We start from the raw sequence: 72,089 nt of genomic DNA on the forward strand, positions 1-72,089 counted from the left end.
CCTTTTTTTTTTTTTTCTCCTTTTTCTTTTAAACACTCTGGCATAATACTGAATGGCTTTGTTTTTAAGCTGTCTTCGTCGTTGTGAAAAAAAAAAAAAAAAAGCCTGAATATTATTTCCCTGTAGGATGCTAGTTGTTATTTTTGGAGCAGAGATTCTTAGCCTGATCTCTGTCTAAACCAATTTCTGTGTTCTGTGAAATCATGGTCTGTGACAGCTCCCAGCGTCCACTGTGGAGAGAAGCTTCCCTGTGTGAGGGAGAGGGGGCAAAGATCTTGAGGGACCATACCTGAAACATCACTGCTCTCCTCCAAACTTGAAGGTCTCCTGAGCATTCTGATTCCCATATCCCACCTGTTAGATGGTAACCTCGGAAAAGTCACAGTCACAAGCCGGGAGTGGCCTGCCTTCCCTCACTGTCATGGAAAATTCTTGCCCTATTTGGAGCCCACACTCTCTAGGCTGACTCCCTTCATCTCTCTATTTCAGGAATATGGCTTTTTCTGCCCTTGCCACTTCATGGTATGTTTCGGGTCAAGGTGACCCCACTGTATATTTAGCCCAAGATACTTCAAATCACAGGCCTCCTCAGAGAACAGCCAGCTTTGTTTGAGAGCCACAGCCCACCCTGAGGGGCCTCTGGGAGCATTTCTCAGTTCTCAAAGTTCAGAGCACCCCTTCTGTAACCCACTATTGTCAGGCTGCTAGACACAGGCCTACTTCTCACAGTTCTTCTCCCAAATCTGTTGTTATTTCTATGGGTTTACATAGCTTGCATCTTGTAGGGAACATTGTAAAATTGGAAATTGTTTAAAATACAGTTGTCAGCAACAAATAATATACCAACTTATTAGTACAGGCAGTACCCAGGTTATGAACGAGATCTGTTCCCAAGTGTGTTCTTTAAGTGGAATTTGTAGGTGAGTCAGAACAGGAGCATACAGCTCTTATTTAGCCTTACTCTAGTGCAAAAAAAGGCTCCAAACCTTTGCATTGATTTAAAAGCTGGGCATGGAGCAAGTGAAGGTGATCGTGATGAAGAATTTGTTTGGGGTAGGGGTTGATTCAATCATTTCAAAGTGAGGACAAATTTACATAACATGAAAGGGCAAGTGCAAGTTGTCCCTAACTCCGAAGTTCGTAACCCGGAGACTTACTGTACTCCATTCCTTTGAAAATTGGTAGATCTTTGTATATTCAGGGAACAGATGTGTATGGAGACCAGCCCTCATCACGAATAGGCCAACAGGGAGGCAGGAGTGGAGTGAGTAGACCTAGGTAGGCATGACTGTGTGATTTTGCCTTGGTGGATGGGAGCATGACCTGTAACATGCTATACTTAGCCAGCCAAAGCTTCTTACAGGAGAAATCTCTTCCTTTCCATCCCTCCAACACCCTCCACCAGGGCCCACCTGCAGACCAGAAGACTCACTGCAAATCCCCTGGAAGTTATTTAGTCTTAGAACTGAAAGCAGCCAGCTGGTTACCAGACCTGACTGAGTCCCAGCCCCAGCCTTTCACTCTTCCTTCATTATCCTGGAGAGCCTCCCTCTCTGTGAGAGCCATGGTTGACATGGGGGGCTTGGACAACCTGATCGCCAACACAGCCTACCTGCAGGCCCGGAAGACATTGGAAGGAGACAGCAGGGAGCTGCAGCGGCGCCGGCGAAGCCTGGCGCTGCCTGGCCTGCAGTGCTGTGCTGAGCTCCGCCAGGCCCTGACCCCCAACTTTGACAGCCTGTGTGAGCAGCAGCCCATTGGCCGCCGCCTCTTCCGGGACTTCCTAGCCACAGTGCCCATGTACCGAGAGGCCGTGGCCTTCCTTGAAGAAGTGCAGAGCTGGGAGCTGGCTGAGGAGGGCCCCACCAAGGGCAGCACCCTGCAGGGGCTGGTGTCTACTTGTGCAGGTGGCCCTGCCTCAGGACACCCATACCCCTTCCTCAGCCAAGCTCTGGCCACCAAGTGCCAAGCAGCCACCACTGAGGAAGAGCGAGTGGCTGCGGTGGCTCTGGCCAAGACCGAGGCCATGGCCTTCTTGCAGGACCAGCCGTTCCGGGACTTCCTGGCCAGCCCCTTCTATGACAAGTTCCTGCAGTGGAAACTCTTTGAGATGCAGCCGGTGTCAGACAAGTACTTCACTGAGTTCCGAGTGCTGGGGAAAGGTGGTTTTGGGGAGGTAAGTCTGTCAAGGATAGCCAAGCTGGAAGAAGAAGTATAGAGTATAAAAGTTGTTGTTTTTTTTTTTTTTAACCTCAAAGGAACTTCCTTAGAGCTAATTGCAGTTCCACACATGGAAAATCACTAGCTCGCTCTTAGCCTTTCTTTCTGGTCTCCACGTAAAATAAATGAGAATGGCATAGGAAAGACAGAAAAGATGTGGAATTGGCCAGGAAGCCTTATCATAGGGACCATCCCTGGAACATGCTGGAATGCCCTGGACACTTTGTGGAATGACAATAACATATGATGGAAGCTATCCCTTTGACCTAATTATGGTAATTGAGATGGTTTGAGAAAAACTTCAGATATCTAAGAAAGCATACATCTTGGAGTAAAGCTGAGAATCCATTTTGCACCCCTGCTGTCCCCAGCTCTTCTTGAGGAACGTTCTTACCTACAACTTCTCTTTTCCCAGACGCCTGTCACCCTTTCCCCTTGGCTGATTCACTCACTCTCCTCCCAACCCTTTTTCCATCCTCTTTCCCATCTCTCCACTACCATCCACTTCTACCTATTCCTCTGTCTCCATTAAGGTATGTGCCGTTCAGGTGAAAAACACTGGGAAAATGTATGCCTGTAAGAAACTGGACAAGAAGCGGCTGAAGAAGAAAAATGGCGAGAAGATGGCTCTCTCGGAAAAGGAAGTCTTGGAAAAGGTCAGCAGCCCTTTCATCGTCTCCCTGGCCTATGCCTTTGAGAGCAAGTCACATCTCTGCCTGGTCATGAGCCTGATGAATGGGGGAGACCTCAAATTCCACATCTACAGGGTGGGCGATCGGGGCCTGGCCATGAGCCGAGTCATCTTCTACTCGGCCCAGATGACCTGCGGAGTGCTGCACCTCCACTCCCTTGGCATCCTCTACCGGGACCTGAAGCCTGAGAATGTGCTTCTGGACGACCTCGGCAACTGCAGGCTGTCCGACTTGGGGCTGGCCGTGCAGATGCAGGATGGCAAGTCTGTCACCCAGAAGGTGAGTGGCTCTCTACCTGGCCCGGGGTAGGGGTCAGAGTCAGAGAGGAAGGGGAGAGGGCTGTGCTATTCCAGGGCAAATGGGGCCCTGGACTTAATTCTTCTAATTTCCTTTGTCCTGAAGCCTTTATGTTGTCATCTTGCCTTAAGTGGAATGTTGTGAAAGGATTAGCTTAATTGGCTATTTGGGAGCTACTTTGCTCTCCTCTCTCGGGGTTGGGAGGTGGAATCTTCTTTGTGAGTTGGAGATCCTCTGTGCATGCCTGGTGAGGTGGAAAGAACACTGAATTCATCATCAGGGTGTTGATGTGTTTCTACCATTAACCACCTCCATGGGACCATGTTCCTTGGTCAATAGAGTCGTGGTTTCCTCTCCTGGAAAATGAAGGGACTGAACCCTAAAGTTCCAGCATCTTCAGAAATAAACTTTAATTGGAAAAAAAGAAACCCCTAGCACCTTCTCCCGTAACACTTGGTACATTAAAAGTAAACTAGGCCCTTTCTTGTTGAGTGCAGAATAAGGAGATCTTGGGTGAAGGTAAAATTTTAAATGAGAATATACAGAAGATGTTGAACAAAGGCAACTGATGTTTATGTTGGCCCATCTTGTTCAGAGTGACTTGTAGAGAATTTTTTTGATTAAAAAGGGAATTATAATTAAGCAATTATGTTAAGTGAACAACAGAAAATCTCTAAGATTCTGACAGGCCTTTTTCACTGAGCTGTTTCTGCACATGAAGGTAAATGCCCCAGTCAGGTTCTTAACTCTTCAATTAAAACTTTGTCTTTGCATGGCTTTTCAGCTTAAAAATTAGAGGGAAGGAACAATCAGGTGAGGATGAGGAAAATCCTGGCAAGTTTGGGAAATTGCAGGTGATAGTATGTGGCTGAAATGTAGGGGTGTTGGCAAGATATATGGGACTGAGAGCCTGCAGAGGCATGGGTATCCATCTGGCCCAGGCAAGAGATAATGGGGGCTTGTGTAAGGCAGGTGGACTGAAGAGGTGGAAGCGGTTGGAGAGAGACCTGATAGGACTTCAGGATCAGTTGGGTATGAGGGTGAAGGGGGTGAGAGTCTCTAGCTCCAGCGACCAGAAGGAGGAGCAGAGTTGTGGGGAAGATGGTGAGACCACTTGTGATCGATATTGTATATGAAGCTCCTGTGGAACAGACCAGCCAAGTTGGGCATTTAGGTCTACATGTCTGGCACTGTGAAGAAAGGTCTGGGCTAGTGTCTTAGTTATCTCGTGCTGCTATAACAGAAGTACCACAAGTGGGTGGCTTTAACAAACAAATTTATTTTCTCATAGTTTAATAGGCTAGAAGTCTGAATTCAGGGTGCTGGCTCTAGGGGAAGGCTTTCTCTCTCCATTGGTTCTGGGGGAAGGTCTTTGTCTCTTTTCAACTTCCGTTTCCTGGTTCCTTGGAGATCTCATGTGGTGTGGCGTCTATCTTCCCCTATCTCTGCTTGCTTGCCCAATCAACTCTTTTTATATCTTTAAAGAGATTGACTTGAAGGTACATCCTACAATAATGCTGCCTCATTAGCTTGACAAAGAAAACCCATTCCCAAATGGGATTATAACCACAGGGTTAGGATTTACAACACATAATTGTTGGGGGACATAATTCAATCTACAACAGCTAGACACTGGAATTTTGGAGTCCTCATGGTTTAGGAATCAGCAGGCACCAGTGAATCGCTTGGGGAAGAGTGGGAAAAGAAGTCCAGGAACAGAAACTGAGGAATACCAACATATAGGAGGTGTGGAAGAAGAGAGGCCCCTGAAGAGACTTAATAAGTAGGAGGAGAGGTGGAAGTGGTGTAGTCATGAGAGCTTTATCAGTTAAGTGTTAATTTCAGCAGCATATCATAGAAAACCCCAAAACAGTAGATTAAACAAGATAGGGCTTTATTTTTCTTATGTAATAAATTTTTTTAATAAGTAGTATAGAGGTAGGCAGTTCCTGTCATTAGTTCATTGGCTGCAGGATGATGGGATGTCTCTGTGATTTTAGCCTTTACCGTATGTTGCAAGGTGGCTGTTCCAGTCCCAGCCATCACGTCCCTGTTCCAAGCAGGAGGAAGGAAGGGTCAAGATTAAATGGGCATGCAACACAGCAGTTGAGGTGGACTCTCTTTTAAGGAGCTTTCCTGGAAGCCCCATCTAATATCTTCCACATATATCTCACTTCCTCTCTGCAAAGGAAGCTGAGGAATGTCTTACCCCAACCCTCACCCCCTACTCCCCACACTGAATGTGAAAGTTCTAGTTAGTAAGGAAGAAGAAAGGCTGGATATTGAGCAGGTAACTAGCAGCCAGAAGAGAAGAGGGTATCAGGGAGGAGAGAGTGGTCAGCAGTGTGGAATGCTACAGAGAGGTCACACAATCTGTGGAATTTGGCAAATAGGAAATCTTGGTATCCTCAGTAAGGGCAGTTTGCAAGGACTGGTGAGATCTAAATGCAGACTGTCAGGGTTGGATTGAGCTGGAAGCAGAGTGAGACTAGAGAAGGAGGGAGGCTAGTAGCTAGAAGGGGGCACAAGGAGGAGAATACAGGAGTCTGAGGTGAGGAGAGACAAGCACATTTAGACGCTAAGGCAAGAGCCAGGAGAGAAGGGGTGGATGCTATAAGAAGGGAAGAGGATGGATGATGGAGGAGAACTCCAGGAAGGGGCAGTGGAGGAGGTGGCGCATTTAAGTAATGCTGTCTCCTAAATTAGGAGCCCTGATGGCATAGTGGTTGAGAACTCAGCTGCTAACCAAAAGGTTGGCAGTTTGATTCCACCAGCTGCTTCTTGGAAACCGTATGGAGCAGTTCTACTCTGCCCTATAGGGTTGCTATGAGTCAAAGTTGACAGCAATGGGTTTGGTTTGGTTTGGTATCTCCTAAATTGCAGGGGAAGAGGGACACACAGGGGAAGAGACAAATGTTTGCCTTCTCTGAGGACCATAGACTCAGGAGACACCTATGTCAATTGGCTAGTGAGTAGCATCTGGGGTCTTAAAAGCTTGCGAGTGGCCATCTAAAATACAACTGTTGGTCTCATCCCAGCTGAAGCAAAGGAGAGTGAAGAAAACCAAAGACTTCAGGGAGCAATTATTCTAAAGGACTAAGGGGCCACATGAACCACAGCCCACATGACCCCAAGACCAGAACAACTAGATGGTACCCAGCTACCACTATTGAGCACTCTGATCAGGATCACAATAGAGGGTCCCTGGCAGAGGTAGAGAAAAATGTAGAACAAAAATTAAATTCATAAAAAAGACCAGATTTACTGGTCTTGTAGAGACTGGAGGAACCCCCAAGACTATGGCCCTAAGGCACCCTTCTAGCATGGAACCGAAGCCATTCCAGGAGACCACCTTTCGGCCAAACAAAAGACCAAAAAACCCAAACCCACTGCAGTCATAGCAACCCTATAGGACAGAGCAGAACTGCCCCATAGGGTTTCTAAGGAGTGCCTGGTAGATTCAAACTGCCAAACTTTTGGTTAGCAGCCCAACGCTTTTTTTTTTAATTAATTTATTAATTATGTTTTAAGTGAAAGTTTACAAATCAAGTCAGTCTCTCGTACAAAAAGTTATACATACCTTGTTATGTACTCCTAGCTGCTCTCCACATAATGAGACAGCACACTCCCTCTCTCCACCCTGTATTCTCCATATCCATTCAACCAGCTCCTGTCCCCCTCTTCCTTCTCATCTTGCCTCCAGACAGGAGCTGCCCACATAGTCTTATATGTCTGCTTGGGCCAAGAAGCCCACTCCTCACAGGTATCATTATCTATCCTATAGTCCAGTCCAATCTCTGTCTGGAGAGTTGGCTTCAAGAATGGTTCCAGTCTTGGGCTAACAAAGGGTCCAGGGACCGTGACCTCCAGGGTCCCTCTAGTCTCAGGCCATTAAGCCTGGTCTTTTTACGAGAATCTGAGATCTGCATCCCAATGTTCTCCTGCTCCATCAGGAATTCTCTGTTGTGTTCCCTGTCAGGGCAGTGATCGGTGGTAGCTGGGCACCATCTAGTTCTTCCAGTCTCAGGCTGAGCAGCCAAACTCTTAACCACTATGCCACCAAGGTTTCCAATAGACAGCCCTACAAAATAAACAATAACACCCGAGAGGAAAGAGCTCCTTAGAACGGTTACTTACATAAGACCAAAAGCGCAAAATCTAACCAAAAACAAAGACAAGGCAGGAAAGAGTAGGAAAACCAGACAAAATGTTGTGGGGATCACAGGGCAGAGATGGGCAGAGTGCTAACACATTGAGAGGGCAGCGACCAATGTCTTGGAACGTTCTGTGTACAAATTGTTCAATGGGAAACTATTTTGCTCTGTAAACCTTTGCCTAAAGCGCAATGTAAAAAAAAAGAAGTGTTTGCCTTCTTTTGGATCTTGCTGCAGAAACGAGAATGTCTTGAATCCATGTCTTTCTAGGCACTAAAATATTCAAGTGTATTACTTCATGGTTTAAATTTGTATCATCAATTATGCAGAGTAAAAAAATTCCTTCTGAGTGTCCCATATACATGTATCCTGATGATTGCTGATATATCTCCACATTGCTGGAGGCTTAGAAGATACACATATCTTCTTCTCTCTCATAAATCCCCCTCAGTCTTCCTCCTGCTCTGCTCATGGACCGAAAAAATGTTTGAGGGCAGTTCATTCAGTGGCTCCCGTATCCAGCTTCCCAGCTCTTGATTGGAACCTTCAGAAAACTTTCTGTGCCTCTAGGTATTGTCCACTATAATGAATGTACTTGATGGAGATTACTGCCTTTCCTGAGTCCCTCTCTGTCCTGTGAGGCAAAAACTTCAGAGTTTAGACAACTTGTGCCATCCAAAAAGTTTTATGCCGCAGCTCCCAGGCCTGCCTCTAAAGCCCAGGGCACCATGAGAAGAGGTGGGGAAAGAGAGAGAGAGCATATCAGAAGCCATGAAAAGAAAGACAGAGAAAGGAAACCCTCCCTTCTTCACTGTTTACCCCTTACCACAGGTGAAATCTCCCGCCCCCTCTTCTGTAGTTTCCTATTTACTGCAGCTCCCACATGTGTAATTGAGCCCCCAATGGATTTTAAGGCCATTACATTCACAACATTTTACAGAAGAAAAGAAAAAGGACGTACTTTCAGGACTTCACCACTAACGTTCAGTTTGGATATCAAGGTACTACGTAAAAGAAATACTGAAGGTCAGGGAGAAGATGAGAAGGAAGCATCACCCTGATTACGAAGGTTGGTATCTGCATTGACTCTGCAGTCCCCCTAGAAAAGTGAAGGCACGCTTGGGTTGGGAAAGTTGGCTACCATCTTCTCATTCAGTGACTCATTCGATCTGTACAATTTCAGATTGCTTTCTGCTTCGTGTAACAGAATACCAGATGTCTGGTATGGATTCAGCAGCTCAACAATTTCAGGGCCAAGATCTCTGTAAATCTCTGATCTTCTCCTCTTTGTCACAAGATGGCTATTGCAACTCCAAACATTAAGTCCTCATTCCAGAATGGAAGAAATGGGGAAAAAAGAGGAATGTCAGCCCCCTTCTGTTTACAGTCCACTGGCCAGGACCCTGTCACGTGTTTATCTTTAGCCACAAGGAAGGCTGAAAACTGGAGTATTTAATTTTCCAGCCTTGTTTTTAGGGAAAGATAAGGGAGAAAAAGGGAGTGAGAATGGGTGTTGGATGATCTGACACTGCCTGTCACACCAACCCCTAGGAAAATATATTGATAAGAATTAGGAGATGCAATTCACTTTCTTAACTCACACAGACATTAAAACTAGAGAATAATTGTTACAGTGTTATAATAGACAGGATTCTAAAATGACCCCCAATGATCCTCACCTTTGTATACTCTCCTTCCCTTGAGTGTAAGCAAAACCTGTGAATATGAGGAGCTATGATTTCCGTGATTATACTGTGTAATAGGACAAAAGGGATTTTGCAAATATAATTAAGGTTACTAATAAATTGACTGAGTTAATCAAAAGTGAGATTATCCAGGTGGGCCTGACCTAATCACATACACCCTTTGATTCCCAGTATAGAGGCCAGAGACAGGGAAGTCAGAGATTCAAAGCATGAGAAGGCTTGGATGGGGTCCCATGGCAAGGAATAGAGGTGGCTCTAGGACTTGACAGCAGAACCCAGCTTAGAGCCAGCCAGGGAATAGAGACCTCCGTCATACAATCACAGTGAACTGAATTTTGCCACAGCCATGTGAGCCTGGAAGAGGCCTGCAAGTTCCAGATGAGAATGCAGGTCACCTGGCATCTTGATTTCAGTCTTATGAGGCCCTGAGCCGAGAAGTCAGTCATGCAGTACCCAGACTTCTGACCTACAGAACTGTGAGCCAATAAATGGGTGTTTTTTTTAAGCCACTAAATTTGTGGTAATCTATCATCAATTAATAGAAAACTAATACAAACTGTTAGCAAAGGAAGGTGACAAAGGAAAACTCTTTGTGTATAGTATAATCCAAATTAATGGAGGAGTATAACGGTGCCGGACATTGTTAGAGGGACAATGTTTTCCTCTCCTACCGAGATTGGAACGCCTACCACCTATTATAGTAGATGTAATTGAATTTGTAACTCTGTACTTGATTCTTCCAAGTGCATAACTCTTCCCTGGGTATGAGCGGGGCCTCCCTCGAGAGACACAGGCCTTTTCAACCTATTAGAGGGATACTGGGTAAAGTACTTTGGATATTTCCCTATAGGCAATAGGGAGCCATTGAAGGTTTTTCAACAGGGAAGTGGCATGATCAGAGTGATTCTTTAGGAAAATGACTCTGACACTATAAGATGAACAGGAGAAGGAAGAGACTGGAATCGGGGAGAAAGGAGTACCAGCGACAAGCTGCTGTACTGATCCAGAAACAAGGTAATAAGGATCTGGGCTAGGTCCTGGCCTCTGAACAGTCTTATATCCAGAGCTCAGTCCCTTTGGTCTCTCATCTGGGCTCCATCAAGACCCAGATCTTTGCTGCTCTTGAACGTGGCTGTCCTACAGAACCACTCCTAGAATGTGATGAATTTGGGGGTCCCCTGGCTGCTGGTCATTTAGCAGGGAGGCCCTCAGAGAGGAGAGGAGAAAGAAGGCCCTATCCAGGCTTGAGAGATATGGAGGCAGACACTGGAGGAGGGTCGGGGATGTTTATGAGCCCTGTCCTGGGGGCTAGAAACCCTGGTTCCTGTTCCAGGTTTACCACTGACTCATATTAGGCATATCTGTCATATTGGCAGGCCTCAGGGCATCTTTAATCTCTAAAAATTGGAGTCTACAAGATAGTTCTTTGAATTATTTGTAAGGAAAAACTTATTATAAACTCAAAAGATTAACATATGGAATAAGTTACCATGATTTACTGGACTTGAATTACAATCAGGGTCCTTATGGGACAAAAGTACATTACTTAAGAAAATAAAATTAGACTCACACACAGAATTGTACACCAATGTTTACTGAAAAACTATTCACAATAGCCAAAAGGTGGAAACAATCTAAATGCCCGTCAACAGACGAACGGATAAACGAATGTGATACACGCATACAATGGACTACTACTCAGCTGATAGGAGAAATGAAGTCTTGGTACGTGCTACAGTATGGATGGAGTTTGAAGACATTCTGCTGAGTGAAATAAGTCGATCACAAAAGGATAAACATTGTATAACTTCACTTATATAAAAAATACAAGAAAAGGCAAATGTATGAAGAACAAAATTGATTAGTGGTTACTAGGAGCATGAGGGAAGGGGAATGGGAGGTTAACAGTGATGGAAATATCACGTTGATTAAGGAGGGTTGCACAGTCGATGGGAGCCCTGGTGGTGCAATGGTTAAAGCACTCGACTGGCTAACCAAAAGGTCAGCAGTTCGAATCCACCAGCCGCTCCTTGGAAACCCTACAGGGCAGTTCTACTCTGTCATATAGGGTCTCTATGAATCAGAATTGACTCAGTGGCAGCAGATTTGGTTTGCACAGCAGATTATTGTAATTGTTGTTGATAAGTTATACACCCTTAAAAAGTTGAACTGGCCAAAGCTGTGTGATAGATATATTTACAACAATGACCAGAAAAAGGAAGAGAAAAAAAAAGAGTAGCTGCTGAGGCTGTTTAGGTACTGCCAAACACCTCATAGGATTTGGTTCCTTTGTTTGGAGGTTTAAGGTCATGGTTTCATGGAACATCCCAGTTAATTGGCCTAATAACGTGTGTAGTGTGTCTGTTCTACCCCCTAGTTCCTCGCATAGTGCCTGAGGTCTTAGAAACTTGCAAGTGGCCATCCAAGGCACAGCAAGTGGTCTGTATTTGCCTGGAACAACAGAGGAAGAAGGAGAGTCAGGAACAGGAGGAGGGTATGGAATGGCTGATTGCCTCCATGAACAATTGCCTCCTTTGCCGTGAGACCAGAAGAACTGGATGGTGCCCGGCTACCGTTACTGAACATTTTGATCAAAGATTCTAGAGAAGAATCATGATTAAAAGGGGTCAAATGCAGAACAGAATTTCAAATTCTCATGGACTCCAGACTTCCTGGAGCCTTGAAGGTTGTTGAATGAACCCCAGAAACTATTGCTCTGAGATAACCTTAAAATCTTGAACCAAAAATATCCCTTCAGATCTTCTTGAAACCAAACAACAGTTCAGCGTTATGCTCTTTTGAGAACTATTTATATGGATCAGATTGGTAGCAGTAACTTGAAAGATTAGATAGGAAACTTGGGGGTAGGGGGGCAGTGTATTTATGTTAATGGGAGAGGAACTACTCAGAAAATGAGGATGAGAGTGGTTGCACAATTCAAAGGATGTAATTGATGTCACTAAATGGTACATGTAGAAACTGATAGGAATTGGTGTATGTTTTGCTGGGTATATCCTCAACAACAACAAAATAATAAATTCATGGCTTAAGTAAGTGAGAAACCCAGAGGCTTGGTCTGCTGCAGGTGTCTGAGCAATGTCACCAGAAATCTCTGACTCTCTGCTCTGCCCTCCTCTGCATTTGTCTCACCTTCAGACAGATGCTCCCCACATGGAGGCACCAGCAGCTCCAACACCTCCTACCAGCTGGGCAACTCCATGGAAAGAAAGTGCTTCTTCATAAGTATTCCTTCACACCACAAAGGGAGGGCTCTCAATGGACAACCCAGGCCGTGTATCCAACCACAACCAATTCCATTGGCCAGGACTAGATCATGGCTTGTCCAAGGATCCAGGGGCAGGGCCTGTCCCATTCAAATTTCATGGCTTGAGAGCAGAGGATGTGTGTTCTCCAAAGGAAAACCAGGATGCAAAAGTGGGGAGTGGTTGCCACATAGGTGAAAACAGGAGGTATTCCTGAAAAGGATTCACAAGATTTCCACCCTCTTTATCAGAGATGATGGGGTCTACATCCTTTACAAAGAAAGTTTTATGAGGTGGGTACTATTATTAGCTCCATTTTACAGATGGAGAGACTGCAACTCAGAGAGGTCGTTACCCACTCAAAGTCACAACACTATTATGTAATAGAAACCCAGGTATGTCAGATTCAGGGGGCCAGTGGCGGTTCAGTGGTAGAATTCTTGCCTTCCACACAGGAGACCCAGGTTTGATTCCTGAACAATGTACCTCGTTCACAGCCACCAGCCATCTGTCCGTGGAGGGTTGCTCATTGCTATGATGCTGAACAGGTTTCAGCAGTGCTTCCAGACTAAGATAGACTAGGAAGAAAGGTCTGGTGATCTGCTTCTGAAAATCAGCCAGTGAAAACTCTATGGAACACAATGGTCAGATCCACAACCAATCATTGGGACGATGCAGGACCGGGCAACATTTCATTTCACTGAATATGGGGTGACTCAACATCGGTGAAAACAACATTTCAGGTTCAAAAGCACCCATGGTTTGCACTCCACCTCATTCAGTTCATGCCCAGGGCAGAACGTGGCCTACAGTTTTCCATGCTACGAAAGGCTCTCCACCCTGTAAAACTCAGACAGAATTGGTGCATGGGATGAGATTAGCAGATGAGTCTGCGTCTGGTCTGGTATGGACACCAACCACGAGCCTAGCTGAGCCTCTGACAGAAGCTTGTGGGGAAGCCTCCAGAAGTGGAGTACCCCTACCTACACAGAGAATGATGGGCATTTCTGGCTTGATGACTAATGTCTCAGAGCCGGCTTCCCACACATAGACACAATATAATTAAATGTGATCCCAGCCCCTGGCTACATCCACTTTTAATAAATGTGATAAGCATAAAACTCACTCATGTCATGTTTCAGAGACTCTAGGCAAATATAATAAGGAAATTGAGCAGTGAGGCCCAAGCTGGGGCTTTTGTCAGGAATTGGAAGGAACTTGGAACTTGGAACAGTGATTCTACAGCATGGTGCGTGTTTGGTTACTTTGTCCTGCCTTGGAGCCCCTGACCAAATCTTCACCTTTGAAGAGATAATGGGAAGAGAGGGGTTCAGCATTATATTTATTTTGAAGCCTCTGTTGCACCGAATTCAGTGCTGGAGACATACCGAGTATGTGGCTTTTAAAAGACCTGTGCCTTCATCACAGCCATCACCACCTTGCTCCAAAATGTTTTCTCTTTGAGAATTTACTCCTGAGAACCGGTTTGAGTGCCACACAGGAGAAGCATTCCGGTTCCTTCATGGTCACACCTTGGTTTCAACCAAAACTGTTACTATCAATTCCGTGACTGAATTTAGGTCCTAGTAATTTTTGACCACTTCAAAAATGTTAAATGCATTCTCAAAGTATTTTCCACTATTAAGAGCATTCAAAAAATATTCACTACAGTCTTGGAATTATCTTGAACCTGACTATTGAAAAGGCTTTCATACATTCATTCATCCACCATGTGTTTATTGAACATTTCCCACCGACCAGGTCTGTGCTAACCATGAGGGATAAAAGGATAAGCAAAACCCAGACCCAATTCCTGCCGTCACGGAGGCTAGTGGGGGAGATTGCACTTCATAAATAATCATTCAAATGAATATAAAATTTCAATTATGATAAATGCTGTGAAAAGTCAGACATGGGACTGTCAGAGGAGTATTTGGCTTAATATGCGAGGAACAGAAAGTTAACCACGTGGTTAACTACAATGTACTTGGTATCAGAAGGACAGCTAGGAATTTAATCAGCAAAGTGATTGGGGTGATATCTTAAATTGTATTCCCCGGAAACAGACTGAGATAGAGAGCTGCTTCTGGACGATTCATTAGGGAGAGGCCTCCTGAGATAAACCTTGAGGAAGGCAGAACTGGGCAAAGGGAGAAACTGGCTGAAATGAGGTGGGAACTAAGCCCTCAGTCGTTTCTTGAGGGAGCTCCGGAGTTGGGATGCCCTTCAGGATTGTCACAAATCGAGGCGAGGTCCAGGCTTTTGTATTGCCATATGAGCCACTCCTTGACCTCAGGCAGCTGCCAGAAGGGGGCGTAAGCTTGGGCAAGGCAGTTCTCTGCCTCAGTACGCCATTCCCAGGCAAGGTGCAGCAGTGACCAACAGCAGTCAATGGTCTTCACCTGGGCTGGCTACATAGTTTGTGGACTCCTTGATCAAATAGCAGGAAAAAAAGCTTTCTCTCCTTTTTTCCATGGTCTCTCCCTAGGTTCCTAGGCTCGTCATGGTGTTTCATTATTGCTCTTTAATGCTGCACTTCCCTCAGGCACAGGGATACTGAGGGGCAGGGGTGTATGGCTGCCCCATGACTGGACATGCAGGAAGCCTGTGCCTGACTCCCAGCCCTCCCTGAACTGGTGTCCATCCCCCCACCAGTGGTGGAGAGCACAGCAGCAGCTGGCCGGGTGCAGAGAAGCGGACAGGACCCATCTTGTCCCTGGGAGGCAGGGAGGTGGCGAGAGGTGGGGCCGGTGCGGGAGCTGAGGCTCTGAGCACGTCCACCCTACCAGCCCCACCCGCTCTCCATTGTCTCACTGGTCTTCACTTAACAAAACACAAATTCAAAGATAAACTATTGAGAATGTCCAGACAGTCACCACAGAGTATTAAATCCTCAGCGCAGGGCCCCTTCTGAGAGGTGGGCCCTGGGCAGCTGTACTGGTCACATGTGCATGAAACCAGCCCCGGTCCCAGTGTAGGGAGGACACCTAGAACCTAAGAGGGGATCTGGGTGGAGGACCACAGCACCCACCATAGGTGAGGAAGAGCATTTCAGGCAATGGGAACAGCCAATGCAAAGTACCTGTTGCTTTTGGGGAAATGAAAGGAAGCCAGGAAATGAAAAGCACAAAGCAAGGGGGACATGTGGCTCAAATGAAGCTGGAGAGGCGGACAGGGGCCAGACCAAACCTGGCATGACAGGCCATGTTAGGGACTTTGAGTTTTTGCCTAAGAGCCCTGGAAAGCCTTTGAAAGGATTTAGCCAAGCAGGTGACATGCTTAGAATTTTGTTTTGAAAAGGTTACTCCAGCTGCAGGGAGGAGAACAGATTAGAGGGGATCCAGAAGGATCTTGGTCATTTGTAATCCAGCTGAGGGATGATGGTGGTTGGCACCATAGGAGTGGTGGAGACAGAGCACAGTAGATGGACCTGGGAGAGATTTCAGAAGGAAGAGGCCTCAGTGATGGTTTGGATATGGGGAGAGGGGAGGGAAACAGACATGTCAAGGATGATTTATGGGGTGATGTTGCATCAAAGGCACAGAGCAGGGCCCCAGGTACAAAAAAGGGAATGAGGCAAACAAATCCCTGCCTTTATGAGCCCCAGGAGATGGAAGAGACCAAGTCAATGGGCACTGACAACAATGGAATCAGGCTTATCTGAGCTGGGTACATACGAAGGGCATCCAGCCAACATAAGAGTCAGGACGGGCTTCCGGGAGGAAACGACAACCAAGTTGGGACCTAAAAGGCAAATAGAAACCAGGCCAGGTGAAGAGAAAGGAGAGAGTGGGCTAGGCAAAAATGATGATTTTTGTCTCCCAGGTGACATTTGGTGGTGTCTGAAGACATCTGTGGTTGTCACGACTGGGGAAGTGCTACTGGCATCCAGTAGGCAGAGGCCAGGGATGCTACTAAACATCCTACAACACACAGCACAGTCGCCCCTACAAAGATCTGGCCCCCAATGTCCACCGTGCCGGGGCTGAGAACCCCTGGTCTAGGTAAAGGCCTGGGAAGGGAGGGCAGTGCGCAGTCATAGAACCAAGTGGCTCTGCAGCCACCTGGAGGGTGGAGTCACGGGGTGGGAGGATGACAAAAGATGAACCTGGCCCCGGGGGGCCGGAGGAGTCAGACGAAGGCATTTGAACTGTATGCCAAGGGTGTTGGGGGGCCACTGAAGTCTTTCAGGCAGGGAAGTGACAAAATCGGACTTGGAAGGACAATCAGGAAGAGGAGTTGGGATAAGGGTGAAAGGGGAGTGAAGCAGAGAGCCTGGGAACCGGGGGAGGCCAGTACATTGTCCAGTGGAGTTGTGGGAACAAGCAGAGAGAGAGCCAGGAGACCCGCAGGGTGAGGCAGGAGGGCGCTACTGTGGGAGATGGTGAGGTCCGGGGACCAAAAGATTGTTGCATCATCTAATTTGGCATAGTTACATGTTAGAAGCTCAGGGCATCCATTCAGATCATTTGCAGCTAATGAAATATGATACTCAGGATAGCGAGATGGAAGGTTCTGCCACTCACTATGGCTACTGTGGGCAGATGTGCAAGCGGGCCTGCCCTGGGCTGCCACATACACACTACGCCATTTGGAGCATCTTCTTGTAATCAGCAGAGACTATGCTTAGGCTGGCCACAGCCCTGCGCATGACCCCAGGAAAGTTAGGCTTCTCCCCTGAGCCTGGTTAATACCACTGCCTCCTAGGGGTGATGAGAGGATTAAGAAAGAACGTAGATAAATGCCTAGCAGAGGGCCAGCCACTTGGCAGGCACTCAAGAAATGATTGCTAATTGCTCTGATTATTCTACAGGAAGTCTAGCGCCAGACCCTCAGTCACAAGCTCCCATTGCTCGTCAGGGTGACCTTTGTGGCTATGCTTTGTTCTCTGGGGGATGCAGGAAACCGGCAGGAGCCCAGCATTGCAGCCCAGTAGGCAGTGGGAGCGGCTCTTTCAGGGCAGAGCCGGGCAGGCTCACTCAGTTGCCTTGCTTCCTTGAAGCCCCATAGAGTTTCATTTGTGGTTTTGTTCTGAGCAGCTTAGAGACGAAGCAGAAAATATGCCTCAGCCTGCTGCAGGGCAGAGTCACAGAACATGAAACCACCAAAGAACACACCTGCCTGAAAGAAGCTAACTATTGATCTCTACATCTAGCTCAATTGGCATGACATAGTTTATAAAGAAAATGTTCTACATTCTACTTTCGTGAGTAATGTCTGAGGTCTTAAAAGCTTGTGAGCAGCCATCTAAGATACTCCATTGGTCCCACCCCATCTTGAGCAAGGGAGAATGAAGAAAACCAAAGACACAAGGGAAAGATTAGTCCAAAGGACTAATGGACCACAAGTACCACAGCCTCCACCAGACTGAGTCTAGCATACCTAGATGATACCTGGCTACCACCACTGACTGCTCTGACAGGGATCACAATAGAGAGTCCCAGACAGAGCTGGAGGAAAAAAAAAAAAAACCCATTGCCGTTGAGTTGATTCTGACTCATAGCAACCCAATGGAGAAAAGTGTAGAATAAATTCTAACTCACAAACACACATACAAAAACAGACCAGACTTATTGGTCTGACAGAGACTGGAGAGACCCCAAGAGTATGGCCCCCAGACACCCTTATAACTCAGTAATGAAGTCACTCCTGAGGTTCACCCTTCAGCCAAAGATTAGACAGGCCCGTAAAACAAAAGCAGACTAAATGGGCACACCAGCCCAGGGGCAAGGACATGAAGGCAGGCGGGGACAGGAAAGCTGGTTATGGGAAACCCAAGGTCGAGGAGGCGAGAGTGTTGACGTGTCGTGGGGTTGGCAACCAATGTCACAAAACAAAAAGTGTAACAATGGTTTAATGTGAAACTAGTTTGCTCTGTCAATCTTCATCTAAAGCACAATGAAAAAAAAAATTTTTTTTTTTTAAACAAAAAAACACTTATTGATCTCTGACAATGGGCTGGATTGCTTCAACCTAATGGAGTCTTAAAGGCTTCTGGGTTTTTCTTTTCGTGTAGCTGTCCTGCCTGAAACAGCCAGGACCCAGGCAGGCTAACAATAGCCACTAACGCCTCATGTGGGCCTGCTATGTGCCAGGATTTTGGGAGGCATTCAGTTGTCTTATTGCTTCCATCCTCATTACAGTTCTATGACGTAAGAGATATGAGTCTCAGAAAGGCTGAATAACTGGCCGGGGTCACCAGTTCATGCGTGGGAGAGCTGGGATCTGAACCACAGCCAACTGGCGCCAGTGCTAGAGCGTTTCACCCCAGACTGGACAGCTGTATAGATGGAATTATTGCAGGAACCAGTGGCATCACTAGGGTTGGTGTCACCCAGTGCGAGAACTCATGGTGTCAGCCCCCCATGGGCCCGTTGCTGTACCAGACCCTACAGAATCCGTCATAGTATTTTTTGCACTGAGGTTACTCTGAAATTGTAATTCCTATAGATCATCCTTCTTTTCCTTTAATTACTGCTTCATTCCCAAGAAAGTTACTGCTGTAGGTTCACACGTACTAATTATCACAATGTTGTAGCTAAAACACCAGAAGATTTGGCAAGATCAGTGACTATAAAGCACCAGCAGCAGCGTGTGCTCATAGCTGGGCAGACAGACAGGATTCGAAACATCATCATTGTCATTTGGTAACGACCACAGATCTGACTAGACCGCATTACCTGTGCTGTCAAGTCCGACTCATAGCGACCCTATAGGACAGAGGAGAACTGTCCCATAGGGTTTCCAAGGAGTGGCTGGTGGATTTGAACTGCCGACCTTTTGATTAGTGGTCATAGCTCTTAACCACTGCACCACCAGGGCTCCAAGAGTGCATTACCCATTGCCATCAAGTCCATTCCGACTCATAGCGACCCTATAGGACAGAGGAGAACTGTCCTATAGGGTTTCCACTGAGTGGCTGGTGGATTTGAACTTCCAACCTTCTGATTAGTAGTCATAGCTCTTAACCCCTGCACCACCAGGGCTCCAAGAGCGCATTACCCATTGCCATCTAGTCGATTCTGGCTCATAGCGAACCTAAAGGACCAAGTTAGACCTGCTGCTTAGGGTTTCCAAGAAGCACCTGGTGGATTCCAACTCCTAACCACCACACGGCCAGGGTTTCCAAAAGAGTGGGTTAGAAAGTTCAAAAAGTAAATTAGCATAGAGTTTCAGCCTTGTAGGTATATTGACACATGTAAGCTGGGCTTATGAAAAATGTTTTTGTTGTTAAAACTATAGAAATATTATTATAGACATTTTGCTGTCACCCCCTCAGACAGTGTCACCTGGTGTGGTCCTCATCCCCCTCACCCCTTTAGTGATGCCACTGGCATTTTGAACCCCCTATGGGGCTCTCAAGCCCTGGTGGTGCTGTGGTTAAAGCACTCGGCTGCTAACCAGAAGGTCAGCAGTCCTAACCTACCGGCCTCTGGGCAGGAGAAAGATACGGCAGTCTGTTCCCTTAAAGATTAACAGCCTGGAAAACCCTGTGAGACAGTTCTGCTCTGTCCTATAGGGTCACTATGAGTCAGAATGGACTCCATGGCAGTGAGTGTGTGTTTTGTTTCTGTTTTAATTTTTATGGGGGCTCTCTGATGAGGGTCTCCTCCCAGGGGTGTCAGGAAGAGCAGGAGGCTGGTCTCCGGTAAGACTTGCCTCCCCGCCCAGGAAGTGGCTGGCAGGAACGGTGCCAACCAAAAAAACCAAACCCAGTGCTGTCGAGTCCATTCTGACTCATACCAACTCTCTAGGACAGAGTAGAACTGCCCCACAGAGCTTCCAAGGAGCACCTCGTGGATTCCAACCGCTGACCTTTTGGTTAGTAGCTGTAGCACTTAACCACTATGCCACCAGGGTTTCATTATCTTTTGGGGAGAACCCATTAACCCATTGCCATGAGTCGATTCCGGCTTACAGGGACCCTAAAGGACAGAGTAGAACTGTCCTATAGGGTTTCCAAGGAGCGCCTGGTGGATTCGAACTGCCAAACTTTTGGTTAGAAGCCATAGGTTGTAACCACTACACCACCAGGGTTTCCTCCAGCAAGGAGCAAAAAGCAGGCCCGACTGCAGGGGGACAGAGCAAGGGCGGAGTCCCGAAGAAGCTAAGTCCCCTGGGGTCCGAGGGCTGCATTCCTCCGAGGTCTGCAAAGGCCACCGCTTAAAGGCGCAGAGGAGCAGCTGGGAACGAGAACAAAGCGGCCAGGCCCCCCTCGGAGGAAGGAAGGAGCGAGCCCCAGGAAACAGCTGATAGCGCTAAGCTCAGCTTGTTTTTTTCCTCTGCTCAACAGTTCTCCTGCCACGGCAAACAAAAGATGTACATTCTGATTCCCTCTTCTGTTTGGATTGTGCTGTCGACTGGATCTGGTTTGTGATGAGCTGGGGGGAAAGAGGCATCCGCGGGCGGTTTCTGGCTCCGCTTGCCTGTGTGCTCGGCCGGCCCTGGCCGCCGGGAAACGCCGAGAGCTTCCCTTCTGCTGCTTTCTCCCCGCCCGGTCACCAAACCCTACCTGGCCCCTTGTGGGGCGCCAAACGGGCATTCCATTTAATGATGCAATTGAAGATTGCCAACTTTTCCGACGGCAACGGGTCTTTTTTTTTTTAGAGGTTTACCGGCGTCTGCTGGTTTGACCTTGAAGCGCACACACACTTTTTCATCGAGAGTAAAACTAATAAGCTGTGAATTGTGCGCCTGCGCAGCCCCCACTGAAAGGTCGCCCCCAGTCCTCTTCACTGCCAAGGTCACAGCCCACTGTTGTCCAGAGCCCCACTGGGACTACCCAAAGCGCAGGACCCATCCAGCCTGGGCCCTGCCACTAAGGTTCCCCGGGCCTGGGACCGGTGATAACCACAGGCTCACTGGAAGCTAGCAGCGTCCGATAGCGACAGCAGTAAATACAGGGGTGTCTACGCAGGTCCCGCAGGCTGCCTCTGATCTTAATCCCACCTCAGGGTGTCCATCTTCCTCAAAGCCTGGACACCTGTAGGTGACCGGTGACCTTGATGGGACTAAGCAATCCTCGTGCCATGACTGTGGTAGATGGACCATTTGCTTTCCTTTGGGCGGCAGAGGGAGGGGAAGGGTGTGGTCGCTGCACCGGCTTCCTAAACTCTGGGGTGTGCTGCGTGATGAGTGCAATGCTGGCCTTCTTTGCTTTGCCTGATAGATGCTGACTGTGTGGAACCGCCGAAGGGCACTATAAAACCAAAAGCAAAACAAAACAAGGAAGGGGGGAAAAAAAGGGGAAATCACACAACCACACAACTCCACCAGCTGGCACTTGGGTGATGGTACTGCCCTGGCCATGGCAGTTCTAGTCACATAGACTGAAAGAGACAGATGCCTCAGAGAATGAAGTCCGGAGCCTTTGTAACTGCAGGAGTTAAACAGAGCTGGAGCTGCAAGAGGTCAGTGTGGTTGGACCCTGCCCCATGCTGCTTGGCCTTCTCTCCTCCCACCCCGCTCTGAGGAGGCAGTTCACATGCAGAAGACAAATGGCATAAAGGGCAGGCAATTAATTTTTTCAGCTGGAGGCTGCGGTGGAATGTGGGTGCTTAGGCTGCCCGAGCCTCTAGTTCCATTCTTCTCAGTGAAATACCTCCACTCTCTTCAAGGAGGTGGTGCCCTTCAAAATTCCACCACTGGCATTTTCTGTTTGTGGGGCCAAGAGGTAAATTTAGTCGTGAAAATTATTTGGAATGGTTCTAAGGCTACTCTGCATGCTGCCTCCTGCTCTTTCCAGTACACCAGGGGCCTGAGGTGCTGTAAAGATGGTGTGCCAATTGTTCATTTATTTCCTTGAGGAGGGAGAAGGGCGGTCCCAGAGCACAGGGTTGGCTTCCCACCTCCCAGAAGCTTCTGTGGTGTGGAGTGGCCCAGCCAGCCTGATGAGCAGAGATTCAGGCAAAGAAAGGGGGACCTATAGGGAAAGGGAGGAGAGAAGCATCCTGAGCAAGAAAGGGCCAGGACCAAGGAGCCAGTACTTGGCAGGTGGGGAAAGGGAAGGAGGGGACTCCAAAGGGAGAAAAGAAATCCTGAAAGGAACTTGAAGAGGTAAGAAAAAGCCCCTTCACCTACTTCCATAGATGACGTAAGATGTAGTACTTAAAAGTGCAGGTCTGTGTATAAATCCTGGGTGGATGAACTTGGGCAAGATTTAACCTCTCTGTGGCTCAGTTTCCTAATCTAAAATGGGGATAAAATAGCAGCTATATCATGAATCTGGAGGGCATTATGCTGAGTCAAATAAGTCAATCAGAAAAGGACAAATATTGTATGAGACCAATTCTATAAAAACTCATGAAAGGTTCACACACAAAAAGGAACAATCTTTGATGGTTACAAAACAAGGGAGGGGTGGGAGGGAAAGACATCAAATAGAAAGTAGATAAGTGGTAACTTTGGTGAAGGGTAAGACAGTACCCAACACTTGTGCAAGGCAAGGTCGTGGAAGCTCCACAGACACATCCAAACTCCTTGAGGGACCGAATAGCTGGTCTGAGGGCTGTGGGGACCATGGTCTCAGGGAACATCTAGCTTAATTGGCATAGTATAGTTTATAAAGAAAATGTTCTACATCCTACTTTGGTGAGTAGCATCTGGGATCTTAAAAGACTGTAAGCAGCCATCTAAGATATGCCACTGGTCTTATGCCTTCGGGAGCAAGAGAGAAAGAAGAAAACTAAAGATACAACTGAAAGATTAGTCCAAGGGACTAATGGACCATATCTACCATGACCTTCACCAGACTGAGTCCAGTCCAACTAGATGATGCCCAGGTATAACCACTGACTGTGCTGACAGGGATCACAATAGAGGGTCCTGGGCAGAGCTGGAGAAAAACATAGAACAAAATTCTAACCCACAAAAAAAGACCATACTTACTGGCCTGAGAGAGACTGAAGACACCTTGAGAGTATGGCCCCAGACACCCTTTTAGCTCAGTAATGAAGTCACTCCTGAGGTTCACCCTTCAGCCAAACATTGGAAAAGCCTATAAAACAAAGTGAGACTAAAGGGGCACACCAGCCCAGGGGCAAGGACTAGAAGGCAGGAGGGAACAGGAAAGCTGGTAATAAGGAACCCAAGGCTGAGAAGGGAGAGCGTTGTGAACCAGTGTTATAAAACAATATGTGTACTGTTTAATGAGAAACTAGTTTGTTCTATAAACCTTCATCTAAAAAAGTACAATAAAATAAATATTATAATAAAAAATTGTAGCTATCTCAGAGGGTTATTATGAAGATTAAACAGGAAATTCACATAAAGCGCTTGTGAAAATAGCTAGCATGTAATAGGCAACTGATAAGTATTGCCCATTATTATTTCCAATTTTCTTCTCCTAGCGTGTGTTGCACAATCCTTTGTTCATGCTTTGTTTGTCAAGGCATGTTGTCCATTTTCACGCTACACCTTCTCCTGAGCAACTGATGTTTATCCAGCGTACTGATTAGTGATCTTATCTTGTGAAATTTGCTCACTGGAAGCCAGCTTACAATAAATGTTGATGAGTAGAACTTACCAATCACCACCGTCTTAACTTCAGTCGGATGTTGTTTATGTTCTTTCTTCACTCCTCTCCCTCCTTTTTTTTTTTTCTCCCTCCCAGCATAAGAGGTTGAACCATAGAGAATCCGGGTGCAGAAACATGAAGCCCAACAGAGAGCTGTGGGAAGGGGAGGGAGACTTAATGAAAGATTACACACTGAATAGGGGGGCCCTCCACCCTTTCCCCACCTCAGCTCCCAGAAGGAGGGCAGGCAGGCTGACACTGCTCAGGTAGGATATCACAGGGTTCCTCTGTGGGGAAAGTGGCCAGTCTAAGAGAAAAGGCCTCCGAATGCCCCTAGGTGGGGTTCCCCAGAGTGAAGTCCATCAGTTGACAAGACGGACACCCACATAGCTTCTAGTAAGCTTTTTGGTGCTTCACTCTGAATTATAAACAGTCAAAGGTCATGTGTTATTTGAGAAAACTCTCCAAAATTGAAGACAGTACCAAAACAAACAGAAGAAGGAAACTTGGAGAAAACGGGAGCAATGCAGGAAGTGAAAAGAATGTTTTTTTAAATAATTTATCTTGTCCTGTTGTTGTTGTTGTGGAGAATATATACAGCAAAAACATACACCAATTCAAGTCTCTGTTTGTATATTTCAACGACACTGATTACAGTCTTCGAGTTGTGCTTCAATTCTTACCCTCTTTTTCTGAATTGTTCCTCTTCCATTAACATACACTCACTGCCCCCTAAGATTCCCATCTGGTCTTTTGGGTTGTAGTTGTCAATTTGATCCCATATAGATAGATCTTAAAAGAGCATAATGCTCAAGACAGACATGAAGAGAACCTGTTCCTGGGTGGTACAGTTAAGTGCTTGACTACTAACTGAAAGGTTGGCAGTTCAAATCCATCCAGAAGTGTCTCAGAAGGAAGGCTTGACAATCTACTTCCAAAAGATCACAACTATTGAAAACTCTATGGAGCACAGGTGGGGTTGCCAGGAGTCACAATTAATGCCAAAGCAACTGGTTTGGTTTTATAATTAATATCTTTTGAGACTTAAGAGATGATATCACGTCCATGAAACAAGAAGAGATGCTATTTTTTAAAAAAAGAACATTCAGAGAACATGGAGAATATTTGGAAATAAAAAAAAGTACTCTACATATGTATGCAGAACAACATGGATAAATTTCAAAAACATTATGTTAAACAAAATAAACCAGATACAAAAGAATACATACGTATAATTCCATTTAGATGAAATCCATGACAGACAAAACTAATCTACGCTGTTAGAAATCAGAAAGTAGTTGCCTGAGAAGCCAAACCAAAAAAACCAAACCCACTGCCGTTAAGTCGATTCCGACTCAGAGCGACCCTATAGGACAAAGTAGAACCGCCCCATAGAGTTTCCAAGGAGCGCCTGGCAGATTTGAACTGCCAACCTCTTGGTTAGCAGCCATAGCACTTAACCACTACACCAAAACTAATCTATGCTGTTAGAAATCAGAAAATAGTTGCCTGGGAGCCAGGAAGGAGAATTGACCAGAAAGGGAACCACGAAACTTTCTGGGTGGATAAAAACGTTCTATACCTTGTTTGGGTGGATTTTACATGTGTGTGTATTCAATTGTCAAAATTTATTTAATTAAATACCTAAGATCTGTGCACATTATTGTATGTTAATTATGTATCAGTAAAAATCATATTTGCAGAAATGAAAAGCTCTGTAGAGTCAATCTCTAGAACTAGCTATCAATTAACAGGAAACACTAAGAATAGAAGAACATTTTAAATGACACCCAATGAGGCAGTCCCCCACACTCTGTCAGTTTGTTGCGCTGTGATGCCTTCTGTATTGCTACGATGCTGGAAGCTATGCCACCAGTATTTAAATACCAGCAGGGTCACCAAAGGTAGACAGGTTTCAGCTGAGCTTCCAGACTAAGACGGACCAGGAAAAGGGACTTACCTGTCTACTCCCGAAAAAATTAGCAAGTGAAAACCTTATGAATAGCAGCAGAACATTGTCTAATGTAGTGCCGAAAGATGGATCCCTCAGGCTGGAAGATACTCAAAATACAACTGGGGAAGAGCTGCCTCCTCAAAGTAGAGTTGACCTTAATGATGTGGATGGAGTCAAATTTCCAGGACCTTCATTTGCTGATGTGGCACAACTCAAAATGAGGAAAAACAGTTGCAAACATCCTAGGCATTAGTGAGCTGAAACGGGCTGGTATAGACCATTTTGGTTTGGAAAATCATGGGATCTACTATGCCGGGAATGACAAATTGAAGAGGAATGATGTCATATTCATCATCAAAAGAACTTTTCAAGATCTATCTTGAAGTACAATACTGTCAACGATAGGATAATATCCATATATCTACAAGGAAGACCAATTAATGAGATTATTATTCAAATTTCCACACCAACCACTAAATGCCAAAGATGAGGAAATTGAAGATTTTTTTAAATTGAATTTTAGATAAAGGTTTACAGAACAAACTAGTTTCTCAACAAACAGTACACACATTGTTGTATGACCTTGGTTAACAAACCCATGACATGTCAACACTGTCCCTTCTCAACCCTGGTTCCCTATTACCAGCTTTCCTGTTTCCTTCTACTTTTCAATACCTGCCCCAGGGATGGTGCGCCCCTTTAGTCTTGTTTTGCCCCATGGGACTGTTCAATCTTTGGCTGAAGGGTGAACCTCAGGAGTGGCCTCATTACTGAGCTGAAACGGTGTCTGGGGGCCATACTCTCAGGGTTTCTCTAGTCTCTGTCAGGCCAGGAAGCCTGGTCTTTCTTTTTGAGTTAAATTTTTGTTTTACATTTTCCTCCAGCTCTGTCTGGGACACTCTATTGTGATCCTGTCAGAGCAGTCAGTGGTGGTAGCTGGGCACCATCTAGTTGTACTGGACTCGGTCTGGTGGAGGGCGTGGCAGGTGTGGTCCATTAGTCCTTTGGACTAATCTTTCCCTTATGTCTTTAGTTTTCTTCATTCTTTCTCACTCCCGAAGGAGTGAGACCAGTGGAGTACCTTAGATGGCCGCTCACAGTCTTTTAAGACTCCAGATGCTACTCACCAAAGTAGAGTATAGAACATATTCGTTATAAACTCTGATGTTCCCAGAGACCATGGTCCCCACAGCCCTCGGCCCAGCAATTTGGTCCCTCAAGGAGTTTGGATGTGTCTGTGCAGCTACCATGGTCTTGCCTTGTACAGGTTGTGCTGGGCTTCCCCAGGAAAATTGAAGATTTTTTTTGCCAACTTCTGTAGTCAGAAATTGGTCAAACATGCAATCAAGATGCATTGATAATTACTGGTGATTGGAATGTGAAAGTTGGACACAAAGAAGAAGGAACAGTAGTTGGAAAATATGGCTTTGACGATAGAAACAGCGCCGGAGATGACATGATAGAATTTTCTTCATTGTAAATACCTTTTTCAACAACATGAACGGCGACTATACACGTGGACCTCACCATATGGAATACACAGGAATCAAATTGACTACATCTGTGGAAAGAGATGATGGAAAAGCTCAGTATCATCAGACAGAACAAGCCATGGGGTGACTGAGGAACAGACCATCAATTGCTCATATGCAGGTTCAAGTTGAAGATGAAGAAAATAAGAACAAGGCCACGAGAGCCAAAGTACAGCCTTGAATATAGTCCACTGGAATTTAGAGACCATCTTAAGAATAGATTTGACACACTGAACACTAATGTTCTAAGACCAGATGAGTTGTGGAATGACATCAAGGACATCATACATGAAGATAGCAAGAGGTCATTAAAAAGACAGGAAAGGAAAAAGAGACGAAAATGGACGTCAGAAGAAACTCTGAAATTTGCTCTTGAATGTAGAGTAGCTAAAGCAAATGGAAGAAATGAAGTAAAAGAGCTGAAGAGAAGATTTCAAAGGGCTGCTCAAGAAGACAAAGTAAAGTATTGTAATGAAATGTGCAAAAACCTGGTGTTAGAAAACCAAAAGGGAAGGACAAGCTTGGCATTTCTCAAGCTGAAAGAACTGAAGAGAAAATTCAAGCCTCAAGTTGCAATATTGAAGGATTCTACAGGGAAAATAACGGTGCAGGAAGCATCAAAAGAAGATGGAAGGAACACACAGAGTCACTGTACCAAAAAGAATTGGTTGATATTCAACCATTTCAGGAGGTAACATCTGATCAAGAACCGATGGTACTAAAGGGAGAAGTTCAAGCTGCCCTGAAGGCATTGGTGAAAAACAAGACTCCAGGAATTGACGGAATACCAATTGAAATGTTTTAACAAATGGATGTAGCACTGGAAGTGCACAGTCGTCTGTGTGAAGAAATTTGAAAGACAGTTACCTGACCAACTGACTGGAAAAGATCCATATTTTTTCCCATTCCAGAGAAAGGTGATCCCACCGAATGCGGAAATTATCAAACAACATCATTAATATCACACACAAGTCAAATTTTGCTGAAGATCATTCAAAAACGGTACATTGACAGGGAACTGTCAGAGATTCATGCCAGATTCAGAAGAGGACGTGGAATGACGGATATCATTGCTGATGTCAGATGGATCTTGACTGAGAGCAGAGAATACCAGAAAGATGTTTACCTGGGTTTATTGACTATGCAAAGGCATTCGACTGTGTTGATCATAACAAATTATGGATAACATTGTGAAGAATGGGAATTTCAGAACACAAAATTGCGCTCATGAGGAACCTGTATATAGACCAGGAGGCCGTCATTCAAATAGCACAAGGGGATACCGCATAGTTTAAAGTCAGGAAAGGTGTGTATCAGGGCCGTATCCTTTCACCATACTTATTCAATCTGCTGAGCAAATAATCAGAGAAGCTGGACTATATGAAGAGGAACGGGGCATCAGGATTGGAGGAAGACTCATTAACAACCTGCAATATGCAGATGACATCACTTTGCTTGCTGAAATCAAAGAAAATTTTGAAGCACTTACTGATGAAGATCAAAGACCACAGTCTTCAGTGTGGATTACACCTTAACATAAAGAAAACAAAAACCCTTACAATTGGACCAATGAGCAACATCATGATAAATGGAGAAAGCATTGAAGTTGTTATGGATTTCATTTTACTTGGATCCACAACCAACAGCCGTGGAAGCAGCAGTCAAGATATCAAATGACACGTTGCATTGGGCAAATCTGCTACAAAAGATATTTTTAAAGTGTTAAAAAGCAAAGATGTCACTTTAAGGATTAAGGCGCTCCTGATTCAAGCCATGGTGTTTTCAGTCACCTCATATGCATGCAAAAGCTGGACAATGAATAAAAAAGACCAAAGAAGAACTGATGCCTTTGAATTATAGTGTTAGAGAAGAACATTGAATACACCATGGACTGCCAGAAGAATAAATCTGTCTTGGAAGAATTACAGCCAGAATGTTCCTTAGAAGTGGGGGTGACCAGACTTCATTTCATGTATTAGGACATGTTACCAAGCGTGATGTCATTCTCCAGTCCCTGGAGGGTCAGCAAAAAAGAGGAAGACCCTGTATGAAATGAATTGACACAGTGGCTGCAACAATGGGCTTAAACATAACAATTGTGAGGATGGCGCAGGACTGGGCACTATTTCATTCAGTTGTACGTAGGGTTGCTATGAGCGGGAGCTGACTCAATGGCACCTAACAACAACAATGAGGAGGCAGTCAGCAAACTCCAGACTCTGGGAAACTGTATGGTTTGGCTAGTTTTTTCCAACAAAAACTTACCAAGGTAAGGTGAAGGAAGACAGGGACAGAGCCTATCTGTTAAAAGAGGTTTAAGAGACGTATCAATCACTTGGTATAGACCCTATTTGGGTCCCAAGTTAAACCAAAGTGCTGTTTAAAAGCTTTATAGGGCAATTGGAAAAATGCAAATATTCCCCAAAACCAAAACTAAACCCGTTGCTGTTGAGTTGGTTCTGACTCAGAGCGACCTCACAGAACAGAGTAAAACTGCCCCATAGGGTTTCCAAGGAGCAGCTGGTGGATTCAAACTGCTGACTTTTTGGTTAGCAGATGCGCTCTTAACCCCTGCGCCACTAGGGCTCTGTCATGAAAAGAAGAAGTGAGGTAATGGCATTGTGGTTGCTTTGTTTGTTTTTTAAGTGACATATCATTTAGAAATACATAATGAAATACAAACGATATGATGTCTAGGATATCTGGGCTACAGGGAGTTGATGGAATTATTGATAAAACAAGATCGGCCATGTATCGATCATTGTTGGAGCTGGGTAGGGGGTACATTGGATTTATATTCCAGTCATTCTTCTGTTGTATATGCTTGCAATTTTCCAAAATAAACTTTTTTTTTAAGTAAAAGAGTTGGAAGAAAAAAAATAGAGGAAGTCTCCCAGGAAAAAGAAAGAAAAACAAACAGAAAACAGGAAGAAAAGGTAAGAAACATAAAGGATAAAAGTTCAGGATTTCCAAAGATAAAAAAATGGAAAGGAAACAATGATTGAAATAAATAACATAAGAAAATTTCCCAAGACTGACAGCCATTGGCTTCTGAATTGAGGGGCTAGCCAGTAGTTAGCCCCATGATGAAAAAAGGGCCATGTCAAAGTACAATATTGAGAAATTTCATAATGTTGATGTATTAGGCCACAAACCTTATATGCACCTTCCTACGTTCCCTTGACTGACTCCTTTCTCTCTCTTCAGTGGTGTCTCGTGGGCACCCCATTTAGCCTGATTGCCCCCTCCACTTTCAGAACAGAATGACACACCATGCTGTGGGCTGTGGGACCTGATTTCCTGGGCAGCTGCCATGGGTCCAGATGACACATCTAGACATACAGACAAATTAGCTCCTTGACCAATGGAAAAAGGAGATAGGAGGGAATTGGGCAGATAGACTCCCGTTCTTTCTCCTGTGGTTCCTCCTAGTGACAATTACAAAAATGTCCCTTATGCCCCAGGAACCAGCAGCCAGCCTGGTAACAGCTGGCATTACATCCCCTCTTGCCCCACTTTTTCCTTAACTTCCTACTACAAAAATTTTCAAACTTACAGCAAAATTGAAAGAATTTCACAGCAAGCATCTGTATACCCACTACCTAAAGTTTACCGTTAATTTTTAACAACTCTATTGAGAAATGATTAAATACCATAAAATGTACCATTTGAAGTATACCATAGATTTTAGTATATTCAGTGTTGTGCAAACATCACCACAACCTAATTTGAGAATATTTCATGACCCCAAAAGAAACCCTGTATCCCTTAGCAATCACTCGCATTCCCCCTTTCAAAACCCTAAGCAACCACTAATCTACTTTCTGTCCCTATAGATTTGCCTCTTCTCGAAATTTCATACGAACAGAATCATACAATATTTGGTCTTTTGTGGCTGGTTTCACTTAACATAATGTTTTCCAGGTTCATCCATGTTATAGTGTGTATCAGTACTTCATTCTTTCATGTTACCGAACGTAAAAATAATGTGAAGGTGGCATCTGACTTCCTCTAACTTCACGAGGGGGAAAGAGAATCACCATCAGCATCAGCCCGAAGCTTACATATGAGGCAGAGGTCAGACATGCCTCCACCTTCCAACCTTTTTGCCAGTTCTGATACCATCTATCCCTTCCACAGCACTCTCTACTTCTCTGCTGGGCTTGATAATTTATTGCGATGGCCACATAGAATTCACAGACCAAATTACAGTTATATGGTTTATTAGGGAAGCAACAGCTTACAATTCAGGATCAGGAAGGACTCAGGATACAGTCCTTTGGTCAGGACAGCCTCTTCTCAGCCTTGCCTTCAGGCAGGGCTTTCTCTGGCCCCTTGGCCCCTCAGCCTGGCCTCTCAGCCTGGCCTCTGGCCTACTTGGGCAAGTGTTACAAAGCTCTTTAGCTTTGTCAGTAAGGCACCCCACTCGGCCAGGAAGCCTGCTGCCTGAAGGTACTCAGCTCTCTTAGTCCTTGAGTTGGCAAGCCTAGTTCCATCAAGTGCCCAGAAGCACCCCACTCTGCCAGCAAGCCTCCTGCCCAAAGGCATTCAACTTTCTCACTCTGTGGGCTGAGAAGCTCACTATGACTTCTGCCTGTCTTCTGATTCTGCTGCCTCTGCTGCCACAATTTCTCTGCCAGTGCTTCTCCCCATCTTGCCATCTCAGCTCTCTGTCTGTCTCTTGGGTCTAGGAGGGTCTCTGTTCAGGGATCCTGGGTCCAATGGATGCACTCAGCTTGCTTCTCTTATTCTTGGTGCTAGTCAGGCCCCAATCTGCTCTGAGATTGGCTCTCTTTTAAGCTTATTGGGATGGCAAAACTGACCAATCCCCTTGGTAGGGTTTCATACACCTTATTTGCATGGTTCCACCCCCACAAGGGCACCATGCACCTTATTTGTACTATTAGCAGGCTGTCCGATCCTGTTGGTGGGCCACAAGTACCTTATTCGCATTGTCCCACCCAATCATTTGGTGGGAGTTACAAGACCATGGTGAAAAAGGCCATATAAAATCAACCCATCATACCACACTGAACAATATCGCGTTGTATACCATGAACATTTTACTAGGCACATACATCTCTCACATAGGTATCCATCTATCCACTCCTCTGTCCAACCATTATTCCATTTTATTACTTTTATGTATTTCCAGGTAAACTCACTTCCCTTTTCCCCTGACTCTCACATCCCATACTTGCGAACCTCTCAAACAAAGCTTATATTACATAGATCCTCCAGGTGCGAAGGGGGCTGGCAGGTGGAGTATTTTAGCTTTCTGGCCTCTATAGTAGAGGGAAGCAAGGGAAAAGAGGGACTGAAAACGGATTTTGCCTCTTTGCCATACAGAGTTTCTTAATCTCATCCACACCTTACCTGCAACTGCATCCCACAGATCCTATATTCCAGTGATGACAAATTCCTTTAAGTTCCCTGAACGCCCTACATTTTTCAATTTTCCTTACTCCATTTCTTGCACCTGCTCATTACCTGGATAGCCCTTTGTGGTGTGACAGGTTCTCCTCTCATGATTTAGCTCAGCTATTTTTTTATTGCCCTTCAGTGAAGTATCCTCAACACACACAGACATACACACACACAGACGCCCCTCTGACCTCCCTGCACTTGTTTCACACTCATTGTGGCATTTACCCTACTGTATTGGATTAACCTTTGACCTGTCTGTCTCCACAAGTCTCTAAATCCTCATGGGCAGAGACCAGACCTTCCCTGTCTTCCTATCCCTAGAACTCACTGCAGGTCACGACACCTCCAAATGTTTATTGGCTAGTGAATGGAAAACATCTAGCCCCTATCTTTATGGTTGTTTATTTAGCAAAGCTTTGGTCTGGTGTCCACCTAGTCTGAGGCCCTGTGGTCAGTGTCTGAGTTTGGGTATAAGATGAGTAAGACTTCTTAAAACTAAACAATAGTTTGGCTTAACTAGTAAGGAATGTCTCCCTTGAGCATTACGCTTTTTTAAGTTCTATCTGTATGGGATTAAATTGACAGTAGCAACTCAAAAGATTAGATAGGAACCTCAGGGGGCAGTGAGTTTATATTCATGGGGGAGGAACAACTCAGAAATGGAGGGTGAGAATGGTTGCACAGCTCGAAGAATGCAATCAATGTCACAGAATTGTACATGTAGAAACTTAGATTGGTGTATTTTTTGCTGTGTATATTCTTAACAACAACAGCAAAATAAAAAATTATTGGGAAAAAAAAAAAGATGAGTAAGCCTATATCCTGAACCTCAAAGGAATCTACAGGACGCTTTTGTTTGGGCAAATACAAAACTAGACAAGACGCCAGGACAACAGATGTAAACTAGGACTGTCCTGGGCAAACCGGAACATATGGTCACACAAATTATATACCAGCTTCTGTGAAAACAGCAGTGCTGTGCTGACTCATGCCCCATCAGTCAGACTCCGGTCACTTCCAGAATTTTCTTGTACAGGTCAATTACTCCTCATTAGTGCTTGGGTCACTTGTGTTTCTTCACTGTTGTTATCCATGTAGAAATTATCCATGGAATTTAATGTTTATGAGACATTACAGACGCTGTTGTTGTTGTTAGGTGCCATTGAGTCGGTTCCGACTCACAGTGACCCTGTGCACAAAAGAACGAAACAGGCACTGTGTACATAAAAAAATATACTAAAGCAATTAAACACAACAAAAAAATCACTTAATGAACAGCCAAAACACTTTCTAACCTTTTTTTTTTTTAATTCACATAGTGGAAAATTAACCATTTCAGAGTGTACAGTTCAGTGGCATTAAGTACATTGACAATATTGTGCAACCGTCACCTCTATCTAGGTCCAAAACATTTCATCACTCCCGAGGGATCCCCCATACCCATTAAGCAGTTATACCCTACCCCCACCCCTCTCGCAGTGCCCAGCAACCAACAATCTGCTTTCTGTCTCTATGGATTTACCTATTGTGGGTAGTTTATACAAATGGAATCACACAATATGTGGCCTTTTGTGTCTGTTCTTTCACTTGTTAGGTGCCATCGAGTTGGTGCTGACTCATCGCGACCTTATGTACAACAGAATGAAACACTGCCTGGTCCTGCACCATCCTCACAATCGCTATGCTTGAGCCCATTGTTGCAGTCACTGTGTCAGTCCATCTCATTGAGGGTCTTCCTCTTTTTCACTGACCCTCTACCAAGCATGATGTCCTTCTCCAGGGACTGATTCCTCCTGGTAACATGTTGAAAGTATTTGAGAGATAGTCTCCCATCCTTGCTTCTAAGGAGCATTCTGGCTGTACTTCTTCCAAGATGGATCTGTTCATTCTTTTGGCCGTCCGTGGTATATTCAATGTTCTTCGCCAGCACCATGATTCAAAGACGTCAGTTCTTCTTCGGTTTTCCTTATTTACCATCCAGCTTTTGCATGCATATGAGGCAATTAAAAACCCCAGGGTTTGGGTCAGGTGCACTTTAGTCTTCAAGGTGACATTTTCACTTAGCATAATATTTTTGAGGTTCATCCACATCGTAGTAAGTATAAGTACTTCATTCCTTCTTACGGCTGAATAATATTCCGTTGTATGGCTATGCCACATTTTGTTTATCCGTTCGTCAGACGACTGGCATTTAAGTTGTTTCCACCTGTTGGCTAGAGTGAAGAATGTTGCTATGAACTTTCCTGTACAAGTATTTATTTGAATACTTGTCTTTCAATTCTTTTGGCTATGTACCTAGGAGTAAGTAGGACTGCTGTGTCATATGGTACTTCTGTATTTAACTTGTCGAGTGACTGCCAAACTGTTTTCCACAGTGGCTGCACCATTTTACGTTCCCACCAGCAACGTAACACAAAACAACCTGTACAGTGTATGGGGGTCCAATTTCTCTACATCCTCAACAATATTTGTTATTTTTCTTTCTTTATTTTTTAAATTATAGCCATCCTAATGGTTGTAAAGTGGTATCTAATTGTGGTTTTTATTTGCATTTCCCTAATGACCAATGCTCAGAAGAAAAAAGTCCTGGCAATCTACTTCTGAAAGGTCACAGACACTGAAAACCGTACGTACAGTTCTGCTCTGAAACACACAGGGTCACCATGAGTCAGAATAGACTCAGCGACAACAAGTTTGTGACTAATGATGCAGACCGTCTTTTCATGTGCTTTCTAGTCCTTTTTATATCTCCTTTGAAGAAACGTCTGTTCAAGTCTTTTGCCCATTTTTGAAGTGGGTTGTTTGTCTTTTCGTTGTTGATTTTTAAGAGTTTTTTAAAATATATATATAGGTGGCGTAGTGGTTAAGTGCTACAGCTGCTAACCAAAGGGTCAGCAGTTCGAATCCGCCAGGCGCTCCTTGAAAACTCTATGGGGCAGTTATACCCTGTCCTATAGGGTCGCTATGAGTTGGAATCGACTCGATGACACTGGGGTGGGTTTATATTTCAGATACTAAAACTGAAACCAAACCCGTTGCCGTTGAGTTGATTCTGACTCATAGACAATTCTGACTCACAGCGACCCTATGGGACAGAGTAGAACTGCCCCATGGCTTTCCACGGAGTGGCTGGTGGATTCGAACTGATGACATTTTGGTTAGCAGCTGAGCTCTTAACCACTGCGCCACAGGACTCCAACCAGATACTGGACTCTTTCAAATATATGGTTTTCAAATATTTTCTCCCATTCTGTAGGTTATCTTTTCACTTTCTAGATAATGTTTTCCAACCTTTTTTGATGTACTGAAGTGCATAGTTGTAATTACTTTGTAAAGACCATTATATGCATATAATTCCTGGGTATTAACAACAGGCTCTAGTTGATTGTCTTTATCAACTGGCATTTGGGTGTTTCTTGCTTGAGGCCAGTATGAATAATGAGGCTACAAAATTCTTGGTATAATTTCTGCTTTCTTTCTTTCGAGTTATTTCTTTGACATACACACTCCAGAGTTAAATAGCCTGATTGAAAGACACAACCAGCTGGATACCTCTTATTTTTCATTGCTCTATGGGTTTGGGTTTATGCCACACCGCTGTCTTAAAAGTCTGGATTAATTTACAGAGTCTGTTCATCTGTTTCCCATAGCCCAGTCAATATTTATATTATCATTTTTATGAATTAATGAAAGCTTATTATCATTTTACGAAGTCTCTGTTTGGCACAAACGATTAAGTGCTGGGCTACTAACTGAAAGCCTGGCTGTTTAAACCCACCCAGAGGCACCTTGGAAAAAGGGCCTGAGGATCTCCTTCCAAAAGGTTACAGTCATGAAAACCCTACAGAAACCCCTAAAACTATTACCCTGAGATAATGTTTTCTGGGAAAAAATTAGACTTTTTATCATAACAATTGACAAATAGCCACACAAGAAGCCAAACATACTTTGTTCCTTCAACATTTCTAAATACGCACAGCCCTCTGATTTTATACTTGAAAAATAGTGATGATAATGTCTACAGTAACTGGAACTTAGTCACAGCACAGTTCTTAGGTGGAACAAACAGTAAGTTCTCAACCTCTAACATCAAGGTTGGTGGTTTGAACCCACCCAGAGGTGCCTGGGAAGACAGGCTTGATGATCTGCTCCTGAAAAGTCACAGCCTTGAAAACCCTAAGGGAAGTTCTGTTCTGCACACGTGGGGACACCCAGGGGTGTAGCGAGTGTAGTGAGTAAAAAAAAAATGTAGTGAGTACCCAGAGTCAATCCCTAAGTTGTGCGCCCCCCTGCCCCGCCAATTTCAAGAATAGACAGTAGCAGTCACATGTCAGCAGAAACGCCTCCCCCCCTTGTTCAGCTGCCTCGGTCAGCTGTATTCATATTTGTGGTGCTTGGGAATGCCATTTCATGCCTCGTCTGGTGCCTGCTTGGATTTACACCCGGGGGCAAGTGCCCCCTCTGTGCTCCCTCTTTCCCGATATGCTTCTGGGGCCACCGGCAATTAGAATCCAGTAGATGGAAACTAACAACAAGTTACAGCAATCAGATCTGTCTCCAATTGTTAATCCTGAGATAACCTAAAACCAAAAATATTCCCTGAAGTCTCCTTAAAACCAAACAATAGTTTAGCTTAACTGTAAAGAATGTGTGCCTTGAGCATTTTGCTTTTTTAAGATCTATCTCTATGGGATCAAATTGACAAGAGCAACTCGAAAGATTGGATAGGAACCTTAGGGGACAGTGAGTTTATGTTAATGGGGGAGGAACAAGTCAGAAAAAGAGGGTGAGAATGGTTGCACAACTCAAAGAATGTAATCAATGTCACCGAATTGTACATGTAGAAGCTGTTGAATTGGTGTATATTTTGCTGTGTATATTCTCAAAAACAACAAAATTAATTATTATTTTTTTAAAACCCTGCGAAAAGGTGTGGTTACTCTGATACAACACATGCATTACCATGAGTTGGAATCAATTCAACGGCAACTGATTTTTTAAAATCATTTTAGGAAGTTATTTATTTATTTATGTGCTTGCACTTTTAATTGCTAAAGAGGCTGTACATTGTACTTTTACCAGAAGTAATTATAGTTTTTTGAAAAGATATTATAATGTAAGTATATACTTTATAATTACAAGATATGTAGGAAGAATCCATTAAATATTTGTTAAATCAATGAATGTATTAAAAACATGTGCATTTAGTTCTCTATTACCTATGAATAGAAAACAGAGGCAGACCTTTAAGGCATCTTAGAAGCATCCATTTGAACTTTTCTTCTTAAAGATGAGGTGTCAAGAGGCTTAAAGATTTTCCTATTTCAAGGCCAGAGACATCTATCCCTTTTATAATTGCATCCCCAGCCAACTCCCCTTTATGTCTCATTGGCCAGAACGGATCATGTGGTTTCCCCTGGCTGCACCAGAGACTTCCGGGGAAGTAGAGAATAGAATATAGGTTGCAACTCTAAATAAATTAGGGTGTAATTTTAATAGGCGTGATGAATTGAATTGTGTCCCCCCAAAATGTGTGTCAACTTGCCTAGGCCGTGATTCCCAGTATTGCCTGGTTGTCCTCTATTTTGTGATCTGATGTTATTATCCTATGTGTTGTAAATCCTAACCTTGTTGTACTGTGGGGGCTTGCATGTTGCTGTGATGCTGGAAGCTATGCCACCGGTATTCAGATACCAGCAGGGTCACCCATGGCGGACAGGTTTCAGCTGAGCTTCCAGACTAAGACAGACTAGGAAGAAGGACCTGGCAGTCTACTTCTGAAAAGAATTAGGCAATGAAAACCTTATGAATCGCAGCGAAACCTAACAACAAACATGATATTAATGAGGTAGGATTAGAGGCAGTTGTGTTAATGAGGCAGGACACAATCTACAGGATTAAGTTGTATTTTGAGTCAATCTCTTTTGAGATATGAAGAGAAAAGCAAGCAAAGAGAAGAGGGACTTCTTACCACCAAGAAAGAAGAGCCAGGACCTGAGCCTGTCCTTTGGACCCAGGGTCCCTGTGCTGAGAAACTCCTAGAACCAGGGGAAGATTGATGACAAGGACTTTCCCCCAGAGCTGATAGACAGAGAAGGGATTTCCCTGGAGCTGGTGCCCTGAATTCAGACTTTTAGCCTCCTAAACTGTGAGAGAATAAATATATGTTTGTTAAAGCCATTCACCTGTGGTATTTCTGACACAGCAGCACTAGAAGACAAAGACAACAGGGAGGAACAGCAGAACGGATATTGGGTAACAATGTGTGCTATACTCATTTTTGTGTTTTTGTTTTGTTTTGTTTTTGTTTGGGGTATTACAGGCTGGAACCAATGGTTACATGGCTCCTGAAATCCTAATGGAAGAAGTGAGTTATTCCTATCCTGTGGACTGGTTTGCAATGGGGTGCAGTATTTATGAAATGATTGCTGGACGAACGCCATTCAAAGATTACAAGGAAAAGGTCAGCAAAGAGGATCTAAAGCAAAGAACCCTGAAAGAGGAGGTCATATTCGAGCATGATAACTTCACAGAGGAAGCAAAAGATATTTGCAGACTCTTCTTGGCTAAGAAACCAGAGCAACGCTTAGGAAGCAGGTAGGCTACAACATAGCAGAGATGATTGCTAATGTCAGCATTATCCACAATGATCTGGGGACTGCTTTAGATTAGTGACCAAACCTTGGAATTACATATTATTGCCGTTTTCCTATTATTGTTTGCATATCACGTGGTTAAGCATTTCCAATACTGTCAAATGTTATGAGCACTTGCTATGGAACAATCTCAAAAGATATATTTTAATGTGAAAAAAATGAGGTGTAAAACAGCATGTGTGTAAAGAGGAAGACAAGAATATAGAATTCTTATTAGATGCATAGTTCTAATTCATAGTTATAGTCACTCATAGTAATGAATTCATAGTCATAATTCAGTTTTGCATAGAATATTTTGAGGAGAGTATACGAGGAATTCATAGGGTTGGTTGCCTTTGAGGAAGGAAAATAGGGGCTTGGGGTCAGGAATGCAAATGAGCCTGTCACTATATACCCTTTTTTGTCTTTTGAATTTTGAGCCATGTACATAAATTATCTACTAAAAAAATAAAATTAAAACGGATAGTCATAGCTCCAGAAAATTATGCCTCTTTCTAACTTCTCCATAAAATATCATCTATCTGTCAGCAGATATGTTGCCAACTGTGTTATATACAGGTGAAGTTAATTTTGAGGAAAGCCAAGTTTTATTATTAAAATGAAATAACAAGATCAAGATATCATGCATCAGTGCTTTGATTCCCTTTTTTTGCCAAGTAGTATTCCATTGTATGATGTATTGCATTTTCTTTATCCATTTATCAGTTAGTGGACATTTGGGTTGTTTCCACTTTTTGACGATTACAAATAATCCTACTATGAACATTTGTGTACAAGTTTTTGTGTGGACATATGTTTTCATTTCTCTTGGGTGTATACCTAGGATTGGAATTGCTGGATCATATGGTAACTCTATGTTTAACCTTTTGAGGAACAAATAACTCTTAAATCTTCTAAAGCAGTTGTCAGTGGAGACTCAAGGATAAAGGTTGCCTTAGCTTAAAACGTTTGAGTAGTCTCAAGAGAGTCAAGCTTTCAATTTTTTTACTTGATATTTTGGAATAACAAAAAAAGCTTTTTTAAATTCATTTTTAGTAACTCTCAAAGCATGACAGAAAATCAAACAGAGCATTTTGGAATTAGATGGAACTCTTTCTACATTTATGTGGAAGGAAAATACAAAAACTGATATTCCTATGTAGAATCCCAATCTTGTTATGTTGATAAGGTTAGGAGAGGCTGTTACGGTAACAATCACACCCCAAAGTCCCAGTGAAAACAAAAATGTTTCTCATTCACACAAAATCAGTTATTGGGTCAGCAGTTCTCCAACGTAGCTCCCTTCCAGGCAGTGACTCAGGGATCCAGGCGGTTTCCATCTCACAGCTCCCTTGGAACAGTGACTTCTAGTTGCTGTGTCAAGAAAAGAGAACTATGGGGCATTTTGAAGTCCCTGGGCAGTGCAGATGGTTAAGTGTTCAGCTGCTAACCAAAAGGTTGACGGTTCGAGTCTACCCAGAGGTTCTCTGGAAGAAAGCCCTGGTGATCTATTTCCTAAAAACCAGCCATCGAAAACCCTATGGAGCATAGTTCTACTCTGACACACCTGGGGTTGCCATGAGTCAGAATCGACTCGACGGCAACTGGTATGGGGCATTTTACTGCCTCAGTTGGGAAGAGACACACTTCACACATCACTTCTGCTCACAGTGTGTTGCCCAGAATTCGTCTGGAATCCTGCCTAACTCTGAGGGGGCTGGCTAGTGTCATCTTCTGTGCGCCCAGAGAGGAGAACAAGATGTGGTGACCACTGACAGTCTCTATGTTCTGGTTCTCAAGTTACAGGATTATCAGAGAGCACGTGAACAGCGCCAGAGTCAGTGGGGGAAGTGGACTGTCTCTTTAGATGACTTCCCTGAAAGGAACGCCACCCACTTAGATGCCTCAGTTCACCTATGTTTGATTTTGAACCTCTCTCAATAGTTATTATTACTGTTGTTATTACGGTAGATATATGGTAACAAAGCAGTTGGCATTTCAACAGTCTTCACATGAACAGCTCAGTGGCATTAGTCATGCTCATCACGTGATCCAACATTCGTTCCCAAACCTTCCCTTCACCTTTTAGTTCCATACTTGATAAACATACTTTGGGTTTAGAAAATGAAATATTGACAAGCTTCTTCACGAAAAATGCTGCCTTCAAGTGGTGGGTCATTGCCTGAAGCAGTGTCATCAAGTAAAACCTTTTTATAAAGCATCTGTTGTTGTGACTGGTTTGAATAAAACTGTTTACAACATCAGAGAAGAGGCATATAAAAAACAGCTGTTCAATGAAAGAGAAAACCTTCCAACGTTTTCATTCCAACTCTTTGTATCTTTAAAAAAACTTCATTCAAGAGAGATAATGTTTGGTAAATGTAGTGTGTGTCCTCCAAAACCTATGTAAATGATTAGAGAGTGCATGACACAGCCAAGGGCTCAAGCGGCCCCTCCCTGGCACATTCACCAGCATTTGTGGTGAATTAAAAACCTCTCTTCTTTAGACATCACTGGAAAGGGTTTCCTTCTTTGCATTTATGAGTCTGTGAATTAGTTTTGCAAAGAAGCCAAAAGCTTTCCTGAACAGCCCAAAGGGGTTCCAGACAGGGTCAACTATGATGTTTTCCAGTAGACTAAAAAGTGACAACCTCTCAAGGTTTTTACAGGTTTTGTTCTGATAAAACCAAAAAAAAAAAACCCCTAACCCGTTGCCGTTAAGTTGATTCCAACTTATAGCAACCCTATAGGACAGAGTAGAACTGCCCCACAGGGTTTCCAAGGAGCAGCTGGTGGATTTGAACTGCTGACCTTTCGATTAGCGGTGGCACTTTTAACCACTGCTCCACCAGGGCTCCAGCCACAGGTATAGGAGTTAGGAATTATAGCACATATTTTTAGGGGACACAATTTGATTCATAACATTGGCTGATAGGAGAAAATCCAGTGTAACAGCAGAGCCTCTGCTAATACTCTGAAATGTATCCCCCTCCAGAAAGCAGAAGTCTTCCTGTAGCTGTTGGTTGGGTTATTATAGAAGAAGCTGCCTCCATCAATAGCTTCTCCTATTTGTCCCAAGGTCACTGCATGATGATGGGCCAAAGGAGCCCCTCGCAAAGCTTACAGGGAAGGTCCACGTGTAAGACATGCTATTTCTAACATAGAGCTGTGGTGAGACTTACTAGTGCGAAAGATCCCAGTGATCAGTTTTGCAGTAGCCAGGATGCAAGAGTAAGGAATACAGGTTGGAAAGGCTGGTCTTTCCTTGCTACCATCAGCAACCACAGGCATGTATTGAAAACGGACATAAGACATGGGCCCTGTCCTCGAGGCGCAACTATTTGGGGATGTGAGGAACATAAAGGAACCTGGTAGTGTCTTGTGGTTCCCTTCTTTTTTGTAACCAACTCAAAAAAGACTGCAGTCAGCCATCCCTGATGGACAAGCCAAGGTCGTCTGTGCCTGGTTTGCTTGAGATACTACTTGAGAACTGCTCATCCTGATGTAAAGATTAGCCTGTCAATTCTCCTGAGGTTGCCAAGCCCATGGGTGGTCTCCATTTATCCAAGTTAGAACTGCTCAGAGTGAGTTTTAAGGAGCCCTTTTGATAGGCTCCCTGAATAGGAACAGTGGTGGTTCAGCGGGAGAATTCTTGCCTTTTATGTGGGAGACCCAGGTTCGATTCCCAGCCAATGTACCTCATGTGCAGCCACACCACCTGTCCGTCAGTGGAGGCTTACGTGTTGCTATGATGCTGAACAGATTTCAATGGAGCTTCCAAACTAAGATGAGCTAAGAAGAAAGGCCTGGCAATCTACTTCCAAAAACAAGCCATTGAAAACATTATGGAACCCAATAGTGCCATCCCCAACCAATCATAGGGATGGCACATGACTGGACAGCATTTCATTCAGTTGTACACGCAGTCATCATAAGTCGGGGGCTGACTAGACGTCAGTTTGGAACAACTTGACCTCGGGAGGAATGTGTTCATGCCTGCAGGCAGCACCACATGGCACCTGGTCCCCTTCTAATGTCCTCATTCTCTGTGAAACATATAAGCCTGAGGTTCATTCCTGATCTGTTATTGTTGCTGCTAGATGCTGTTGAGTCGATTTCGACTCATAGCAACCCCATATGACAGTGTAGAACTTCCCCATAGGGTTTTCCTGGTTATAATCTTTATGGAAGCCGATCACCAGGTCTTTTCTCCTGGGGAGCCACTGTGTTCCTTTGAACTGCCAACCTTTCCAGTTAGCAGCTGAAAAGCTTAACTACTGTGCCACCAGAGCTCCATTTCTGATCTACTTGGATGGAATTCTGGCTCTATCCTTGATCTACCACCTTTAAAATCCATCTGATATCTATAAAAGGTGAATTATACTGTGTGAATTATGCCTCAAAACACTTGATTTAAAAAACAATCCATCTTAGAAGCTTCACTTCATCTCAGTAACTCTCCCTCAAGGCTCTTACTATACAAAGTGTAAACCACACAGACTAGTCGGTAGGTTCCAATCAATGGCACACCTGCATTTTCTCTTCTTTCAGTTGATGGAGACTTGGTGGCTTTTGGAAGAAAAGAGACACTTTGAGCACCTCATCAGGCAGCTCTCTAAACCCGTCTTTTCTGCTCAGTGGGGTTACAGTGGGAGAAGCCCAAGAAGTCCAGGATGGACCTTTCTTGAAGGGACAAGGCCTGAACAGCAACCTGAGGAATGGCTGGATATCAGATGCTTCCAACTTAGTTTAGCTTCTCTTTCCTGTAATAAAATTTGATCACATTTTTTCCTTTGAAAATTTCACTCATTTTCTCTGGGTTCTTTAGGTGTACAGCTATTTATGAATACATAAGGAAGTAAAAAGGTTAAAAATACAAGCATTAGATGCACTTAAACTTCAGGTTTTTTTTTTTAATCTTTAAAATGGAGTTTACAATGGTAAACAGTTCATATGATTGTTGTGATGGTTAAATGGATAAATGGTGACTATTCTTGTTTTTGCTGTCTGCAGTGTCGTTGTAGTGTTTACACTCTAGCCATCCTACAGCGCAGAGTCTGCTGTGGTTATAATCTGACATGGCGGGGGAGTCTCTGAAGTGAACATACGAATGAAGCCCCAATCCTTTTCCTGAACACTATTTGAGATTTGGAATGGAAGATATAAAAGGAAACACCATGCACGTGATTAATTTCTGTTCAGGTTGATTCATGACAGAAACTGACGTCTTCCAAAAAGAAGACATTTCTTGCTCACAAAAAATCCACTCGTATAAAAGAAAAAGAAAAAATTCCTTTTCAATCCGATGCCACAAAACAACCCCCTTTTTATTTCCTTAAAGCCTAGACTTAAGAGCAACCAAGAGAAGTGTGGTAGGCAGCCCCTAAAACGGTCCCAAATTATCCCCACCTTCTGGCATTCATGCGGTTGTGTAATCGCATGGCCTTAAGTGTGGATTAGATTTACAACCTGCTTTTTTTTTTTAACAAACAAGATATGGCAGAAGTGAGGAAACGTCACTTCCAAGATTAGGTTATAGAAAGACTGTGGCTTCTGTCTTGGGCCCCCTCTTGCTCTCTGTCTCTTAGTCTTGGATCGTTTGCCCTGTGAAAAGTCAGCTGCCACGTTGTAAGACAGTCCTATGGCAAGGGATGGAGGCCTGCCAATAACAATGTGAGTGAGCTTCAAAGCAGATGCCTCCAACCCTAGTCTAAGCTTCAGATGAGACTATAGCCCTGGCCAACAGCTTGACTGCAACCTCATGGGAGACCTTGAGCCAGAGACACCAGTTAAACCACACTCAAATTCCTAACCCACAGAAACTGTGAGATAATAACTATTTATTGTTTTAAGCCACTAAGTTTTGGGGTAAATTTTTCTACATCAGTAGATAACTAATATAAGAGCTTTTAGAGTTTGGAACATATTTTTCTCCTTATTCCAAGGCAGATACTGGAATAATTTATAGTAGGAAAAGAGGGCTTCATAATAATATCTAGTCTTGAACACTAAACGTATACTCATTCATGCTGCTGTATATTACTGTCACGGATTGAATTGTGTCCCCTCAAAATATGTATCACCTTGGCTAGGCCATGATCCTCAGTTGTGGTTGTCTACCATTTTGTGATCTGATGTGATTATCCTATGTGTTGTAAATCCTAACCTCTATGGGTTATGGGATGGTGTTCATGAGGCAGGATTAGAGGCAGTTATGTAAATGAGGCAGGATTCAATCTACAGGATTATGTTGTATCTTGACTCAATCTCTTGAGATATAAAAGAAAGAATCAAGCAGAGAGGAGAGAGACTTCATACCACCAAGAAAGAAGATCCAGGAGATGGGAGCATTCTTTGAATCCGGGGTCCCTGTGCTGAGAACCTGCTAGACTGGGGGAATAATGATGACAAGGACCGTCCCCCAGAGCCAACAGAGAGAGAAAGCCTCCCCTCGAGCTGGCACCTTGAATTTGGACTTTTAGCCTCCTAGACTGTGAAAGAATAAATTTCTGTTTGTTAAAGCTATCCACTTATGGTATTTCTGCTATAGCAGCAGTAGACAACTAAAACAATTACTAATTTTTGTGTGTGTGTCTTTAAAGAAATACTTCCAAGATGATTGTGCCAGTGGGAAGAGGCATAGGGGGAGGAGGGCTCCTAGAAATCATGTCAATGAAGAGTAAGAACAGATAAGTGCTGTCTTTTAAAATGTGAACAGTGGCTGTGACTTGACTCGTTCTATGTGGTCCTGAAGGGCAGAGCAAGAAGTAATGACTGGAATTTGGAGGCAAGCAGGTTCTGGTCCCATTGAACTTTCCTGGCAAGGCTTCATCTCTGAAAGCAGCCATGAAACACCAAGAACAAAAGACATGTCAACTGCTTGACTCTTTAAAAGTTACATCTACATGTGAAGGTGGTCTGCAAACAGTGAAAATGCTACGGTCTGCAGATGGTGGAACTGTGGATGATGTTAGGTTATTATTTTTCAAAATTATTCTTTGTGTTATTATATTGTCTTTTAAGTTGAAACTAAACACCTAGGAAAAGCATGCTAAACGCTTTGTATCCTTAGAACATGTCCTATTTGGATTCATTAACCGTGTCTCAGGCTGACCATCTCCTTTCTTCACAGAGAAAAGTCTGATGATCCCAGGAAACACCCTTTCTTCAAAACCATCAACTTTCCTCGCCTAGAAGCCGGACTTGTTGAACCTCCATTTGTTCCAGACCCATCAGTAGTTTATGCCAAAGACATCGCTGACATTGAAGATTTCTCTGAGGTTCGGGGGGTTGAATTTGATGACAAAGACAAGAAGTTCTTCCAAAGATTTGCGACAGGTGCTGTGCCTGTAGCATGGCAGGAAGAGATTATAGAAACGGGACTATTTGAAGAACTCAATGACCCCAACAGGCCTGCAAGTTGTGGAGAGGGTAATTCAGCCAAGTCTGGGGTGTGTTTGTTATTGTAAATTGTACTGTCTACCAGACAGGAGGCAGGAGTCTCAGCTGACATAATCCTCAAATGTCCCAAACAGTTGAGAAATCTGATAAATGAAGACAGATCCATCAGGAGAGGTATTTCCATCACAGAACAGTTCAAAGAGCAGGAGAGCTCGCCGCTAGGATCCGTTTTCTTTTTTTCCTTCTTTCCTTTTTTTTTTTTTAATTTTAAATAAATGGTAGAGCCTGAGTTTTCACTGAGGACTGGTAAAAGGAACACTCAGGTTTATTTTGATAAGCTAAAAACATGAGCCCTCCACCATCGCGTCCCTGTGAGTTACGCAAAGTCCTAGGAACAGAGAATGGAACTTTGTGGTGTACTCAGAAAATGAGCATTTACAATTCTTAGTAAATAATCATTTTAGTTTTTCATTGTTTATATCCTTTCTTCCTTTCATCTTTCAGTATTTTTCTGGCTCTGTACTTATAAAAAGGATTTTGAAGCTGTGAATAAATGTTGTTGATGTTCTCACCCTAAAAAGAAGTGAACTGCAATATTTTGGCGTTTCAGATCACAGAATAATTTTTAATTTCACTGACAGGTCTTTACCTAATTTTTCTTTTTTTAGTCATTTACTATTGTAATGTTGAGGTATTTTAAACGTAAATATTCTTGGGGTGAATTAAAGTGTTCTACAGGTTGAGTCCTTTAAGTTACAAATTACCTGCACATGAAATTTCAGATGCTAGTAGTCCCCAGATGTTGCTGTACTTTGGAATCATGTAGTGTATTAGTTATCTAGTGCTGCTGTAACAAAAAATACCACAAGTGGGTGGCTTTAAAGAACTAGAATTTATTTTCTCATTGTTCTGGAGCCTAGAAGTCTGAATTCAGGGCATCAACAAGGCTAGGCTCTCTCTCTCTCTCAGCTCTAGGGGAAGATCCTGGTCTCTTTCAGCCTCTATAGCCCCAGTTCCTTGGCTGCTTATAAATATATCTTCACATGGCATCTGTGTTCCCCTTCCATGTGTTTCTGTGTCTGTTCTGCTCTTTTTATAAAATGCCACTCAGAAGGGAGTAGGTTTAGGACCCGCCCTACTCAGGGAGGAGCTCATTAACATAATAAAAGAAAATCCCTATTTCTGAACAGATGGAATTCACAGGTACAGGGATTTGGGCTTTAACATATACTTTTTGGGGACACAATTCAATCCATGACGCCTATGGAGCTTTAAAAAATACTAATGCCTGGTTCCCATCCCCAGACATTCTGATTCAGTTGACATGGAACATGGCCTGGGCATTTAGATTTTTAAAGTCTCCTCAGTTGATTCTAATATGCAGCAAAGTTTGGGAGATACTGCCATATGTATTTATACGTTATTATATATAAGCTCTCATAAACTTAGACAGTAGCTTTTCAAATATTTGAAAAGCATGTGTTTTTGGCAATTGCAGTATAAATAAAACTGAAAATAATCTTTATTGATCTTGTAGATTGTCTTGTTCTTGTACACCTTAGTTCCTCACACAGATTTCGAAAGGTAAATCTCTTGGATATTTCAAAGCCTAAAAGAGAAATGTGGGGCTTAGAAATTGAATTGACCAAATGATGTCCTTCATTTCAAGTGACTGGCCAGCCAGTACCATACTATATAATTATCCCATCTCAAAAGCACAACTGAAGTGAGAATTCTAAGACTGCAAAAAATATTTTGAACACAAATGTAAATCTGGGTGATATAGTTTTTAAAAGATGTATGTGTACAGAAGGAAATCTTTCTTTTCCCAATGGTGAGAGGCCTGGTTGAAGTCATTTTTTTTTAACGTTTTGTCCCTTAGAATGAAGAAAACTGAAGAAAAAAGGGAAAGATTAATTTCAAGGAGTAATAGGCCACGACTACCACAGCCTCAACCAGGCTGAGTCCAGCACAACTAGATGGCGCCCGGCTTTCATCAATGACTGCTCTGACAGGATCACAATAGAGGGCCCCAGACAGAGCTGAAGAAAAATGTAGAGCAAAATTCTAACTCACAAAAAAGACCAGACTTACTGGTTTGACAGAGACTGGAGAAACCCTGAGAGTATGGCTCCCAGACACCCTTTTAACTCAGTACTGAAGTCACTCTTGAGGTTCGCCATTTGGCCAAAGATTAGACAGGCCCATAAAACAAAATGAAACTAAATGGGCACACCAACCCGGGGCAAGGACAAGAAGGCTGGAAGGGACAGGACAGCTGGTAATGGGGAAACCAAGGTAGAGAAGGGGAGAGTGTTGACACATCATGAGGTTGGCAACCAATGTCACAAAACAATACATGTATTGTTTGATGAGAAACATGCTCTGTAAACCTTCATCCAAAGCACAATTTATTAAAAAAAAAATTTTTTTTTTGTCCCTTGAGTAAGGGATCCAAGAGTTTCAAAAACGTTGACCAAAAAACTTTGGTTAACTGGAATCCACTTAACAGTAATCCTCAACTACAAGACATTAACTATATCTGGAAAGAGTAAGAAGAAACCCTCTCAGAGGTGAGTTCTGGGTTAGTGCACCTATTGCTTACACTCCTGCTCATCTTCCATCCTCAGCATGTTCCTTGATGTTCTAAATGATAACCTGGAGACACTGCAGAGGCCGGAGTCACCAAATCAGGATACAGGTGTGTTCAGCACATTCTTACTCTTAAGGAAAAAAGTAAAGTGTGATAAAAATCTTAGCAAAATTTCTACCAAGTGTATTTTAATGAAAAACAAATTAACAGTTAACAGAAATCAAATTAACTAGAGCATTCTGATAGTAGAGATTTCTGGGCTTAGCTTTATAATGTTAGACATTTGAAAATACTGTCTTGTAAGAGGGGACACCAGTACCAACCTTACAAAATAAAAAGAATTATAAAAGAAAAAAAAGAATACTAAGGATAATTGTAGGCCAACAAATTAATAACTTATTTGAAATAGACAAATTCTTAGAAAGACAAACTACCAAAACTGACTCGAGAGGAAATAGACAATCTGAATAGACCTATAACAATAAAGAGACTGAATTGTTATCAAAAAACTACCCACAAAGAAAAGCCCAGACCCAGGTGGTTTCACCAGTGAATTCTACCAAACATTTAAAGAAGAATTAATATCAATTCTTCACAAATGCTTCCAAAAAATAGAAGAGGGAACATTTACCAACTTATTTTATGAGGCCAGTATTGCCTTGATACCCAAACAAGGAAAAGACATCAAAAGAAAAGAAAACTATAGACCAATATCTATTATGCATATGGACATAAAAACCCTGTACAAAATACTAGTAAACCAAATCCAGCAATATATAAAAAGAATTATACACCATGACCAAGTGGGATTTATTCCAGGAATGTAAGGTGGTTCAACATCCAAAAATTAATTAATGTAATACATTATATCAATAGAATAAAAACAAAAAAAGAATGTTACATGATCATCTCAATAATGCAGAAAAAGCATTTGATAAAATCCAACACTATTTCATGATAAAAACACTCAACATTAGAAATAAAAGGGAAATTCCTCAACCTGATAAACGGCACCTTCAAAAAACCCACAACTAACATTGTAATTAGTGGTGAAAGACTGGATACTTTCCCACTAAGATCAGAAACAAGACAAGGATGTTCACTCTTTTACATTGGAGGGGTTGCATCAACTAAATTTTGCCTGTGTAGTATGCAAGCAGCCATAGACAATGTGTAAACAAATGAGATTTGCTCTGTTCTAATAAAACTTATGAAACTGGTAGTGGGACTGGATATGGCCCACAGATTTAGTCAATAGTTTGCTGACCCTAGTCATAAATTATGGGAGCGTTGGTGGCTCAGTGGTAGAATTCTTTCCTTCCGTGGGGGAGACCTAGATTCGATTCCCTGCCAACGTACCTCATGCGCAACTCCCACCTGTCTGTCATTGGAGGGTTGTGTGTTGCTAAGATGTTGAAGAGGTTTCAGTGGAGTTTCTAGACTATGACTAGGTAGAAAGGCCTTGTGAACTACTTCCAAAAATCAGCCACTGAAAACCCTATGGCTCGCAATCATCCAATACACAACGAATCACCGGAATGGAGCAAGACTGGGCAGTATTTCTTTCCGTTGTGCCTGGATTCACCATCAGTTGGGGACTAACTCAACAGGAGCTAACAGCAATAACAAGTCACAATTAAGTGTTATTATTGACCTGACTTCATTAAATGATTCTGAGTCTACTGGAATTTTTTACACCCCTGTAAATTATAGACAACTGAGGGGAATACAAAATAATTCTTGTCCATAGACATGCAAATAACCACCCTCCCACACTTCCCCAGCCAATTTTGTGCCCCTTTGCTCCTTTATTTCAATATTTCTTTACTCCATATGTCCTGTTCTGAATAGTGTCCCCCAAATTATCTGTCAACGTGCCTAGGTCATGATTCCCTTGTATGATTGTCTACCATTTTATCTTCTGATATGATTTCCCTATATGTTGTAAATCCTATCACTATGATGTAATAAGATGGATTAGCGGCAGTCATATTGATGAGGTCTACAAGATTGGGTAGTGTCTTAAGCCGATCTCTTTTGAGATATAAAAGAGAGAAGCCAGCAGAGAGACATCGGGACCTCATACCACCAAGTAGGCAACACTGGAAGCAGAGCGTGTCCTTTGGACCTGAGGTTCCTGCACTGAGATGCTCCCAGATGAAGGGAAGACTGGTGACAAGGACCTTCCTCCAGAGCCGACAGAAAGAGAAAGCCTTCCCCTGGAGCTGATGCCCTGAATTTGAACTTTCAGCCTAGTGGACTGTGAGAGAATAAACTTCTCTTTGTTAAAGCCATCCACTTGTGGTATTTCTAATATAGCAGCACTAGATGAAGAAGACACTGTGTAAATTTGTGCTTTTTAGACTTCTTTGAACAGATTGTAGCATTTTACCAGTGTCCTCATTAATGGGTTAAATAAAATCATTATGCGTTCATTTTTATTTCCATATGACAGTAATGATTTTACCTCATTTTTCACAACCCAGAAAGTCACCATGTGATCAAGGAACCTGAAGTGTATTTTTTGAAATTCTGATTCCCTAAGCAAAAATTCTCAGCGAGAACCTTCTCCCTCTGTTCTCTTATGAAACACCCTGCAGAGAGAAGAACCCCTAAACAGAGGGTTGGTGGGGGAGTTTGCAGCTAGCATTTCCCCAGAACTTTCATAGAGATGGAGTCCTTGGGTCCTGCAAATGGTTAATGCACTCAGCAGCTAACCAAAATGTTGAGGTTCAGTTCTACCCAGAGGCACCTTGGAAGAAAGACCTGGCAATCCACTTCCAAAAAATCAGCTACTGAAAACCCTCTGAAACACATGGGAAGCCATGGGTCAGAATCAGCTTGACACAACTGGTTTTGGTTGATGTGCATGGGGCCAGTTGGCTATTACATACATTTTTAAATCAAATCACCTAGGCCTGCCTCTCCCATCTGCACTGCCAGCTGTTGTGAACATTCCTGCCATGCCCACAGTCCGCGCCTGCAGAGGGAGAAGCTGTAGGGCAGAAGGAAGCAGGGAGAGGCAGGAACCAAGAACAAAAGAACCAAGAAAGGCATCAAGAAGTTCACCTGCTAGTAGTGCAGAGTGCGCTAAGCCTCTGGGGCCACCGGTGCACATGTGCATTTCAGAAGAACACCTGGAAGTAGGCACTATTTTAGAGCCTCTTGGTAACTTCTTCCCTTCTGGGGTTGCCAGATAAAATGCACTATGAATCAGAACCAATTCAAAGGCACTAACAGCAACAACAACATATGGACTAGCAGGAACCCTTGGTGATATAATGGTTAAAAGCACTTGGCTGCTGTCGTGGGTTGAATTGCGTCCCCCAAAATGTGTGTCAACATTGCTAGGCCATGATTACCAGTAGTGTGTGGTTGTCCACCATTTTGTGATCTGATGGGATTTTTCTATGTGTTGTAAATCCTACCTCTATGATGTTAATGAAGTAGGACTCAATCTACAAGATTAGGTTATATCTTAAGTCAATCTCTTTTGAGATATAAATGAGAGAAGCAAGCAGAGAGACATAGGAACCTCATACCACCAAGAAACAAGAGGCAGGAGAGTAGTGCAGGAGAGCAGTGGACCAGGAGTCCCCACCCTAAGAAGTTTCTTAACCAGGGAAGATTGATGACAAGGACCTCCCCCCAGAGCCAACAGAGAGAAAAACCCTTCTCCTGGAGCTGGAACCCTGAATTCAGACTTCTAGCCTCCTAGACTGTGAGAGAATAAATTTCTCTGTGTTAAAGCCATCCACTTCTGGTATTTCTGTTATAGCAGCACTAGATAACTAAGAATTTGGTACCAAGAATGGTGTGCTGCTCTGACAGATAACATAAAATGTGGAAGCTGTTTTGAAACTGAATGGATAGAGGCTGGAGGAGTTTTAAAGTGCCTAATAGTAAAACCTTAGATTGCCTTGAAGAGACTGTTGGTGGAATTATGGCCATCAAAGACAATTTTGGTAAGGACTCAGAAGGGAGTGAGGAGAGCTATTACACTGGAGGGCACAGATGGTGAGAAGCAGTGGCAGAACCAGGAGACCAGTGTGAGATGGCACCGGAGCCGATCCACAGAGTGAGAGAGCTGAGAGCCTTTAGCAGGAGGCTTCCTGGCGGAGCTGGGTGCCTCGGAGCACTTATAGGTGGAGCTAAAGAGCCAAGGGACACTTGCCCCAGTAGGGCAGCCGGGGGCGATGAGAGGCCAAGGAAATAGGAAGCAGAAGATGAAGAGTCAAGGAACACAGAAAGCAGAGCTACCTCCGTCTCAAAGGGTAGGGCCATGACCTCTGGAGTCTCAAAGGGTGGAGTTGCCACTCAGATGGACTAGGAGAATGGGACCTGCCCAAATTCAAGGGAGCAGAGTTGCCATTCCAGTGAGGCTGGAAGGCGGAGCTGAAGCCCAGGGCCCAGGGACCTCCACCCAGAATCCCAAGAATGTGGTCAACACCCAGAGTCTGGAGGGTGGGACCATTGCCTAAATGGTCTCAGAGAACAAAGGATTATTTTAAAAGGCTTGAGAGCTAATGTGTTCAGCTGACTTGCTTGGTACCTATTATCCCTTCTTTTCCTTGAATTTCTCCATTTGTAATGGAAATGACTAGCTTCTGCCTGCCTGTTGCACCATGGTACTTTGGAAGCAGATAATGGGTATTCCAGATTTCATAGAAGAGGAAGTTTTGGATTTTGGACTTGGAGTTAATTTAAAACTTTTGCTGTGATATGATGGAGTGAATGTGTTTTATGTGTGGGGAGGATATGAATTTGGAGGGGCCAAAGAGTGGAATGTCATGGATTGAATTGTGTCCCCCAAAAATGTGTCTACCCGACTAGACCATGATCCCCAGTATTGTGTGGTTGTCCACCATTTTGTGATCTGATGTGATTTTCCTATATGATAGAAATCTTACCTCTATAATGTTAATGCAGCAGGACTCAATCTATAAGATTAGGTTGTGTCTTTTGATCTCTTTTGAGAGAAGCAAACAGAGAGTCATCAGGACCTCATACCACCAAGAAACAAAAGGCAGGAGAAGAACATATCCTTTGGACCCCGGGTCCCTGTAAGACGGGGCTCACAAGATAGTTCTTATTCTGTCTCTGCTATATTTCCTGAAGTTGTTTTCTTTGCAAAGACTTCCTTGACTAGGTGACAAAAGAAACCAACCAGAACTAGCTCCTGATGCCTTCTTAATACCTAAGGTGACCTTCCACCTGACCTGGAAGAAGACGGAAACTCTTAAAAAAAAAAAAAAAAAAACAGCATGGGCCTAATTAGAAAGCCAGAAGTCCTACCAGCACTAAACCACCTTCCCCATCCAGTGCCCCTACACAGAGAATAATAATTGACCTGGCCCTTTAAATCAAAATTTATAGAGCCCCAGCCCAAGAAATAGAAAAGTACGCCCACTTCCTGCCATTAACTGCATAAAACCCCTCTCCAGAAGCCCCTCAGAGTGGCAGTCTTGGATGGCCCTCAGCCCTGACTGTCTCCTTGCTTGGCCAACCAATAAAGTTGCCTTTCGTTCTTCCCTACTTGGGCTCTGTCATTTTGGCCCTGGATGGAGTTGTGCAGAGTAGAACCCAGAGTTCCCAGCAACACCTCAACTGGGGAAGATTGATAACAAGGACCTCAGCTCTAGAAACCCTTCCCCTGGAGCTCGCACCTTCAATTCGGACTTCTAGCCTCCTAGACTGTGAGAGATGAAATTTCTCTTTGTTAAAGCCATCCACTTGTGGTATTTCTGTTAGAACACTAGATAACCAAGACAGCTGCTAACCTAAAGGTCAGTAGTTTGAACCCACCAGCTGCTCTGTGGGAGAAAGATGTGGCCATCTGCTTCCATAAAGATTACAGTCTTGGCAACCCTAAGGAGCAGTTCTACTCTGTCTTACAAGGTAGCTGTGAGTTTGAATCGACTCCAAGGCAATTTTTTTCCCGTTAAATTTTATTTATTTTGTTGTTGTTTTTGAAAATATACACAGCAAAACAGACACCAGTTCAACAGTTTCTGCATGTACAATTCAGTGACATTGATTACTTTTTGAGTTGTGCAATCATTCTCGCTCTCCTTCTCTGGGTTGCTCCTTCCTCATTAACACACACTCACTGCCCTCTAAGGTTCCTATCTAATCTCCCTAGTTGATGTTGTCAATTTGATTCCATATAGATAGTTCTTTAAAAAGCTCAATGCTCAAGGCAGAAATTTATTACTAGTTAAGCTAAACTATTGTTCCATTTTAAGATGACTTTAGGGAATATTTTTGATTTAAGGTTTAAAGATTATTTCAGGATAATAGTTTCAGGGGTTCATCCACCCTCCATGGCTCCAGAAAGTCTAGAGCCTATGATAATTTAAAGTTCTGTTCTGCATTTTCCCCCTTTTGATCAGAATACTTCTATGGAATCTTTGATCAAAATGTTAAGTAATGGTAGCCAGGCACCTCTAGTTCTTCTAGTCTCTTGGTAAAGGAGACAGCTGTTCATGGAGGCAGTTAGCCACACATTCCATATCCTCCTCCTGTTCCTGACTCTCCTTCTTCCTCTGTTGCTCCAGGCAAATACAGACCAGTTATTGTGCCTCAGATGGCTATTTGCAAGCTTTTAAGACCCTCAGAACTACACAATGAACTAAGAGGTAGAACAAAAGCACTAAACACATTAATTTTGTTTTATTTTTGTGTCTCATTCACCTTACCCTAATTCTGGCCCTGTGGACCAGGCTCCTTGGGTGTACCTACTTGAGAAAAATCCTTTTGAAATTATATTTCTTTGTACCCTCAAAAAAAATCATCTATATTCATTCATTCAACAGATATTAATTCAGGGTTTACCATGTACCAGGCCCTGTTGTGCATGATGGGACACAGCCTGAGACAGATCATGCCCACCTTGAGTATTTCCCCATTGGGGTTGATGGCTAGTTTGCGTTTCACCCTTAGGCTGGATATCCACAGTAGCCAACATGGATCGAGAATTTTTCCTGTTTCTCTAGACGGTATCTGGCTACAACAATGACTGCCTTGAGAGGAAACAAAACAGAGAACTCCTGAAGGAGCAGGAGAGCAGTGGGATGCAAACCTCAAATTCTCGTAAAAAGACCAGGCTTAACAGTCTGACTAGAAGGACCCCGGAGGTCATGGTCCCCAGACCTTCTGTTAGTCCAGGACAGGAACCATTCCCAAAGCCAACTCTTCAGACAGGGATTGGACTAGACTATAAGATACAAAATGATACTGGTAAGGAGTGAGCTTCTTGGCTCAAATAGACACATGAAACTATGTGGGCAGCTCCTGTCTGGAGGGGAGATGAGAAGGCAGAGGGGCACAGAAGCTGGTTGAATGGACATGGGGAATACAGGGCGGAGAGAAGGACTGTGCTGTCTCATTAGGGGGACAGCAATTAGGAGTATATAGCAAGGTGTATATAAATTTTTGTATGAGAGACTGACTTGATTTATAAACTTTCACTTAAAGCACAATAAAAATTTTTAAAAAACCATTTTTCCTGTTTCTCTTTTCACTTTTTAGTTGATGCCCAGGACTAAACAGCACAATGCCCCAGGGAGCATTCAGGAACAAAAATCCAATTACCCCTCCCTTTCCTCTCTGGTTTACTCTTCAGAATCCTTGTTTTTATTAAGCTGTGAAGTTAGGACTTGTAAACCTCTTCTCAACGTGGAAAGTTACAGCCAGGCTAAGAGACACATCCAGGTTGGAGCTTGGTAAGTGTTGTTTTAGCAAATGCCAGGGGAATGAAGGGGCAAAGGCTGGTCTGGCACATGTCATAACCGGTAAGGAACCAGACAATGGTGCAACAGCAGCTCAGCCAAACAAACATTCCAATACCTTTGTCTGTGCCCACTTCTGGGGGAGTGGGGTGCCCTCCAGCCTCAGCCTCTGCCTGGCTGTATTTTAGGGCTAGGCTCATAAAACAGCCCAGCAGATTCTAAGATACAGAGCCCTGTCTGGGCATGTGGATTTTTCAGTATTGTTAGGGCTTTCCACGCCTTCCTCAGCAACATTGCTAGTCCTGGTTCCCACGTTTGATCAATTCAGGTCACAGTCACTCACCGGTGGGCAATTGATGGCCCCTCTGTTTCCTGTCTTGCTCTCCCACGGACCAGCTTTGGTCATTTTATTACTCAGTATTGCCCTATCCCATTGTGTGTAGGGATGAAGAAAGGAAGAGAAATAAATCCATCCATTTGATTTTGAAAAGGGAATTTAAGAAGAAGGTTAGAACTATTCATTGAAATCTGGTTTTCTGGGAATTTAGATGCTGTATTCTATCTGCTCACCTTCCTCCCACCCTCTTTATATCTTTCATAGCCATAGATAACTCAGCTAATTAGCTTCAGCTACTATGCAGTGGGAGCCCTGGTGGCACAGTGGCTAAGAGCTTGACTGCTAACCAGAAGGTCAGCAGTTCGAACCCACCAGCTGCTCCTTGGAAACCCTATGGGCAGTTCTCCTCTGTCCTATGGGGTCGTTATGAGTCAAAATTGACTCGATGGCAATGGGTTTTTGGTTTTTATTATGCAGTGGTTAAGTGCTTGGCTACTAACCAAAATGTTGGTAATCATACAACTAGTCGGTGTCAGAACCAGGATTTAAACCTAGGCTGCCTGACTCCAGGGTCTGTCCAATTAACCGCTATGGGATTCCATTGTGTGAGATTCTGAACACCAAAAATTATGTGCTCTGGTGGCACAATGGTTAAATGCTGCCTGCTAACCCAAATGTTGGAGGTTCGAATCTACCAGCTGCTCCAGGGGAGAAAAAACCTGGTGATCTGCTCCCATAAACATTGCAGCCTAGGAAACCCTATGGGTCAGCTCTACTCTGTCCTATAGGGTCACTATGAGTTGGAATCAACTCGATGGCACACAACACACAACAACAACTCACCATATGCAATTCAAATGAAAATCACACTAAACGTTGAATTAGGGTAAAAAAAAGTTAAAAATTAAAAAAAAAAAAAAAGAATTCCAATATAAGGTGACGTTCACAAGCTCTGGGGATTAGGATGTAGATATCTTCGGGGGCCATTATTCAGTCTACCAAACACCATATTATCTGATCCTCCAATCACAAATGCTGTGAAAGGGGGAACTTAGAGGACAGGAGGGAAAACAGACTGCAGGGGGCAGTGTGGGTTCTGGTGTCTTCTCGGTGATGTTCTGCAGCCCAGCAGCTCCTGACTGTGGCTTTCATTTACGGCAGGTGCTTGGGTGGTGTTTGCGCCTGAAGGACAGAACTCCCATTCGAAGGACATCTTCTTCAGGAGCTTGCAGAGGACATTTTTTTTTTTTTAATGTGGTAAAAAATATACATAACAAAACATACACTGATTCAACATTTTCTACATGTACAATGCAGTGACATTGATTACATTTTTCAAGTCGTGCAATCATTCCAGAACCACTAACATAAACTCATTGCCCCCTAAGCAAAAACTCTGCCTTTTCCCCTCCGTCCCTCCTCTGGTAATCACTAATAATTTCTGGTTTCTATATTTGTGCTTATTTCATATAAGTGAGATCATATGTGCGGGGGACACTCTTAACCATCTCTGTGTGTTTTGTGTCTTTGCCATAAATGAATCACATTTGCTTTAATTTAGCTGGACTAATTCAGTGCATATGGAAGAAGGAGGCAGATCGCAGGAACGTGAAGTGACTTTCATCAAACCACCTGCCAACATCAGCTACGTTTTAAATGAACCCACTCTGTGGAGCGATGATTCAAGCTCTCAGAATAGTATGTAAAGACTCTGTGGTGAGATTATAGACCTCTCAGGCCCATTGTCCTCTGTCTGCGTTCCTTCCCTGTTGTCCTAGTCCTGGTGCTTGCCTCTGGAGTTCACGGTCTCGCATCTTTCAGATACTGGTAGCCTCACATCCAGCTTTCCCTGGCATTTTTTGACTTGTCTGTCTGGTGAGTGTCTCTTATAGGCAATGGCTTGTGACTCCTTGATCGGTTGTACCCTCCAGCCTTCCCCACCCTCAGTAAAAGGAACCAAAGTTTAGGAGCAGGTCCTGGGCAGTCACAACTGGCCAACCAGGGTATATTTCAAGGACCAGTCAGTGGTGTGCTGGTAAATTCTTAACAAATGGCTCTCCAGAAAAAAACAAACCCTGATTGGTAGGACTTGCCAACATGTTTGTAATGTAAGTACACCTACCTGGCCAATTTCAAGCTACCAGTGTGAAGTCACTCTGAACGTGCAGTAGGGAAGAGGAGTTGGGAAGAGGCGTGCCCAATCAGCTCCAGTACACCACGGGGCCAAGTAAAGGCACACCCTCAGGACACAATATTTAAATAGCCTACCTCTTCCACAACAGAAAAGAACCAATTAAACACATTCTCTCTGAAATTTTTTCCATAAAAAAAGTTTCTACACACTCACATTCTTCCTCTAATTAGTCATTCTCATGGGGGTATAATTAGAAGTGATGTCCCTGGGTGGCACAACCAACTGATAGCTCAAAGGTTGCTGTGAAAAAGCAAAGAAGTCACCTTGAAGACTAAGGTGCACCTGATCCAAGCCGTGGTATTTTCAACCGCATCATATGCATGTGAAAGCTGGGCAATGAATAAGGAAAACCAAAGAAGGATTGACACCTTTGAATTGTGTTGGCCAAGAATATTGAATATACCATGGACTGCCAAAAGAATGAACACATTTGTCTTAGAAGAAGTACAGCCAGAATGCTCCTTAGAAGCAAGGATGGTGAGACTTGTCTCACATACTTTGGACATGTTATCATGAGGGATATGGCCCTGGAGAAGGACATCATGCTTAGTAAAGTAGAGGGTCAGCGAAAAAGAGGAAGGCCCTCAACGAGATAGACTGACATAGTGACTGCAACAATGGACTCAGACATAGCAATGATTGTGAGAGTGGTGCAGGACCGGGCACTGTTTTGTTCTGCTGTGCATGGGATCACTACGAGTCGGAACCGACTCAAGGGCACCTAACAACAACTATGTAATACAAGTACCAGTTGCTATCAAGTCAATTCTGACTCACAGTGATTCCACGTGTGTCAGAGTAGAACTGTGCTCCACAGGATTTCCAATAGTTGATTTTTTGGAAGTAGATTGCCAGGACTTTCTTCCAAGGCACCAAACCTCCAACTTTTTGGTTAGCAGCTGAGTGTGTTAACCGTTTTCATCACCCGGTGACTCCTACTTAACATAATGTTCTCTTGTTTTTGTTGTGTGCCGTCAAGTCAATTCCAACTCATAAAGCAACCCAATATTACAGTAGAACTGCCCCATAGGGTTCCTAGGCTGAAATCTTTATAGTCTTTTCTCCTGCTGAGCAGCTGGTGGATTTGAACCTCCAACCTTTGGTTAGTATCTAAGTGCTTAACCATTGCGCCAGTAGGACACAATATTTTTGGTGCTCAAAATCCTACTCAATGGAATCCCACAGTGGTTGATTGGACAGACCCTGGAGCCAGGGGCCCTATCTGGGTTCTGTCACTTACTAGTTGCATGACCACGGGAAAGTTGCTTGACTTTTTGGCCTCAGTTTTCCTATCTCTAAAATCGGGTGATATAAAAATGGCGTGGAATCAGCATCTAACCTCCTCTAACTTCACAAGGGTTGAGGAGAATCAAGGTCAGCAGGCCAAGGCTGAATCCTATGAGGCGGGGGTCAGACATATCTCCTTTCTCCACCATCTTTACCAATTCTGATACCAAGTGTCCCTCCCACGGCAGTCTCTACTTCTCTGCTGGGTTCAATAATTCATTGCAATAGCCACACGGAACTCACAGACGATACTCACAATTATAGGGTTTATTAGGGAAGCGGCAGGTTACAATTCAGGTGGAGGAACCCTTAGGATACAGTTCTTCCATCAGGACAGCCTCTTCCCAACAAGGCCTTCTCACTGGCCCTGGCCTCTGCCCTGCTCGAAAAGCTCTTTTAGCTCTGAAGATAAGTGACCAGAGGCACCGCACTTTGCTAGTAAGCCTTGGCTCAAAGGTGCTCAGCTCTAACTCCATGGGTCAGCAAACCTAGCTCCACTAAGTGCCTCGAGGCACCCTACTCTACCAGCAAGACTCCTGCCCAAAGACTCAGCTTTCTCACTCAGTGCACTGGGAAGCCCGTTACACCATCTCCTGACAGCCTCTCCTGCTGCCATTTCTGTGTCATCATTTCTCACGGTCTTCAGTGTTACACTGCTCTCTCTCTCTCGCGCGCGCGCTTTCTCTCAGTCTTCTGCTTCCAGGAGCTTCTTAGTGCAGAGATCTCAGGTCCAAAGGATGCACTCGGCTCTTGGCTCTTCTTTCTTGGTGGGTGGCATCCTCTCACTCCCACCTCTGGGATGGTTCACCTCAAGCCCAGCAGGATGGCAAAACTGACCAATCCCTTTGGGGGGCCATAACTACCCTATCTGCAGAGCCCTGCCCAATCATCTGGGGGTGGGATTACAAGACCACAGCAAGAAAGGCCACACAAAAGTGATCCATCACGCCACAGGAGATGGTGCTAAGAAAAGCACCTACCTCTTAGAGTTGTTTCGAGACGTAAATGAGTGTACGCATACATAATGTCATGGGTGCCATCTATTTGTAAACTATTGGGGCTACTGTTACTTTTGTTAGAACCTCTAAAGATTTCAGCGTGGTTCTGGCTCTGTCCCCTTCAGGGTAAGACTCTGCTCCCCAGCCATAGGGAAGTTACTTGACCCAAGGCGGGCCAGAGAAAGCCCTCCCCAGGATTTATGACTGGGAACAGTGTGGCTCCCTCTCTCTTCTGTCATGAGGCTATGAGCCTGGAGGTACCTGGGCTGGAACTCAGGTCAGAGGTCTGAGAGAGGGAGTAGCCCAAGACCCCAGGAACCCTTGGCAACCCATCAGCCACCTCTGCCTCTCTCTCCTCAGCGGAATCACGAGAACCAAACATTCCCAGCTTTTGCTTGAGAGAGGTGGGTTTCTGTCACGTGGACCAGAGACAGTCTTGACTGGGATGTTTGGCTGATGAAAACCTAGCCTGGGTCTGTGCAGAATTGCTCTTATTTGCTCCTGAAATAATTAAAAATGCAATGCTCTGGGCCCCTATGAATCTTGAACTAATTTATTATTCATCCTTGAATTGGAATGAAATGAGCAATGACACTCTTAGAGTTAAAAACCAAAAGCCATATTTGTTGCCACCGAGTTTATTCCGACTCATAGCAACCCTGCAGGACAGAGCAGAACTGTGCCATAGGATTTCTAAGGCTGTAAATCTTTAAGGAAGCCAACTGCCACATCTTTCTCTCACGGAGCAACTGGTAGATTCGAACCACTGACCTTTTGGTTAGTGGCCGAGCACTTTAACCACTGCACCACCAGGGCTCCTTTTTCTCTCAGGGCTAGTCTTCTAAATTTTTTGAAAAGTAGTTAGAAGCAAGACTGATCCTGAGTTAATAATTGTTGAAATTCAGTGATGGCTACATTGTGGGTATCATGATTCTTTCTGTTTTTATGTTAAAAATTTTCCAGGACAGAAAATTCAGAAAAAAGCAAAACATGGTCATTTTATAAAATTACTAGAGGGGGAAAAAGAAAACCAACCTAAATATAAAAAAGAAAACACCAATCACCGTCCTGAGATAAGCATTGTTTAAGGTTTGGTGGATTGTGTATATTTACATATACCTACACGTAACATATTTTTTCACTACACACACTCTGGGGCTATACTGTATATATTGTTTGCTTTTTAATTTAACAGTATAGTATGAACATCTTAAGCCAAAACCAAAAACCCACTGCCATTGAGTCAATTCTGACTTATAGTGACCCTACAGGACAGAGCAGAACTGCCCCACAGGGTTTCCAAGGAACACCTGGTAGATTTGAACTGCCAACCTTTTGGTTAGCAGCCATAGCTCTTAACCACTATGCGACCAGGGTTTCCACAAGCATCTTATTATGTCAAAAAATAATTCCTTGCTATCTTTTTTTTTTTTTTACAACTGCCTTCCATTCCACCGTAAGTTATTTAACCAATCCTCTGTTTTGATTATCAAAGTTTTTCAAGTTTTCCCTGTTATAAGTAATCTTGTAATGAACATCCTTGTAGCCATCTTGCAAATCCTTAATTGTTATTTATCATTGCCCTAGGATAAACTCCTAGAAGTGGGATTTGGGGCTGTACATACTTTTAAGGGGCCCTGGTGGCACACTGGTTAAGCATTAAGGCTGCTAACAAAAAGGTCAGCAGTTCGAATCCACCAGCCGCTTGGAAATCCTGAAGGGAGGGGGGCAGTTCTTCTCTGTCCTATAGGCTCACTATGAGTCAGAATCAATTTGACAGCAGTGGGTTTGGTTTGGTACATACTTTTAAGGCTTTTGAAAATATTCCCAGATTGACGTGGTTGTGGCAATCCCAAGAGCCATGGCTTCTGATCTTCTGATAAGATAACAGAAGGCCATGACTGTAGGGCTGTGACCAGCTACTCCCTTGGCCCAATTATCCCTGCCAAGAATCAAGGACAGTTTTACTACCGCCATGGCTCAATATTACCTTAGGAAAATGCAAAGAGTAGAATTCTAGACTTTTAAGATTAGTTGAGACCTTATCTGATCGAACTCTTATTTTACAGATGAGAAAATTCAGCCTCAAAGTCACACAGCTAACTAAAACTTTCCGGAACTTCTGGCTAATTAGTGCTGCAAATGTGGTCTTGTGATATCATAGCTTTAATGACAGTAATAGCTAATATCTGTTGAGCACTTACCCCATACTCTCTGTGAATTAATCATCTGATCTCCCCCCAATAACCCCATGGTGCTGGCACTATTATATCCTTATTTTTTTTTTCTATTAACTTTTATTGAGCTTCAAGTGAACGTTTACAAATCAAGTCAGTCTGTCACATATAAGTTTATATACATCTTACTCCGTACTCCCACTTGCTCTCCCCCTAATGAGTCAGCCCTTCCAGTCTCTCCTTTCGTGACAATTTTGCCAGCTTCCCTCTCTCTCTATCCTCCCATCCCCCCTCCAGACAGGAGATGCCAACACAGTCTCAAGTGTCCACCTGATACAAGTAGCTCACTCTTCATCAGCGTCTCTCTCCCCGCCGCTGACCAGTCCCTTTCATGTCTGATGAGTTGTCTTCGGGGATGGTTCCTGTCCTGGGCCAACAGAAGGTTTGGGGACCATGACGGCCGGGATTCCTCCAGTCTCAGTCAGACCATTAAGTCTGGTCTTTTTATGAGAATTTGGGGTCCGTATCCCACTGATCTCCTGCTCCCTCAGGGGTTCTCTGTTGTGCTCCCTGTCAGGGCAGTCATCGGTTGTGGCCGGGCACCAACTAGTTCTTCTGGTCTCAGGATGATGTAGGTCTCTGGTTCATATGGCCCTTTCTGTCTCTTGGGCTCCTAGTTGTCGTGTGACTTTGGTGTTCTTCATTCTCCTTTGCTCCAGGTGGGTTGAGACCAATTGATGCATCTTAGATGGCTGCTTGTTAGCATTTAAGACCCCAGATGCCACACTTCAAATTGGGTATATCCTTATTTTACATTTAAGTAAAAACAAACATATTGCTGTTAGTTGGACTTAGACTCATGGCAATCCCATGTGTGTAAGAGAACTGTGCTCCACAGTGTTTTCTGTGGCTGATTTTTCTGAAGTATATTACCAGGCCTTTCTTCTGAGGCACCTCTGGGCGAACTTGAACCTTCAACCATTCAGTTAGCAGCCAAGTACATTAACCATTCACCACCCAGAGACTCCCACATTTAAGTTAAGGTGGGGGGGGGACACAAACAGATGAAGTAACTAACTGGCCCGAAGGCACCTGCCTTAGTCATCTAGTACCCTGTAACAGAAACACCACAAGTGGGTGACTTTAACAAACAGATAGAAGTCCAAATTCAGGGCGCTAGCTCAGGGGAAGGTTTTCTTTCTCCATTGGCCCTGAAGGATGGTCCTTGTCTCTTTGAGCTTCTGCTCTTGGGTGATCTTCATGTGGCTTGGCATCTCCCCGCATCTCGGCTTGTTAGCTTGCTTTTAATCTCTTTTATATCTCGAAAGAGATTGACTCAAAATATACGCTACACAAATCCTTCTCATTAACATAACAAAGACAAGCCATTCCCAGATAGAATTATAAACCACAGGCATAGAAGTTAGGATTTGTAACACATATTTTGGAGAACACAGTCCTATCCATAGCAGCACCCAAAGGGTACTTTATGGAGCCCAAATTCAAACCCAGGCAAACAATTTTCAAAACCCAGATTTAGCCATAGGTTATCAGCAGCACCCACTCCCCACTTCTTTTAATTGTGAACAGTAAATTTAATCTGTAATTCCTTTCGAGCCAGGCTGATCCTCACCCATTTTCCCAGAAGCACGGGTGTGAATGGAATTTTATCCCTGTTATCCTGTACCACAGTGCCCACCACTCCGCTTACCTTCCTAATGGAAAGATCTTTATCTACCTTCATGGGATTTTTTTTTAGTTTCTTTTCTGATTAATGATAGAAACCCACTATTGTTGAATGAAACAAATCCTCTTCTGTCTGCAAGGAAAAATGTTTGCAATTTCCCTTCCCTTAATTTGGTCAGAGTTGGATGTTCAAATTTGTAAATCTTTGGCAGCACTGGAAATGACAGCCACCTACCAACTGTGTATTGTGAATGGTAATTGATGGCTCTTCCTGGGGTCTTCCTGTCAGAAGAAAAGACTCCTGGCTGCACCTGAGCTATTATTTGGTTAAAACAATGAAAGTGCTCACAATAACAATGAGGAAAAAGTTACTGAGCCCGGGAATAATGGAACATGCAAATATCCCCCAGGGCTCTTTGAAGGAAACCAAGAAAAATTTTGAAAAGCTCTTTCCTCCTTGTATCCTCAAAGGTAGCAAAACATAATGAACGGCATTGCCTGACAAGATCAAACATGATTTAGCAGCAGAACTGTACAAGGTCATGTCCACAGCCCTCACAAGAAGCGAAGGCAGAGCCAGTAGACTGGCTTACAATAAAAGTCCTTCATTTTGACCTTTTCCCCTTCCAAGGCCTAACCTCCACTTAGAATTCTGAAAGAGAACATGGTCATTAAAAAACGAGACAATCCCCAGCGGATTACAATCTTACAATTACATATACATACATTTTTTTTTTTTTTTGCTTGCCAGGAAGGAGCACCCCACCTTATGAGTCATTCAACCACTGTTCTTTGGCTTTTTCTCAGCTTGTTTCCTTAGTTCTATCAAAATTACCTTTTTTTTTTTTTTCTTCTGCTTAAGGAAAAACCTCACTTCCAGTTAATCCCTCCCTTGTCTCTGACTCCAGAGTCTCCTCCAACATCATCCACTTGAGTTGGAGGTCATGTTAGTCGTCAGTAGCAGGAAAGTGGCAGTCAACGTGTTCTGTGCCTTTTCAGGTTGGCGGGTTGGGGTTCCAGACACCCTTGACTTCCTCCAAGGCAGCAGTGGAGCCACAGGGCTCACTTGCCATGGGACAGGTGGCCAAGTCATCCATTTCTGGTTGAAGCTGAGAAGATAATTAAGAAGGGACATTAAGAAAGCAGGGAAGAGCCTTCCTGGATAAGCCACCTACATTTTTCTTCCCTTATCTCTGTGTTCTCGTGGGTTGTTCTGGCAGATCTTTTGTTGTTGTTACGTGCTGTTGGGTTGGTTCTGACTCATAGCGGCCTTACATACAACAGAACGAAACACTGCCTGGTCCTGCGCCATGTTCACAATCATTGTTATGCTTGAGCCCATTGTTGCAGCCACTGTGTCAGTCCATCTCATTGAGGGTCTCCCTCTTTCCGGCTGACCCTCTACTTTACCAAGCATGATGTTCTTCTCCAGGGACTGATCTCTTCTGACAACATGTCCAAAGTATGTAAGACGCAGTCTCGCCATCCTTGCTTTTGAGGAGCATTCTGGTTGTATGCTTATTAATTAAACATTATTATTTCTATCAGCATACACAATGCTAGTCTAAGTTTAAAGCATCCTGCATTTCAGGGAATTATGCCTGTTAATGAAGGAGCCTTGGTGGCACAGTGGTTAAGTGCTCGGCTGTTAACTGAAAGATTGGTGGTTTGAACCCACGAGCCACTCGGCGGGAGAAAGATGTGGCAGTCTGCTTTTATAAAGATTACAGCCTTGGAAGTCCCATAGAGCAGTTCCACTCTGTCCTATAGGGTCGCTAGGAGTCAGAATCAACTGGACAGCAATGGGTTTAATTTTGGTTTTCTATGCCTTCACCATTATCATGGAACTTTATTTCAGCTCCTGCTCATTTTCTCCCTCCTCCATTATTTCATTAGAATTTCTCTAATGATTTCTCAAAGTTCTTGCTTGTGGTTCAGCCATTTTTAGACTTTTGAAACTCTGAGCAAGAAATAAGCATTCAAAAGCACTTCCTCCATGCACTGTGTCCATCAAGACCATGCTATTATAAAGTGGTTAACTATTTTCTAAAAAATACATATTTTTTGTGTAAACTCTCATAAACATTCCATACATGGCATTGAATTCAAAGCCTGTGACAGAAGTTTGATGTTAGAAAATGAAGAAATTCTAACTTAATTTTAAAAAAGCTAAAGTAAATGTTCAGAGACTCTTCTTGCAAATGGCGGCCGTCATTGGTAAATTAAGCACGTTAAAAGGCAGTAGGGCGAAATGCATAAGCGTGTGGACTCCGGGATCAGGCTCGCCTGGGTTCGAATCCCACTTCTTACCAGCTCTGTGACCTTGACTTCTCAGTATCCCCATCTGTAACATGGAGGTGAGCAAAGTAGCCCGTCTCACGGATCGTTGTGACGATGAACACGAATTATTAATTGAACAGGAAGAAAGTATATGAAGTGTGTACAAAAAGCCTGGCACATAATAAGCATGCAGGAAGTGTTAGCTATAAATATTTTCAGAGGATCACAAGATGTGTCAGGAGGGTGTGAATGATTGGCTAATTAGATCTGTGGTTTTCTCAGAAGGTGAGCCCATCGCTGCCCCCTTAAATTTATATTTGCTGCCAAAAAATCCAGGACATCCTAGAGTTTGTGTTAACAACTTCATACTTATTAACAGTAAACTCTCAATACTGGAATTTGGCCTAACAAGTTGATTCCGACTCATAGTGACCCTACAGGACAGAGTAGAGCTGCTGCCAAGGCCCCCACCACTACCACTCATGGTGACCCCCCGCACAAACAGATCAGATAGGATGGGATCCGCAGGCTTTTCATTGGCCGATTTTTGGCAGTAGATCTCCAGGCCTTTCTTCCTAGTCCATCCTAGTCTGGAAGCTCTGCTGAAACCTATTCAGCATCTGAACCTTTACTGCCCCCTAATAATTTTTTTTTTTTCTAATAATATACACTATAGGATTGATTGGATGTGCTAAGCATCTTCCAAGTCAGCATTTGCAGGAATTTTCCTTTATTCTCTTGTGCCTCAGGCTTGGGCGTGGTCCAAGATCAAAAGGTAATGTCGTGACTTCATTTCCCCACCAACAGGTGCCAAGTTTTACACATTTTATCTTATATTTCTGAAATGCTTAAAAATTTACATATATATGTATAAATTACATTTACATATATATGTCCTATAGGGTTGCTATGAGTCAGAATTTTTATATATATATATATAAATAAAATTTTATGTATAATTTCATAAATACATCATCATTTGGTCCTTGGAATAACACTTTGAAATAAATGAGGCACTTGTTATTACTTTCATTCTATGGGTATGGAAACTGGTGCTTAGAAAATTAAGTGTCTTAATCCTATCCTTCACCCTCCATTCTCAATGATGCTGTGAATATTCACATCTCTAACCTCACTCTTGTGCCTAGCATGGCTTTCCTCTTCCTCCAGTGTCAGCTCAAATGCTATATCCTCTGCGAACTGCCCTCCCACCCAGTGCATGCAATTGCTCCCTCCTCTGAAAGCCCACAGTAACTTCTATTATAACACAGCTGGGGGTCGGGACGGCAGGGGCTTTAGAAATAGGAATGCCCAAGTTTGAATCTGAAGCACTCCCTGTTATGGATTGAATTGTGTCCCCCCAAAATATGTGTCTACTTGGTTAGGCCATGATTCCCAGTATCATGTGGTTGTCCTCCATTTTGTGACTGTAATTTTATGTTAAAGAGGATTAGGGTGGGATTGTAACACCCTTACTAAGGCCACATCCGTGATCCAATGTAAAGGGAGTTTCCCTGGAGTGTGGCCAGCACCACTTTTTATCTTACAAGAGATAAACGGAAAGGGAAGCAAGCAGAGAGCTGGGGAAGCTCATACAAGAAAGCAGTGCTGGGAGCAGAGCAAGTCCTTTGGACCTGGGTTTCCTGTACAGAGAAGCGCCATAAGGTTGATGACAAGGACCTTCCTCCATAGCCGACAGAGAGAGAGAAAGCTTTCCCCTGGAGCTGACACCCTGAATTTGGACGTCTATCCTACTAGACAGCGAGTGAATAAACTCCTGTTTCTTGCAGCCATCCACTTGTGGTATCTCCGTTATAGCAGCACTAGATAACTAAGGCGTTCCCCTTGCTAGCTGGGTGAAATTGGACAAATGAAACCCCACCAGGGCTCTGTGTATTCATGGGTAAAGCAGAAAGAATTTCTACCCTTTGTTGACACATGTCAGGCACTTTACAAGTTAGGACATTTATTCCTCCCCAAAGCCCTAGAAAGGAGCCCTGGTTGATTAACATATAAGTGCTTGGCTGCTAATCAAAGGGTTGGTACTTTTAACCCACCCAGCAGCTTCGTGGGAGCAAGATCTGGTAATAGGGTTCCCTAAAGATTACAGCCTAGAAAACCCTATGGAGCAGCTCTATTCTGTCACATGGGGTCCCTATGAATCCAAGGGACTCCATGGCATACCATAACAACAACACAGCCCTAGAAAGAGATATCTTATTTTTTTAGATCTCTCAGGCTTGGATAAATTTTGACCCCAGGGTATCTGAATCTAACCTATTGTTATTAGGTGCCCAGGAGTCTCTTCTGACTCATGTTGTTGTTCTTGTTAGGTTCAGTTGCAACTCATAGCAATCCTATGTACAATAGAATTTAAAAAAACTCTGCCCAGTCCTGCTCCATCCTCACAATCATTGCTATGTTTGGCTGCATTGTTGCAACCACTGAGCCAATCCATCTCACTGAGGGTTTTCCTCTTTTTCACTGACCAAGCATGATGTCAATCTCCAGGGACTCCTTCCTCCTGATAACATGTCCAAAGTACATGAGATGAAGTTTTGCCATCCTACCTTCTAAGGAGCATTCTGGCTGTACTTGTTCCAAGACAAGTTCATTCTTCTGGCAATCCTTGGTATATTCAGTATTCTTTGCCAACATCATAATTCAAATGCATCAATTCTTCCATCTTCCTTATTTATTGTCCAGTTTTCACATGTGTATGAGGCGATTAAAAACACCATGGCTTGAGTCAGATGAATCTTAGTCCTCAAGGACACATATTTGCGTTTTAACGCTTGAAAGTTCTTTTGTAGCAGATTCGCTCAATGCAATACATCGTTTGATTTCTTGATTGCTGCTTCCATGGGCAGTGATCATGGATCCAAGTAAGATGAAATCCTTGACAACTTTAATGCTTTCTCCATTTATCATGATGTTGCTTATTGGTCCAGTTATGAAGGTTTTTGTTTTCTTTATGTTAAGGTGTAATTCATACTGAAGGCTGTAGTCTTTCATTTTCATCAGGGAGTGCTTCAAGTCCTCTGCGATTTCAGCAGGCAAGGTTGTGGTATTCACATATTGCAGGTTGTTAATGAGTCTTCCACCAATCCTGATGCCACGTTCTTCTTCATGTAGTCCAGCTTCTTGGACAATTTGCTCAGCATAGAAGTTGAATAAGTACGTTGTTTTTGTTGTTAGGTGCCGTCGAGTCGGTTCTGACTTATAGCAACTCTATGCACAACGGAACAAAACACTGCTGGGTCCTGAGCCATCCTCACAATCGTTGTTATAAATACGTATAATCGTAGTTATGAATAAGTATAGTTTCTGTCTAATAGGTTATCCTCTGCCCACCTTTTAAACTATAATGATTCTTCTCTTTGGTAATTCCTACAGCTCTGAGTCTTGTGATAGTTAAATAGGTAAGTACCTAAATAGCTTAGTGACTCACTCGTTGGGTTTATCTCTCCTTTCTCTACCCTGTCACAGGATCTCCTGGTTGTCTCTGGGTGGGGCAAAAGGTTAAATATTTGCCTACTAGCCAAAAGGTTGAGGGTTTGAACCCACTCAGAGCACCTTGGAAAACAGGACTGTGAATCTGCTTCCTAAAGCAGGTTGAAAACCCTATGGAGCTCTTTAAAGCTTAAACCAAAAATATGTGCTGAAGTCTTCTTAAAACAAAACAATAGTTTAGCTTAACTAGTAAAAAAGATCTGCCTTGAGCATTATGCTCTTTTAAGTTCTATCTATATGGGATCAAATTGACAATAGAAACTTGGAAGATTAGACAGGAACCTTAGGGGACAGTGAATTTACGTTAATGGGGGAGGAACAATTCAGAAAAGGAAAGTGAGAATGGTTGGACAACTCTAAGAATGTAATCAACGTCACTGAATTGTACATGTAGAATCTGTTGAATTGTTGAATTGGTATACTAGTCTCCTCTTTCAAGTCTTTTGGGTGTATTCCTAAGAGTGGAATTGCTGGGTCCTACAGTAGTTCTGGAAACCC

The 72,089-nt window shown here is 43.5% G+C and overlaps 1 protein-coding gene across 1 annotated transcript; it reads left to right on the forward strand.

Moving 5' to 3' along the window:
• The first annotated feature begins 269 nt into the window (after positions 1–269).
• Positions 270–49,201, forward strand: GRK7 (G protein-coupled receptor kinase 7). The gene is made up of 4 exons (XM_003416174.4): positions 270–2,176; positions 2,754–3,191; positions 39,083–39,357; positions 46,528–49,201. Exons 1-4 carry the CDS (start codon positions 1,319–1,321, stop codon positions 46,862–46,864), a joined length of 1,908 nt encoding a protein of 635 aa, XP_003416222.2. The 5' UTR covers positions 270–1,318; the 3' UTR covers positions 46,865–49,201.
• Positions 49,202–72,089: the final 22,888 nt, after the last annotated feature.

This window comes from Loxodonta africana, chromosome 23 (genome assembly GCF_030014295.1).
Source record: "Loxodonta africana isolate mLoxAfr1 chromosome 23, mLoxAfr1.hap2, whole genome shotgun sequence".
Classification (NCBI taxonomy): domain Eukaryota; kingdom Metazoa; phylum Chordata; class Mammalia; order Proboscidea; family Elephantidae; genus Loxodonta; species Loxodonta africana.

Bases quoted from the DNA above. Each gene is read 5' to 3' on its own strand.
- GRK7 (XM_003416174.4), top strand. From the start codon at position 1,319: ATGACCTGTAACATGCTATACTTAGCCAGCCAAAGCTTCTTACAGGAG. The intron at 2,177-2,753 runs GTAAGTCTGTCA...GTCTCCATTAAG, and splicing joins GGAAAGGTGGTTTTGGGGAG to GTATGTGCCGTTCAGGTGAA. The intron at 3,192-39,082 runs GTGAGTGGCTCT...GGGGTATTACAG, and splicing joins GCAAGTCTGTCACCCAGAAG to GCTGGAACCAATGGTTACAT.